The 72,089-nt window shown below is 42.3% G+C and overlaps 1 protein-coding gene across 4 annotated transcripts; it reads left to right on the top strand.

Moving 5' to 3' along the window:
- Positions 1-16,172: 16,172 nt before the first annotated feature.
- Positions 16,173-64,141, top strand: LOC111969178 (AN1-type zinc finger protein 3). 4 transcript variants are annotated; one of them, XM_023995117.3, is made up of 7 exons: positions 16,179-16,608; positions 44,281-44,321; positions 46,467-46,655; positions 51,105-51,173; positions 56,480-56,650; positions 61,531-61,668; positions 63,537-64,141. In XM_023995117.3, the coding sequence occupies exons 1-7, from the start codon at positions 16,547-16,549 to the stop codon at positions 63,911-63,913; spliced, it is 1,047 nt and encodes a 348-aa protein (XP_023850885.1). In that variant the 5' UTR covers positions 16,179-16,546; the 3' UTR covers positions 63,914-64,141. The 4 variants fall into 4 exon arrangements, 3 of the variants coding, with proteins under 3 accessions (XP_023850885.1, XP_023850886.1, XP_023850887.1); XM_023995118.3 differs by lacking the exon at positions 51,105-51,173; XM_023995119.3 differs by having other exon boundaries at positions 16,181-16,608; positions 61,531-63,661.
- The last annotated feature ends 7,948 nt before the right edge of the window (positions 64,142-72,089 follow it).

Here is a 72,089-nt window from a genome sequence, read left to right as displayed (position 1 = left end):
TCCCATCCCCTGCTGCAGCATCTGTAGTTAACTCTGTTGGTTCACACCATTAGTTACAGTATGTGTATTGGTGGTATCTTACAAGTGTGTGCTGTAAAGGAGGGAGTACTGAAAATATTTTTTGGGGTATAATTTTTTATTTCACTGACTGTTCTGTTTCAGCTGGTATTTCATGAGACATTGTTATGAATTCAACACAATCTGCAACTACTACAAAACGTTTTAATAAATCACTAAGAAACCCCAAAGTAATTATGCTAGAGTGATTATCAGTTTAAGAACAAAAGATTCACCAATTGACAGTAATACCAGATTAAAGACTATGAAATAACTGTTAACATAGCTAACCATAAATCTACTTGAAATCTGACAATTGTAAGTATAGAGGCTGTTAAATTGTAGTATTATCATGATTCCTTATATTTGCCTTGATATTATTAAAGCAATATTAGCTTAGTGCACATCCCTATACGTTTACCTGAAAAACATGCATTTTGTGGGATATAGTCCTAGTCGGCATGTCCTGTTAAATGTTCATATTTTGAGTACAACCACATCCCGGAATGTCACTATCGTCGCAAAGATGAGACCCAGGCGCAGCGTGAGTTCCACATATTTTTAATAAATCAAAACTCACCAAAACAAAGAACAAACGAAACATGACGCTACTGGTATGCACTCAGGCAACTCAATGTAGACAAGATCCCACAACTGACAATGGGGAAAATGGCTACCTAAATATGATCCCCAATCAGAGACAACGATAAACAGCTGTCTCTGATTGGGAACCATATCAGGCCAACATAAACATACAAAAACCCTAGATGACATACAAAAACCCTAGACAAAAACGAGAGTACCCACCCTAGTCACACCCTGACCTAACCAAAATATATAGAAAAACAGAGATATCTAAGGTCAGGGCGTGACACGGAACCTGATTACTCCTACTACTCCTGGACTAAAAAGCATGCTCAATTGATTATTTTTCTGGGTCTGAGAAACCGGACCAAGGTTATTATATACTGAACAGAAATATAAACACAACATGTAAAGTGTTTCATAAACTGAAATAAAAGATCCCAGAAATGTTCCATATGCACAAAAAGCGTGTTTACATCCCTGTTAATAAGCATTTATTATTTTCCAAGATAATCCATCCACCTGACAGGTGTGGAATATCAATAAGCTGATTAAACAGAATGATCATTACACAGGTGCACCTTGTGCTGGGAATGTAATGTTAATTTCTCTACCATACCAACATTGTTCTAGATAGTTTGGCAGTACGTCCAACCGGCCTCACAACCGCAGACCATTGTATGGCATTGTGTGGGGCCCGAGCAGTTTGCTGATTTCAACATTGTGAACAGAGTGCCCCATGGTGGCGGTGGGGTTATGGTATGGACAGGCATAAGCTACGGACAAGGAACACAAATGCATTTTATTGATGGCAATTTGAATGCACAGAGCTAGCGTGATGAGATCCCGTGGCATTAAATCCGCAGCCATCATCTCATATTTCAGCATGATAATGTACGGCCCCATGTCGCAAGGATCTGTACACAATTCCTGAAAGCTGAACATTTCCCAGTTCTTTCATGGCCTGCATACTCACCAGACATGTCACCCATTGAGCATATGTTTGGGATGCTCTGGATCGACGTGAACGACAGCGATTTCCAGTTCCCGACAATGACCAGCAACTTTGCACAGCCATTGGAGAGGAGTGGGACAACATTCCACAGGCCACAATCAACAGCCTGATCAACTCTATGCAAAGGAGTGTCGCGCTGCATGAGGCAAATGGTGGTCACACCAGATACTGACTGTTATTCTGATCCACGCCTCTACTTTTTTTTTTAAAGGTATCTATGACAAACAGATGCATATCTGTATTCACAGTCGTGATATCCATAGATTAGGGCCTAATGAATTTATTTCAATTGACTGATTTCCTTATATGAACTGTAACTCAGTCAAATCTTTTAAATTGTTGCATGTTGCGTTCATATTTATGTTCAGTATACATACAGTGGGAAGAAAAAGTATGTGAACCCTTTAGAATTACCTGGATTTCTGCATAAATTTGACCTAACATTTGATCTGATCTTCATCTAAGTCACAACAATAGACAATCTCAGTGTGCTTAATTCTTGTCAATATGGGGGGGGGCGCTGTTTTCACTTTGGAAAAAATTCGTGCCCAAATGAAACGGCCCTCTGACTCTTTTCTAGATCATACAATATGCATATTATTTTTACTATTGGATAGAAAACACTCAGAAGTCTCTAAACTGTTTGAATTATGTCTGTGAGTAAAACAGAACTCATTTGCAGCAAACTTCCATGTAGGAAGTGAAACATCTGAAACCGAGGCTCTGTTTCAGGGCCTGCCTATTCAATTGCCTTATATTTATCGATATGCATGCACTTCATACGCCTTCCACTAGATGTCAACAGGCAGTGGAAAGGTGGAGGGGTGTCTAGCTTGATCTGAGGCCGAACAAGAGCTTTTGGAGTGACAGGTCAGGAATTTTCTTTGTCTACCAAGGCGACCGCGAGCTCGACATTGGCTCTGAAAAGCGTTACGTATACACGGCGAATATCTCCGGCTCTGAATTTATTTGATACATGTGATAATAACATCTAAAGTAGTTTTTTCAACAGAGTTTTATCAGTTTATTCAACGTTTATTGGGCTTTTGGAATTTTCCGTTCTTTGCGCCAAGAGTTGATGGCATGTTTCGCGCCACATGGCTAGCCAAGGTTGCTAATTCGACAGAAGAAATGGACATTCTAAAACCAAACAACGATTTATTCTGGACCCAAGGATCCTTGTCAACATTCTGATGGAAGCTCAACAAAAGTAAGAAAACATTTATGATGTTATTTCGTATTTCTGTGTAAAATGTTGAGTCCTATTCTCCGCCGTTTTGGTGAGCGCTGTCTCGCAATAACGCAAGCTGTATGTTATGGTAAAGTAATTTTTTTAAATCTAACACAGCGGTTGCATTAAGAACCAGTGTATCTTTCATTTGCCATACAACAAGTATTTTTATGTAAAGTTTATGATGAGTTCTTTGGTCAGATTAGGTGAGTGTCCAAAATATCTCCGAGATTCTGGTGATCGATGCTACGTATTCACAATGTATAATCAGATTTGTAGCTCTAAATATGCCATTTTCGAACAAAACATAATTGTATTGTATAACGATGTTATAAGACTGTCATCTGATGAATTTGTTCAAGGTTAGTGATTCATTTTATATATTTTGCTGGTTTTTGCGAAAGCTACTTTTGCGGTGATAAATGCGTTTGTGTGTTTGGCTATTGTGGTAAGCATATAATTCATAATTGTGTTTTTCGCTGTAAACACTTAAAAAATCGGAAATATTGGCTGGATTCACAAGATGATGTTTATCTTTCATTTGCTGTACACCATGTATTTTTTCTAAATGTTTTATGATGCGTATTTAGGTATTTCACGTTCTCTGTAATTATTCTGGCTGCTTTGGTGATATTTTTGATGGTAGCTGCAATGTAAAACTATGATTTATACCTCAAATATGCACATTTTCGAACAAAACATACATGTATTGTTATAACATGTATAAGACTGTTCATCCTGATGAAGTTGTTTCTTGGTTAATGACTAATTTTATCTCTATTTTGTCAGTTTTGTGAAAGCTACCTATGCGGTAGAAACATGGTGAAAATATGCGGTTGTGTGTTTGGCTATTGTGGTTAGCTAATATAAATACACATTGTGTTTTCGCTGTAAAACATTTGAAAAATCGGAAATGATGGCTGGATTCACAAGATGTTTATCTTTCATTTGCTGTATTGGACTTGTGATTTCATGAAAATTATATTATATGATATCCCTGTCCCGTTAGGGTAGGCTATGCTAGTCAGCTTTTTTGATGAGGAGGATCCCGGATCCGGGATGGGTATCACTGAAAGTTAAACTAATAACACACAAATGATTGTATTTTTATTGTCTATATTGAATAAACATTCAGTGTAGGTTGGAAAAAGTTTGTGAACCTCTAGACTAATGACTTCTCCAAAAGCTAATTGGAGTCAACTAACCTGGAGTAGAATCAATGAGACGAGATTGGAGATGTTGGTTAGAGCTGTCCTGCCCCATAAAAAACACTCACAAAATTTGAGTTTGCGATTTACAAGAAGCATTGCCTGATGTGAACCATGCCTCGAACAAAAGAGATCTCAGAAGACCTAAGATTAAGAATTGTTGCCTTGCATAAAGYTGGAAAGGGTTACAAAAGTATCCCTAAAAGAAAGCCACGGTAAGAAAAGTTTCAGCACTGTTACTACTCTCCCTAGGAGTGGCCGTCCTGCAAAGATGACTGCAAGAGCACAGCGCAGAATGCTCAATGAGGTTAAGAAGAATCCTAGAGTGTCAGCTAAAGACTTACAGAAATCTCTGGAAGATGCTAACATCTCTGTTGATGAGTCTACAATACGTAAAACACTAAACAAGAATGGTGTTCATGGGAGGACACCATGGAAGAAGCCACTGCTGTCCAACCCAAAAGACAGAAGTAAATCAACAACAGAATGGCTTGAACAGGGATTGAACAGAAGAAAATATGCCTTCTGGAGTGGCCCAGTCAGTCCTGACCTCAACCCAATTGAGATGCTGTGGCACGACCTCGAGAGCGGTTCACACCAGACATACCAAGAATATTGCGGAACTAAAAAAGTTTTTTCTAAAGAAGAATGGTCCAAAATTCCTCCTGACCGTTGTGCAGGTCTGATCCGCAACTACAGAAAACATTTGGTTGAGGTTATTGCTGCCAAAGGAGGGTCAACCTGTTATTAAATCCAAGGGTTCACATACTTTTCCCAACTTGCACTGTACTGTTAATGTTTACACTGTATGAGCAATAAAGACATGAAAAATGTTAATTGTTTGTGTGTTATTAGTTTACGCAGACTGTCTTTGTCTATAGTTGACTTAGATGAAGATCATATCAAATTTTATGACCAATTTATGCAGAAATCCAGGTAAATCTAAAGGGTTCACATACTTTTCCTTCCCACTGTACGTACTGTATGTAATTTAGAGTAGTTTGTTAGAAACAGTTGATGTAAGATAGATGTAGGAACGATAAGACAGCACAGCTTAAGTAGTAGTGCAGATGTGAAACTACCATAGGCTGAGAAATTCTATTTWAAAAAAGCATGTTGCATGGTAACATGTTTTCAATTGCAGATGTAAGATCCTAATGTGAGCCAGTTTGCTATAGCAGGAAAATAACATTAAATATGAATTATTATGTGGATTTTAATTAATGGACATTTGTTTAGGGGTTGATTCATTTTTTCGGTGGGAGAAATCAAGTTTGAAATTTCAAAGTAGAAATGACTAACTTTAGAAGCCTTTTTAAAACTCAAATACACTACAAGTTTGCATTTCCTGCTTTGCAGCAACATTCTCAGCAACAAAAGAGTGATCAAATGAAGATCCTAAATCTATATCCACGCAAGCATGCACAAATATTTGAAGTGAAATGTTGGCCAAGGTAAGTACAATAAACAGAACATAAGTGTGATGTTAACGGCTCTGAGCACAGAGATCCTATTCAATATAGGTTTTCTAACATGTAATTCTATGTCTCTGAGTCGGTCATTGTTATCAAGTGCATCCTCAAGTGGTGGACTGGACCAGTGATGTAGTCAAGTTGCTAAACCTCGAGTCTGAGTCGAGTCCCARGTCCCTTGTGTTTTCGAGTCAAAGTCCAAGTCCTTTATACTCGAGTCATGAGTCGAGTCACGAGTCCCTTGCTCGTACTAAAAGTAGCTGTCCAACCATTTCTTTAAGCTAAATTTCTTAACACTGTTGAACATTTGTAAGGCTAAATAGGTAATACAGCTGTCTAACATTTGCTGTTGTAGCTAGTATGTTGAATTATGCAAAAGAGAAGAGATTTTCTGACCACAAAGTCAAACTGTTCAAGTCTGAGTCACAACTGCGCGAGTCCGAGTCGAGTCACGAGTCATGAAAATCGTGACTTGAGTCCCAGTCAAGTACTAGGCTACAACACTGGTATGGACTCACACAACTTGCATTTTTAACTTGTACAATGTAGCTTATATACCATTTTTTWAATTAAAATGTTTTAATTCAATGTTGTTGGTGTTGTTTTTTTACACCAAATAAAAACATACACATATGAACAACTTATAGATGCACACAAATAACGACTACAAATCCTCTGCCCAGACCCACAGCCTCACACCCCCATCTCTAGTGCCTGCATTATTGTTTGCCACATGACCTGAAACTGCACCATTTTTGTTTCTCTCCATAGCACACCCACTTTCAATATTTAAATCATAAATAATTGGATTGTTCCATTGTGTTAATGATGTGGGATTGATTGATTTCCACGGTTTTTCAAGATGAGTGATGAGAGAATCGTCCAACCCATAGCGTATCTCACTACAAGACATACAAAACCTTGCAGAGAGCATATCCAACTGACAATCTCTTAGAAAAAAAGAAACTATTGAAATAAAGAATTAAACATAACTGATGTTGGCACAAGATGGAGGGAATGTAGTGTATATTCTAAAGTGAGTGTTAGACCTACACACCATTTCTTTCAAATATGTCAGGTCTTTTCTGACTTTGTTGGACAGACAGAGAGAGGATGACAGTGGGGAAAGATAGTTTGTGTCAAAGGGCAGTAGGCCGGATTTAAATCTRTGCTGACACTGTAGACGTGTGTACCGGAGGTTAATGCAATACCACTAGACCAGGCAGGCCACCTACACACCTTTTTTGGTGCACTTTCCAATGGAAGGAGCAGACATGACAGAATGTGCATTGCAGTGGGGCTCCCAAGTGGCACAGCGGTCTAAGGCACTGCATCTCAGTGTTAGAGGCGTTACTACAGACACCCTGGTTTGAATACAGTCTGAATCACAACCGGCTGTGAATGGGAGTCTCAAAGGGCGGTGCACAATTGGCCCAGCGTTGTTCGGGTTTGGCCACTGTAGGCCGTCATTGTAAATTAGAATTTGTTCTAAACTGACTTGCCAAGTGAAATAGGTTAAACATAGGTTAAACACATTAGCATACCCCTTGTGGCATGGGTTCAAACCCTGCCTGCGTTCAGCTTCATATCTGTATTCTTATACCTATCTGTCTCMCCCTCACATTTGTGCCTTTCTATCTCAATAAAGAGAAAATGCCTATTTTGTGTAATCTGTAAGATGTTTATTTTATACTGTTTATTTTATAGGAGGGGTGTGTCACTTCGTGCCAGGCTTTTTTTTCCTATACTCGACTTGAGTGGGTTGAGTCACTGACGTGAGCTTCCTGTCTGGTTTTGCACCCCGTAGGGCTCGTGCGGTGGAGGAGATCTGTAACGCTTGTCGTCTGGAGAAGGAGAGGAGGACCAAGGTGCAGGTAAGTAGCGTGGTATTTTTTAAATAAAATATGAAAACACTTGACAAACAACAAAAACGACAAACGAACAGTCCTGAAAGGTTAAACAAAACACTAAACAGGAAAAACCACCCAGAAAACACAATTGAAAACAGGCTACCTAAATATGGCTCCCAATCAGAGACAACGACTGACACCTGCCTCTGATTGAGAAACATACTAGGCCAAACACATAGAAATATAACAACAGAACAAAACATAGAAAAACAACATAGAATGCCCACCCCAACTCACGCCCTGACCAACTAAAATAAAGGTCAGAACGTGACAGTACCCCCTCAAAGGTGCGGACTCCGGCCGCAAAACCTGAAACTATAGGGGAGGGTCTGGGTCTGGGACCCCACTCCACCATAGTCTTGGCCCACTTATGTGGCGCCTTTGGAGCGGCGACCCTCGCCGCCGACCTCGGACTGGGGACCATTTCAGCGGGCCCCGAATAGACAGGAGACTCCGTCAGCGCCGGAGTGAAGGGCAGCTCTTGACTGACGGGCGGCTCAGGCAGCTCCTGACTGACGGACGGCTCAGGCAGCTCCTGACTGACGGACGGCTCTGGCAGCTCCTGACTGACGGATGGCTCTGGCAGCTCCGGACAGGAGGGAGACTCTGGCTGCTCCGGACAGGAGGGAGACTCTGGCTGCTTCGGACAGGAGGGAGACTCTGGCTGCTTCGGACAGGAGGGAGACTCTGGCTGCTCCGGACAGGAGGGAGACTCTGGCTGCTCAGGACAGACGGGCGGCTCTGGCAGCGCAGGACAGACGGGCGGCTCTGGCAGCTCAGGACAGACGGGYGGCTCTCGCTGCCCCGGACAGGAGGGCGACGCTGGCGGCTCCGGACTAGAGGGCGACGCTGGAGGCTCTGGACTAGAGGGCGTCGCTGGAGGCTCCGGACTAGAGGGCGTCGCTGGAGGCTCCGGACTAGAGGGTGACGCTGGAGGCTCCGGACTAGACTCCTTCGTTGGAGGCCTCGTGCCATAACTCCTCACTGGAGGCTTCGTGCCATGGATTCTCACTGGAGGCTTCGTGCCATGGATCATCACTGGAGGCTTTGTGCCATGTTTCATCACAGGAGGCTTCGTGCCATGGATCATCACTGGAGGCTTCTTGCCATGGATCATCACTGGAGCTTTGTTGCCATGTTTCATCACAGGAGGCTTCGTGCCATGGATCATCACTGGAGGCTTCTTGCCATGGATCATCACTGGAGACTTCGTGCCCTGGATCATCACTGAGGCTTCGTGCCACGGATCATCACTGGAAGCTTCTTGCCATGGATCATCCCTGGAGGCTTCGTGCCATGGATTATCACTGGAGGCTTCTTGCCATGGATTATCACTGGAGGCTTCGTGCCATGGATTATCAATGGAGGCTTCTTGCCATGGATTAATCATGGAGGATTCGTGCATGGAATCTCACTGGAGCTTCTTTGCATGGATCAGCACGGAAGGCTTCGTGCCATGGATTATCACTGGAGGCTTCGTGCCATGGATCATCACTGGAATGGAGAGACACACAGGAGGCCTGGCTCTGGGAGAAGGCACAGGACTCACCAGGCTGGGGAGACATGCAGGAGGCCTTGTCCTTGGCCGAGGCACCGGATGCACTGGACCGTGGAGGCGCACTGGCGGTCTCGAGCGCAGAGCTAGCACCACTCGACCTGGCTGGATCCCCCCTGTAGCCCGGCAACTGCGGGGAGTTGGAACAGGCCGCACTGGGCTGTGCTGGCGAACTGGAGACACCGTGCGTAGGGCTGGTGCAGTATACCCCGGGCCGAGGAGACGCACTGGAGACCAGATGCGCTGAGCCGGCATCATCCCTCCTGGCTCGATGCCCACTCTAGCCCGGCCGATTCGAGGAGCTGCGATGTAGCGCACCGGGCTATGCGTGCGCACCGGGGACACCTTGCGCTTCTCCGCATAACACGGTGCCTGCCCAGTCACTCTCTCGCCACGGTAAGCACAGGGAGTTGGCTCAGGTCTCCTACCTGAGTCCGCCAATCTACCCGTGTGCCACCCCCCCCCCCCAAAGAAATTCTGGGGCTGCCTCTCGTGCCCGTTACCTCGCGCCAATTCCTCGTAGTGGCGCGGGTCCGCTCTAGCTGCCTCCTGCTCCTCTTTCGGACGGCGATACTCCCCCGGCTGTGCCCAGGGTCCTTTGCCGTCCAGTATTTCCTCCTATGTCCAGGAGTCCGTGTTCCCACGCTGCTTGGTCCTTTGTTGGTGGGTATTTTCTGTCTAGTGTCTGTTCACCTTACAGAACTGTTTYGTTTTTCTTATCGTTGTTATTTTGTGTAGTGTTCAGTTTGAAATTAAAATATGACGAACACTTACCACGCTGCATTTTGGTCCTCCTCTCCTTCCACCAACGAAAGCCGTTACAAGATCTTAGTGGGCTATACTCAACCTTGTCTCAGGGTAGTAAGTTGGTGGTCTGTTGATATCCCTCTAGTGGTGTAGGGGCTGTGCTTTGGCAAAGTGGGTGGGGTTATATCCTGCCTGGTTGGCTCTGTCCGGGGGTATCGTCGGACAGGGCCACAGTGTCCCCTGAACCCCCAGTCACAGCCTCCAGTATCTATGCTGCAATAGTCTATGTGTCGGGAGGCTAGGGTCAGTCTGTCCTATCTGGTGTAATTATCCTGTCTTATCTGGTGTCTTGTGTTAACTTAAGTATGCTCCATCTAATTCTCCCATCCCTCTCTCTCTCTTCCCAGAGGACCTGAGCCCTAGGACTATGCCTCAGGACTACCTGGCCTGATAACTCCTGGCTTTCTTCCTATGTTCCTGCCTTTCTAGGGAGTTTTTCCAAATGACCGTGCTTGTACATCTGCATTGCTTGCTGTTTGGGGTTTTAGGCTAGGTTTCCGTATAAGCACTTTGTGACATCTGCTAATGTAAAAAAGGCTTTATAAATATATTTGATTGATTATATTGTATCTTGTTCGATGTGGTTATGTCCAACTGAGTTTCCTTCTATTTTACCCAGTTGTTAGTCACATTATTGTGGCAAGAGAATATTATTTTGTCTTCTTTACCTGAATAGCATTCTAGATGTTTGTAACTCTGCTATGATTTGAGTTTTGACAAATTGCCAATGGATGTGCATATGCAATCAAATAAGCAAGATAATATCAGTGTACTACTTATAAGACCTAAAGAAGATAGTAAAATATTAATAACAAACGGTTAAAATATAGAAGAGATAGGCAATGTTGAATGGCTGACTCCATTTTCATCATCGGAGAAAAACTATTTGACTGAGGTGGTGTCAAGAACGTCAAACAATATAAATTCATATTTAACTTTTTGTTATTAATTGCTGTGAAAAGGCTAATTTAGACGACCAAGGTAAAGTTAGTTTTATATTCACACATTTAGACATTCGCCAAAATCCATGAAAAATTGTAAAAATCAATAACTAATTAATTGATTGTCGAAGAAACATAAAAATATATATGATTTATTCTATAAATGTCTGTCATAGTTTTACAACCTTTGTTTTGATTTAAAAAATCCAGTTTTGATTTGATGGAAAAAAATACAATCTTTAAAAATGCAATTTAAAGCTGTATAAAACAATGACTAATTCACCCTTTGTCACAGAATCATCAAACTAGATATGATTTATTCTATAAATGTCTAGCATACTTTTACAATCTTTGTTTTGAATAAAAAAATCCAGTTTTGATTTAATGGAAATACATCAAATCTATAAGATGCAATTAAAAGCGGTTTAAATCAATAACTAATTCACCGTTTGGCACAGAAACCTCAAACTAGGTATGATTATTCTATAAATGTCTAACATACTTTTAAAATCTTTGTTTTGCGTAGAAATTCCAGTTTTGACTTGATAGAAATACATAACATCTATAAAATGCAATTTGAAGCTACACTACATACAGTTGAAGTCAGAAGTTTACATACACTTAGGTTGGAGTCATTAAAACTCGTTTTTCAACCACTCCACAAATTTCTTGTTAACAAACTATAGTTTTGGCAAGTCGGTTAGGATATCTACTTTGTGCATGACATAAGTACATTTTCCAACAATTATTTATAGACAGATTATTTCACTTATAATTCACTGTATCACAATTCCAGTGAGTCAGAAGTTTACATACACTAAGTTGACTGTGCCTTTAGACAGCTTGGAAAATTACAGAAAATGATGTCATGGCTTTAGAAGCTTCCGATAGGCTATTTGACATTATTTGAGTCAATTGGAGGTGCACCTGTGGATGTGTTTCAAGGCTTACCTTCAAACTCAGTGCCTCTTTGCTTGACATCATGGGAAAATCAAAAGAAATCAGCCAAGACATCAGAAAAAAAATTGTAGACCTCCACAAGTCTGGTTCATCCTTGGGAGCAATTTCCAAACGCCTGAAGGTACCATGTTCATCTATACAAACAATAGTACGCAAGTATAAACGCCATGGGACCAGCCATCATACCGCTCAGGAAGGAGATGCGTTCTGTCTCCTAGAGATGAACGTACTTTGGTGCGAAAAGTGCAAATCAATCCCAGAACAACAGCAAAGGACCTYGTGAAGATGCTGGAGGAAACAGGTACCAAGGTATCTATATCCACAGTAAAACTACTCTTATATCGATATGACCTGAAAGGCCGCTCAGCAAGTAAGCTCCAAAACCGCCATTAAAAAGCCAGACTACGGTTTGCAACTGCACATGGGGACCAAGATCGTACTTTTTGGAGAAATGTCCTCTGGTCTGATGAAACAAAAATGGAACTGTTTGGCCATAATGACCATCGTTATGTTTGGAGCAAAAAGGGGGAGGCTTGCAAGCCGAAGAACACCATCCCAAACGTGAAGCACGGGAGGGGCAGCATCATGTTGTAGGGGTGCTTTGCTGCAGGAGGGACTGGTGCACTTCACAAAATAGATGGCATCACGAGGATGGGAAATTATGTGGATATATTGAAGCAAAATCTCAAGACATCAGTCAGGAAGTTAAAGCTTGGTCGCAAATGGGTCTTCCAAATGGACACTGACCCCAAGCATACTTCCAAAGTTGTGGCAAAATAGCTTAAGGACAACAAAGTCAAAGTATTGGAGTGGCCATCACAAAGCCCTGACCTCAATCCTATCGAAAATTTGTGGCAGAACTGAAAAAGCGTGTGCGAGCAAGGAGGCCTACAAATCCGACTCAGTTGCACCAGCTCTGTCAGGAGGAATGTGCCAAAATTCACCCAACTTTTTGTGGGAAGCTCGTGGAAGGTTGCCCCAAGTTAAACAATTTAAAGGCAATGCTACCAAATACTAATTTAGTGTATGTTAACTTCTGACCCACTGGGAATGTGATGAAATAAATAAAAGCTGAAATAAATCATTCTCTCTGCTATTATTCTGACATTTCACATTCTTAAAATAAAGACCTAAGAGAGGAAATTCTTACTAGGATTACATGTCAGGAATTTTGAAAAACTGAGTTGAAATGTATTTGGCCAAGGTGTATGTAAACTTCCGACTTCAACTGTATTTAAATTAATAACGTTTTCACTGATTATGACAGAATCATCAAACTAGGTATGATTTATTCTGTACATGTCTCTTATACTTTTACAACTTTGTTTTGAGAAAAAAATAGAGTTTTGACTTGATAGAAATACATAAAATCTATCAAATGCCATTTAAAGTGGTATAAATCAATAACTAATTCACCATTTGTCACATAAACATAAAACTAGGTATGATTTATTCTATAAATGTCTAGCATACTTTTACAACCTTTGTTTTGAATAAAAAAATCCAGTTTCGATTTGATGGAAATACATAAAATCTCAAATATTGCATTTAGAGATGAAGAAATCAATAACTAATTCAGTGATTGTCTCAGAAAGAAGTGAAAATATGCAGTTACTTGCAATCACTCTAAAGAAATTTTAATTTCAAGTGCAATTTGTTCTATATGAAGTTAGACAATGTTTACATAAAGTTGTACAATGTTTACAATCTTAAATTGTATGCCAAATCAATGTTTGCATTTTTAGTAAAACAGCTCCACATTTTAAAGTAGTTACAAGGCACAACAGTAATTTATTTATATGTCTCTCTCAGCAAAGAGGCGCCTTCCAATCATTTTCTATTTTGGCTTTGTTGAAATCCTTTGTAATTCCCAGACAAGCTGAATGGTACCATCTCTGGCACACAGAGCATTCGATCTGCAGTATTAAAACATAAAACAGGGTTATAAATTGTGAATTACAGTTCTGGAATAGCCAAATTATGTTATATGCTTTTGCAATTAGGAACATTTTGAAATTAAATTGGATTTTTGTTCAATTGMTAAATTGACTTTAAATGACATGCATTTGACCACAACCCTGACCCTAACTGAGGTGTTAATCATCGTTGAGTATTCAGGCAATAAAAATCATATAGTAATAAAGGCATACATTTGCAAAAAACGTATGCGTTGATAAAAAAGGTATCACACATCAATGTTGTAATATCAAACATTACAATAATGGCAGTCTGAAATCCAAATCAGTTTACTCGTCACTTGTGCCAGATTCAATGTGTGTACCTATTACAGTGAATTGCTGTCATAGTATGTATCTAGTATCTCTCATAGTAGAATAATAAAATAGAGTCATGATAATAGAACATTAGTGCAATAATACAAGTATAACCCCGATAAAAAAGTTTTGCGGCCTCTAGACCAGGGGTGTCAAACATACGGCCCGCGGGCCGGAACCGGCCCCCAAGGAGGTTCGATCAGGCCCGCAGGATAATTTGAAAGTGGAAAAAATGCATAAAAGACATGGAATTAATATTTTTAATTCGCTGCAATTCATGGATTATCCGCTAAGGGGCGCACTCTTTCCATCAGAGTAGAAGACAAGCCGCATCACTGAGACAGACTGAAAACAGCAGACGGTATCAATGCGCCATCTGCTGCTTGTTACGACGTTGTTAATACCTTGGTCTCTACCTCTCCGCTACACCCTCATTAGCCAAAATGTCGTTATCCAAACGGAGAAAAGTAGATAAGGAGTGTAGAATTTTCAAAGAAAAATGGACCACGGTCTATTTATTTAGAGATGCACGGAAAACCTTCGTGCTTGGTGTGTTTGCAACAAGTTTCGGTATTGAAGGAATATAATATTCGACGCCACTACGAGACTCATCACAGCGAAAAATATGACGGCTTGCAAGGACAACTGAGAAGAGATAAGATTAACGATTGCTGGCGGGTCTGAGGAAACAGCAGTCAACTTTCATCCAGAGCCGAGAAGTCAGTGAAGCAGCGGTAAAGCCAGCTACCTAATTGCTAGCGAAATAGCATTAGCATCGATTTGAAGGGCAAATTTGCCTCTGTAGGTCTGGACAGATTTTATCAGTATCTACTACCAGGGTACCCCAAATTACAGCCCTGGCTGCTAAAATTTTGTGCATGTTTGGGACAACCTACCTTTGTGAACAAATTTTCTCAGTGATGAATATCAATAAAACAAAAATGCGTTCAAGGCTCAAAACAAGCACTTAAATGAGATTCTGAAAGTGACAGCTAGTCAGGACATGACACCTGGTGTTGATGCACTTGTACAGGCCAAAAGATGCCAAGTTTCAGGAACAAATACAAGTCCAGACTAGACTAACACCTTTAAATGCTGCCTTAGATACTGTTTGCATTGAAAGAATACAGTCTGTGAAGATGAATCCTTACTGTGGTGATTTAAAAAAATGTGCACTTTAATGTTAGTCAGCAGCTTCAAAACAAAAGTTGTGTGATGGAATTCTACTGTTCATACAACTCCATAAATTTTCAGTATGTATTGTATGTGTATGTATGTTTCATGTATGAAGTTTACAGATTTACAGCAGGCGAACACTTTCTTCATTACACATTTAAAATCACTCTCCTTAGTTTGTAAGGTGTACGCAGGGATTACATTTAGATTTTATATGCGTATGTGTAAGTGGTTTAAAAATTCCTTTCTTTAAAAGTCTCATTTAATCTTAAAGTGCATTACTATATTTTTCAGTACCAATTAAAGTTTTGTGCCTTTGTACAATCAGTGGGATCAGTTGCAATGCATATTTGTGAATGATAAAAGTAAATTGCACATTTGTCTAAGGAAATATGAGGTGTTTCATGAAATGTTTTGTAAAAGGATAGTTCATTAATTTCAATATTTTCCTAATGTTCTTGTGCTTCTTTACACCAAAACAAAGGAAAGACATGATATTTTGGTTATTTATAGCAGAGTATGGTATAATTTTAATGGTCCGGCCCCACTTGACATCTCCCTAGGCGTATGTGGCCCACGATGCGAAATGAGTTTGACACCCCTGCTCTAGACGGACTACATGCCCTCTATCAAATCAAAACTGAAATTTTCCTCAAAACAAAGGTTGTAAAAGTATGCTAGACATTTATAGAATAAATCAGACCTAGTTTGATGTTTCTGTGACAATCACTGAATTAGTTATTGATTTATACCGCTTTAAATGACATTTTATAGATTTTATGTATTTCCATCAAGTCAAAACTGGAATTTCTACTCAAAACAAAGGTTGTAAAAGTATGCTAGACATTTATAGAATACATCATATCTAGTTCGATGATTCTGTGACAAACGGTGAATTAGTTATTGATTTTTACATGTTTAAATGGCTTTTGACGAATGTCTGTTGAATGTCCGAATGTGTGAATATAAAACCAACACTTTACCTCGGTATTTAGACGCGCGTGCATATCACAAAGGTTTCGATATTCACCGGCAATCTTTGCCGCATTGGTTCCGCCTTCACTCCAGCTGATCGGCCTTGATTACCTGGTGTGGTCCGTCGGACTTTCCGCGACCGTTAATTATAAATTATCAATTAAAAACTGTATGGTTGACAGCGGCAGCTAGTTTCAGGAAAGCACTCCATGTTCGTTGACATTTTCATCCGGATATTTTTTATTTTATTTTTTACTGTGGATGTTATTTCTTTAGTTCGTGTCTTGGAATCGCTCTACAGTACCATAACTAGGCCGCAACCCAATCCCCGGTGTCACCTACGTGCATTTAACGTTAACTAGCCATCGACTGGAGACAACCATGGGGGACACAGGCAGTGAACGAAGCAAGCCGCCACCACGCTGTTCGTGTGGATTTTGGGGGTAAGAGTTAACTAGCTAGTTATGAATAATACATATAGCTATGTAGTTAGCTCTAGCTTGGTACAGCTAATGAAATGTACAATAGCCCCCGGTCTTTCATAGCTTGAAGCCTGTCGTGTGTCGCTAGCTAACGTTAGCTAGGTACAGAGGACCAGAAGCAGAATGTGGGGGGTGTTGTTTCAACTAGCTAAAGTTATCAAATTTAGCAGCTAGTTAGATGTTAACTAGTTAGCTGGCTAATTTCATGGAAATTGTCTTTTTTTTTCTCCAATATTGTCTGCCGTACATTAGTAACTACTAACTCCATGTAATGCTATTAAGCTATCTAACCCGACTGGTTAGTTAATGTTAGAATCAGCTTGACAGCTAATGTTAAAGCTAACCGGAGCGATCTAACAAACGTATCAATATCTGCTTTTGGTGCTGCTGCTGTGACGCTGGTTTGACAGCTAAGCCAATGTGTAACTACTTACAAGCCAAATTCAAGCCAAACTATAGCTACTTTTCGAGAGAATGTCAGCGGTATGTTGCAAGCTTGTATAATGTTAAGTTAGCTAGTAGACCTAATTATATATGTATGGGTCATATTTCCCGAGGTCACACCAAATATTCACAATACACCTCGATAGGGGGACTGCTGTATATGCTACCTAGCTAACTGTTAGTGTTCTACTACAGAATTCTCATGAGGGCTATTGTTTTATTAACCTTGAGAGTTCAGTCTTTATCCAAAATGTCGACCAGAGTAGACCTATAGTTAGTATAAGACAATGTTTTTATGAACTCGTATGTATAACTGTTGGTGACCATTGTATCTACCTAATTTTCTAAYGCTTTTGAAACAGAAGCCAAACTGGAAAACCTATGGATGCAACTTCCTCCACACCACTAGAAATCCCTGCATTAACATCTTTTTGTTAGCCTATACATCCTGACAAAATGCACCATATTAATGGCCCGCTAAGGTGCCTGGACCTTGTAGGCTAAACTACAGAGAAAGGACCCATAACTGATCCGAAAGGTTGCCTAATCAGGCATGCTAGAAAATTAAGCATTCAAAACGCCAGGCCTTTGAGCGGTTATTGAAATGACAATGGCTATTCACTGCAGTTTACAGCCTAGGCCTTAGGCTATAGTTTTGTACCCACTTGAAAACAATAAGATTATTCATTACATTGTGCTGTGGCCTAGATAGGATACATGTGTTGTCCCTTAAAAACGGAATCAATAGGGTAGCTTTTCGAGCTTGATCACTGCTAGACACTCTTTCGAGACAGGTATAAGGCCCTCTCCCATCTTCCTTTTGGTAAAAATGACCACACCTCCATTTTGCTTCTCCCTACTACTACCAGACTCGAGGGAAGTTCCGGTGGTCAGTTCTGTACAGCATTGGTCCGACCAATCAGAATCCATGCTCAAAGAATGTTTTGATCACGTGAACTGGAATATGTTCCGGGTAGCCTCTGTGGATAACATCAATGAATACGCCCACTCAGTCACTGGATTCATCAAACAATGCATAGATGTGATTCTGATAGTCTTTCAAAACTTAACTGAGTCAAAAATTAAGGCTTGATGGCATCCTGTAGGGAAACTGAAGGAGAAAGATGCTGCTTATTAACATGCTAAAGTGACTGGGGAAAATGTTATGGTTAAATAGTACAAATGCGACCTATGCAGATCGCTCAAGATGGCGAAATACATATATAGGGAGAAAGTGGATTAGCAATTCTGCAGGTCAGACACAAGGCATATTTGGCTGGGGCTCCTAACGATCACAGATTACAAAAAGAAAGCCAGCCACGTCGCTGACACCAATGCAGCCCTATCGGAGGAGCTGAACACCTTTTCTCACGCTTCAAGCACAATGACGACTTTGAGCGGTCGAGGAGAGACCTTGAGGACAACGAGGGCTATGTGCTTATGGTCTCCACGGAGGACATGTGTAAGTCATTCAAATATGTTAACYCTTTGAAGGCTGCGGCCCAGAAGGCATCCTGCCCTGGGACTGAACTTCTCTCTATGCAACTGGGTCCTGGACTTCCTGACGAGCTGCCCCCAGGTGGTGAATTTAGACATTACCACTGATTCTCAACACAGGGGCACCTCAAGGGTGCATCCTCATTCCTCTCCTGTACTTCCATGACTGTGTTGCCTCACACAGTTCCAAGTTTGCTGATGACACGACTGTAGTAGGCCAGATAACCAACAACGATGAGACGGCCTACAGGGAGGAGGTAGGCACTCTGACGACGTACACATCTCTGAGGAGCTGAAATGGTCAAACCACCATTGTGAAGGCACGACAGCTACTCTTCAACCACAGGATGTGAGGGCCCTCGCAGTGTTCTACAGGAGCACCATCGAGAGCATACTGTCGGCTTACATCACGTCCTGGTACGGCAACTACACCGCCTCTGACCGCAATGCGCTACAGAGGGTGGTGCGCTCAGCCAAACGCACCATTGGGTGCACACTGCCTGCCCCCCAGGACACCTACAACACCAGGTGTTGCAGGAAGGCCAAAAATATTATCAGGGACCCCAGTCACTTGAGCCATGGCCTGTTTTCCCCTTTTCCATCAGCTGGACGCAGGCAGTATAGAAGCATCATGGCAAGTTGTCAGACTGGCCAATAGCTTCTACCCCCAGACCATCAGGCTGCTGAATAGCCACCACTAGTCAGATTAACTGCTCCCCCTATGGACATTGTACATGTGACTATTAAACTTTCATCTCAATTTTTTTTTTGCCTTTCTCTTCCAGCTGTTCTCGTGCGCAATAGGCTATACACAAGCCTCTCGGCAATAGGCCATTCCTCTACTCGTGATATCCCAGGAAAAGCTATAGGCTGCAAAAGCTATAGGACATTTTATAGGCTTAATAGCCTATTAGGCCAAATTAACTGTCGGGAAAGTTGAGTGGTGTTTTGTGAACACTTTTGTCCAGTTATGATAAAATTGTTGCACTGATGCATTGCAAATAGTTGCACAGGACAGTCCGAGTGAGATGAGCATGGTGAAAAAGAAGACCCAAAGGAATTGACAACAATTAGAAAAATGGAAATCACTTGCAAACCACTTGAACAATGAGGCACATGCTGTAACAGATGGGCAGGCTAAATGACATTTTATTGAATTGCTACTTTTTAATGCGATTTACTATGTAATTGTTCATTAGGCCTACATGTACATTGAAGTAGACATTTTTTTGCAGTTTTCACTATGGAAAAACCCTTAAATCACTGAATGTTGTTACGGTCTTATTAATAGACTGTGCAGTAGGTTACTTTGTTACGTTCTAAATGGTCTCTCGCTGGGTGTTGCTGAATATCTTGTTCAGATTTTACATTTTATTTAAACGGGGTCACATTGAGATTCCAATTATTTTACTAGAGCCATGTATACATGACAATAAAAACATAATAAAACATACACGTGTATAAAACAATATAATTCAGCACACAAAAACACATTAAATAAAAGCAATCACATTCAACTACATAGAGGTCCTTAAGCAATAATTTTAACTGCCTGAGTGGCACCAGCACATGTAACTGCAGTGAACTCTGCATATTGTTCCACAAATTGGGGGCAAAAATTCTAAATGCAGATTTTCCCAAATCTGTGGAGACTGAAGGGATCTCTAGTGTGTTTGTGAAAAGGGATTAACATTATGCTAGCCTACTCGTTAGGYTACTGTTTGTAAATGCTCAGGACCGATATTGACATGAGCTTGCCAACCACGAGGCCTTTGTTCAGCTAAATTTAGCCTAGTCTGGAACATCAGTCATTTTTATTGGTGAAGTGGGTTGTACAGGCTAGGCCGACTCCAAAACGTGCTCCGTAAAAAAAAAAAGTATTGATACATTCCTTTCTCTTTTGCTCTGTGTGACAGCTATTGCAGTGTCAGAACAATAATTATTTTATATTTTAAGCAGTTTGACATCTGTTGTGCGGCACAAGGAACAGCTATCATTTTTGCCTTATGAAGGGAAAGAAACCCTTGTATTTTGAGTTGAGAACCTGTGTCAGCAAGGCTTGCAGACTTTGTTTGTCGCGTAGACTGTCATTGATTTCAAAAGCAGATGGCTCAGAATTCYCCAACACAAGCATGTGAAGCGAAGGGATATTGGGTAAATCCATACATGTTTGCACATGGAAAAAGTAGTCAGTGACTTTGCAAACTGTTTATTCTGTTTTACACACAATTCACACACAATTRCCAAAAAGGAAGACAAAGCTATAGAGATCAAGTTAAAGGCACAGTGCAGTTAAACATGTTTTTCCTTTTAATTTTTTTTTTTATGTCCACACGGAGGTCGAAATAACACAAATTGTGAATTTTATAATAATGCCCTTGTGGAAGAGCTGTTTGACGAAACAAACAAACAAAAGAAATGGGAATTTCAGCCCGGCATATCATCACCCAGCCGTCTGATTTGTAATAGTTAATCTTTCATTTGCATATCTCCTCCTGCTGCTGGTCTTGCCCTATCAAACTGGTACTCCTCATATTGACATTCACAGGAGAGGTGTCTAGTTATCCACGGCCAAAAGCAAGAGATTGTGCAGTAGCTGGCTGCAAAGCAGCAATTGTTTCTTTGCACTTTGTGCAAACAATGACTGTTTGTTATGGCATATGCACACTTCAAGGTAGGAAGCTAGCTACACTTACACTAGCCAGTGGATTTGCAGCTTTCTTCCCCCTCCAAGGTTCTGTCCCATACATCTTGCATCCGACAGGTGGCAGCCAGCAGCTACCTTTTCAAGAAGTAAGTCTAAATAGTTATTCTTCTAGCTAGATATAATTTATTAAAAGTTAAGCAGGGCATGACTTAACTTTTTTTTGCCACTTGTCCTTTGGACAAGTAGGGAAATATATATATTTTTTACTTGTCCAAAAGTAAAAAATGGCTTGACACCATTTTTACAGCATTGTGTAACACAAGGAACCATTTTACAAAATAATTTGCATTACTATCTTTTAATGTAGTTAGGCTTGAATATGTAGCCTACATTTTTGTCTGTCTTGAAATAAAGCACTGCCCCTTTAACCTAATGAGTCCCACCATATCAACCGGTGTGTTTTGGACTTCTAAAAGTGTGTTAGAGCTACAGACTCCTGCGTTATACCATTGGATTAGTTTATTTCTTCTGCATCTGTAGATACCAAACATTCATTCGTCAGTGATTAACGGGGGCTGAGGTACAGCGATGTTCGAGACAAGGGGCCTGTTTTTTTCTCCAAAAACGTCTGTAGAGTCAATGATTTGAGCTATAAACCATTAAAAGCCACCTATGAACAGCCACGATTATTATGCACATGTAACTTGTTTTGCTCTGACACTCACAAGCTACACGAGTTGTTAGAAGGTAAGGGGTTCTTCTACATGGAAGATCATTGGAAATCCCAGGACATAGTGTCTACAATACTTTTTCAATTTCACATAGTTGCCGTCAACTCAACACAGCTGTCACTGAATAATTTAATATTAATTTCCTAGTGAGAACCATTTCTGTACTTACAGCAACTCCAAGATGGCGCAGCAGTAAGATGTTTTTGTCCCATGTAAATATTCAGTCTTTTTTTTTTTTTTTGTATACATTTCATTGTTTCTATCTTTTTTTCCATTTTTGAATTAAATATACTCTCCTGCAACCCGCCTCACCCAATGTGGTATGGATCAGCTTTTTTTTGGGGACCTTATAACTGGATCCTACATCAGCAGCTAGCCATCAGTAGCTAGCTAGCCTAATTATCTACTAGCTATTTAGTTATTGTTAGCCACTGCTAGCGGTCTTTACCTTTAGCTCGGACACCAGCCGCTTTAGCCCCAATAGCCCGGATAATACCTGCCAGTCGGCACAGCGTGATATCAGCCCTGATCAAATCGGACTGCTTTTTCAACATCACTTGATTCCTGCCGCAAGCTCTGGACCATTACACCGGATCTTCGCTGCTAGCTGCTACCGAGTGGCTATTGTGGCTAATGCCCTTGTCCAGAAGCATGCACCAGTTAGCCTCGAGCTAGGCCCATCTCCCGGCTAGCAAACGAAGTACACCAACTACAATACCTCTCTTGCCAAATGGCCTGGAACCTTTGTCGACACGGAGCCCCGCTGATCCATCACGACTGGTCTGCTGACGTAATTCGGCCGGTGTGCTCTCAACCGACCTATGCGTCGTGAATGTTGGAAATGATCCATCTGCTTGCCCCGGCCTGCTAGCTTCCTGAACGCCATGTCTCCTGCTCGCCTAGCGTAGTAATCAACTACCGAACGGCTCCCTGTCATCTATTGCTGCTCATTGGACTCTATGATCACTCAGCTACACAGCTGATGTCTGCTGGACTGTATATTAACACGGTACTTCATTATGTTTATCTGTCGGCCCCAGGCTCAACTCAGGCCCTGTGTGTAGCTAACTGACCCCCTCTGCCCATTCATCGCTATTTACCCGTTGTCTTAGCTGTTGTCTTAGCTGTTTACCCGTTGTTTTCTTAGCTCTCCCAATCAACACTAGTGATTGCTTTATCAAATCAAAATCAAATACATTTTATATAGCCCTTCGTACATCAGCTAATATCTCGAAGTGCTGTACAGAAACCCAGCCTAAAACCCCAAACAGCAAGCAATGCCGGTGTAGAAGCACGGTGGCTAGGAAAACTCTCCTAGAAAGGCCAAAACCTAGGAAGAAACATGAGAGGAACCAGGCTATGAGGGGTGGCCAGTCCTCTTCTGGCTGTGCGGGTGGAGATTATAACAGAACATGGCCAAGATGTTCATAAATTACCAGCATGGTCAAATAATAATCAGGAGTAAATGTCAGTTGGCTTTTCATAGCCGATCATTAAGGTATTCTACGCTCCTGCGGTCTCTAGAGAGTTAAACTCTTTATGCCTCATGTCAATATGCTTTGTATACTGTTGTTTAGGGCTCTCTCATTGTTTTATTTTACTGTGGAGCCCCTTGTCCTGCTCACATGCCTCAGATAGCCCCCATGTCCCACCCCCACACATGCGGAGACCGCACCTAGCTTAACTGGCGCCTCCAGAGACGCAACCTCTCTCATAGTCACTCAATGCCTAGGTTTACCCCCACTGTACTCACACCCTACCATACCCTTGTCTGTACAATATGCCCTGAATCTATCCACCACGCCCAGAAATCTGCTCCTTTTTTTCCCTCTGTTCCCAACGCACTAGACGACCAGTTCTTATAGCCTTTAGCCGTACCCTCATTCTACTCCTCCTCTGTTCCTCTGGTGATGTAGAGGTTACCCAGGCCCTGCAGCCACCACATTACTCCCATTCCCAGGCGCTCTCAATTTGTTGACTTCTGCAACCGTAAATGCCTTAGGTTCATGCATGTTAACATCAGAAGCCTCCTCCCTTTGCTTTATTCACTGCTTTAGCACACACCGCAAACCCTGATGTCCTGACCGTGTCTGAATCCTGGTTTAGGAAGCCACCAAAAATTCTAAAATTTCCATCCACATTACAACATTTTCCGTCAAGACAGAACTGCTAAATGGGGGAATTGCAATCTACTGTGGAGAAAGCCTGCAGAGTTCTGTCATACTATCCAGGTCTATGCCCAAACAGTTTGAGCTTCTACTTTTAAAGATCCTTCTCTCCAGAAATAAGTCCCTCACTTGTGCTGCTTGTTATAGACCCCTCAGCTCCCAGCTGTGCCCTGGACACCATTTGTGAATTGATTGTCCCCCCCCCCCCCCCCCATTTATCGTTAGATTTCGTTCTACTAGGTGACCTAAATTGGAATATGCTTAACACCCCGGCCGTCCTACAATCTAAGCTAGATGCCCTCAAACTCACACAAATTATCAAAGAACCTACCAGGTACAACCCCCAAATCTATGAGGGTGTCCATGTTCACGGATATCTTCTTGACCAACTTGTCCTCCAAATACACCTCTGCTGTCTTCAACCAGGAGCTCAGCGATCACTGCCTCATTGCCTTTGTCCGTTATGGGTCCGCGGTCAAACGACCACCCCTCATCACTGTCAAACGCTCCCTAAAACACTTCTGCGAGCAGGCCTTTCTAATTAACCTGGCCCGGGTGTCCTGGAAGGATATTGACCTCATCCCGTCAGTAGAGGATGCCTGGTTGTGCTTTCCTCACATCTTAAATAAGCATGCACCTTTCAAAAAATGTAGAACTAAAAACAGATATAGCCCTTGGTTCACTCAAGACTTGACTACCCTTGACCAGCACAAAAACACCCTGTTGCGTACTGCACTAGCATCGAATAGTCCCCTCGATATGCAATTTTTCAGGGAAGTTAGGAACCAATACACACAGTCAGTTAGGAAAGCAAAGGCTAGCATTTTCAAACAGAAATTTGTGTCCTGCAGCACTAATTTCTAAAAGTTTTGGGACACTAAAGTCCATGGAGAATAAGAGTACATCCTCCCAGCTGCCCACTGCACCGAGACTAGGAAGCACTGTCACCACTGATAAATCCACTATAATCACATTTTAACCTCTGACGAGTCACAAACCCGGATCCGGGATCCCCCCATCAAAAAAGCTGACTAGCATAGCCTAGCCTAAAGCCACAGGGATATCATATAATAAAATGTTCATGAAATCACAAGTCCAAGACACCAAATGAAAGATACACATCTTGTGAATCCAGCCATCATTTCTGATTTTTAAAATGTTTTACAGGGAAGACACAATATGTATTTCTATTAGCTAACCACCATAGCAAAAGACACAACTTTTTTTTCCCACCATTTTTTTCCTGCATAGGTAGCTATCACAAATTCGACAAAATAAAGATATAAATAGTCACTAACCAAGAAACAACTTCATCAGATGACAGTCTGATAACATATTTATTGTATAGCATATGTTTTGTTCGAAAAATTTGCATATTTCAGGTATAAATCATAGTTTTACATTGCAGCCACCATCACAACTCTCACCAAAGCAACTAGAATAACTACAGAGAGCAACGTGAATTACCTAAATACTCATCATAAAACATTTATTAAAAATACACAGCGTACAGCAAATGAAAGACAAAGATCTTGTGAATCCAGCCAATATTTCAGATTCTTTAAGTGTTTTACAGCGAAAACACAATTTAGCATTATATTAGCTTACTACAATAGCCAACCACACAACAGCATTGATTCAAGCCAACAGTAGCGATAACGAATAAACCAGCAAAAGATATTAATTTTTTCACTAACCCTCTCAAACTTCTTCAGATGACAGTCCTATAACATCATATTACACAATACATATATTGTTTGTTCGAAAATGTGCATATTTAGCGGCACAAATCGTGGTTATACAATGAGAATAGTAGCCAAGCTGCCAACATAATGTCGGGAGAAATCTTGGGAGAGGCACCTAATCTAATCAATAACTAATCATAAACTTGACTAAAAAATACAGGTTGGACAGCAAATGAAAGATACATTAGTTCTTAATGCAACCGCTGTGTTAGATTTTTAAAATTAACGTTACTACGACATACAGCGTGCGTTAAAGCGAGACCGCACCGAAATTAATGGCGGAATAGTAGTTTTACATTTTTCAACAGAACAACGAATTAACATCATAAATAGTTCTTACTTTTTGATGAGCTTCCATCAGAATCTTGTGCAAGTGGTCCTTTGTCCAGAATCATCGTTGCTCGGTTGTAGATTGTCTTCAACTTAGGAATTAGCAGGAAACATTAGCTATGTGGCCCAGACGTGCCCAACTCTTCATAACGCAGCACAAAGAAATATCCGAAAATCGCAATATACTGATATAAACTGATATAACTCGGTTTAAAATAACTACATTATGATGTCTTTAACACCTATATCGAAGATATATCCGGCTCTGATTTTATAAGGCCTATAACGAGAGCTTTTCAGAATGCCATCCTGAGGTCCTCCTTTGCGCCATGACGAATGTTGAAAAGAGTGCACCCCCGGTTCCATGAGCCTTTATATGGCCTCAGATCTGCCTAGCAACACCATTCCAATTCTCACTGCTTACTGACATCTAGRGGAAATYGTATGCAGTGCATGTCGACTCATAGATCACATGCAATTTAATAAACTGACCCTAGAACAGAGCATCGATTTCAGATTTCTCAATTCCTGACAGGAAGTTAGCTGCAACTTGAGTTCTGTTTTACTCACAGATATAATTCAAACGGTTTTAGAAACTAGAGTGTTTTCTATCCAATAGTAATAATAATATGCATATTGTACGAGCAAGAATTGAGTACGAGGCAGTTTAATTTGGGAACGAATTTTTACAAAGTGAAAACAGCGCCCCCATATTGACAAGAAGTTAATAAGCATTTCTCTATGGCTGGCCATGCTTTTCACCTAGCTACCCCGGCCAACAGCTCTCTACCCCCCCCCCCCCCCCCCCGAGCAACTTGCCCAAGTCCCCCCCCCCTGCTTCTCCTTCACCCAAATCCAGACATCTGATGTTCTGAAAGAGCTTCAAAATCTGGATCCCTACAAATCAGTTGGGCTAGACAATCTGTACCCTCTTCCTAAAATGATCTGCCGCCATTGTAGCAACCCCTTTTACTAATCTGTTCAAACTCTTTCATATCGTCTGAGATTCCTAAAGATTGGGGGAGACACTCTAGACCCAAACTGTTACAGACCTATATCCATCCTGCCCTGCCTTTCAAAAGTCTTTGAAAGCCAGATGAACAAACAGATCACTGACCATTTTGAATCCCACCGTGCGTTCTCCGCTATGCAATCTGGTTTCCGAGCTGGTCACGGGTGCACCTCAGCCACGCTCAAGGTCCTAAACGATATCATAACCGCCATCGATAAAAGACAGTACTGTGCAGCCGTCTTCATCGACCTGGCCAAGGCTTTCGACTCTGTCAATCACCRTATTGTTATTGGCAGACTTGGCAGTCTCTATGGGGGTGCCACAGGGTTCAATTCTCGGTACGGCTCTTTTCTCTGTATATATCAATGATGTCGCTCTTGCTGCGTGGGATTCTTTGATCCACCTCTACGCAGACGACACCATTCTGTATACATCTGGCCCTTTGGACACTGTGTTAACAAACCTCCAAACAAGCTTCAACGCCATACAACACTCCTTCCGTGGCCTCCAACTGCTCTTAAATGCTAGTGAAAAGAAATGCATGCTCTTGAATCAATTGCTGCCCGCACCCGCCCTCCCGACTAGCATCACTACTCTGGACTGTTCTGACTTAGAATATGTGGACACCTACAAATACCTAGGTGTCTGGCTAGACTGTAAACTCTCCTTCCAGACTCACACTAAGCATCTCCAATCCACAATTAAATCTAGAATTGGCTTCCTATTTCGCAACAAAGCCTCCTTTCCTCGTGCTGCCAAACATACCCTCGTAAAACTGACTATCCTACCGATCCTTGATTTCGGCGATGTCATTTACAATCCCACTGGCTCCAGGTCATCTATATGTCTTCGCTAGGTAAAGCTCCGCCTTATCTCAGCTCACTGGTCAACATAGCAACACCCACCTGTAGCACGCGGCTCAGCAGGTATATTTCACTGGTCATCCCCAAAGCCAACACCACCTTTGGCTGCCTTTCCTTCCTGTTCTCTGCTGCCAATGACTGGAACAAATTGCAAAAATCACTGAAGTTGGAGACTTACATCTCCTTCACTTACTTTAATTGTCAGCTGTCAGAGCAGCTTACTGATCGCTACAGCTGGACATAGCCCATCCAACTACCTACCCCATTCCCATTTATTTATTTTTGCTCTTTTGCACACCAGTATTTCTACTTGCACATCCTCATCTGCACATCTATCACTCCAGTGTAAATTGCTAAATTGTAAGTACTTCGCCACTATTGGTCTATTTATTGCCTTTCCTCCTTACTTCATTTGCACACACTGTATACATATTTTTCTATTGTGTTATTGACTATAGGATTGTTTATTCCATGTGTAACTGTTATTTGTGTCGCACTGCTTTGATTTATCATGGCCAGGTCGCAGTTGTAAATGAGAACCTGTTCTCAACTGGCCTACCTGGTTAAATAAAGGTGAAAAAAATTATATTGAAATATATCAGGATTTTGCTATGGTGGACCTTATTTTGATGTTTTGTGTACTGGTTGTCCTGAAAAGTAAAATACTTTGAGGCTAAATATAAGTTCTGTACATGTAGATCTTTCTGAGATCTCGGTACTGATAGTGTTAAGGCTATTCTGGAGGATGGTTGGCCACCCTTAAAATATTATAATTACAACCAAATACTTCTATATATCTTCGGTTCATAAGAGTCTGGGACGAAAGATCCAACATTCATACAACCACCATTTTGTTTTAAAAAGCTATAAGGCTGATGGAACAGATCAGACCGTTTAGCTTAATGTTGAAGTTTCATATTATAATCTCAAATGTGAAAATGGCTGTAGGCTATTCGAGAATGTCCCAAAATGAATTTAGTGGGAAAACACCATTCTCAAAAGGGAAGGTTTCATGTGACCGAGATAAATGTCCTTTTAGAAGTTAGAAAAATGGGAGATCTAAAGATGCATCAACTAGCATGTGTTACTAATATGACTAGGATTATGCCTTTGGCTGCTGGTCAATAAAAAACATTGATTTGAATACCAGTAAAACATGAGAGAAATTATGGTTTCAATTGTATATTAAGTGTTAATAAAATAATTCCCTTAACATTTCTATGGTTGTATTTTGTCTAGGCTTCTTTTAAACAAGATAAGACATGCATCATAAAATGTCCATGTTTTCAACAATTACTTTTATATTTTCAAAATGCTGAACTCCTCCGCTCAGTTTCAAGGTTGGTGCAGTGCGCAACAGCCACTGACCTTCACTCTATGAATGGTCTTGTTACAATTTGGTCTGAACAAACTGTGCCTCCAGTATGTAGACAGAATCAAGCCTTTAGACGTTAATGTTAATTATCCGTCATTGTACCTGTCAAACATGACTGGCGTTTAGCCTATATTTATGTAAATAAGTCTGTTTGGCTACGTTATCAGGCACCTCCCTCGTGTCATCTTCGGTTTGGACATAAAGCTGTAGCCAATATTCATATCACCTACTTATTTTTTTGTTGATGTATATGGAAAATTATTAMAATTATTCCAATGTTGGCCTCTGATTTTGATCGGAGTAATTGTTTGATTTTGTGTGTTTTTGGACATTTTTTATTTTTTATAATCAGGGAAATGTATCTATATTCTTGTCCGACATTTTATTTATTTATCCAGGAGAAGTGTTATTGTCGAGCCTTGTAAAGGTCATGATGTTTATGTTGTGGTGCTGCTGCTGCTAGCTAACTACAAACCTCGACCGTAACCAGCATAGCTAGCTAGCTACCGTTGGCTACTGAGCTGATTATTATATTTCCATAGCTAGGTACTTGTAGCTAGCTAATGTTACTTCAAAAGTAATGTCAGAATCGTAAAGGGGAAATGCTGGCCTGGGCAGACGTTTCCTCCCACAATGTAAACAATGTTCCCCACATAGCCAGCTACACGTTTTTCCCCCTATGTAGGACGCTAGGTAGCTAGCTAATTTCAACGGCAGTTAGCTAGGATACTAATGTGACATTTAGCTATATTTGCGATTCTCACATTGCTTTATTATGTACCTTAGTACATGTCAAGTCAATATCCTGCGGTCGACGCTAGTTAGCTACCTTGCTAACTGGATCCCCATGGAAAGTGTAGGCTGGAAGGTTTACATTGTGGGAGGCAACCCGACTGCCTCACCGCATTTCCCAAAGTGTTCGCCTGATTTTGAAAAGGGGGTAGCGAGAGGAACCAGTCATAGAACGCTGTCTTTTTTTCTTCTTTCTCTCCTGCAAATGTGGCTCTAACTTTTGAACGGTTAGAACTACAAGCTATTATGACCCCATTCCTGAAAGATTGTCAGGAACACGCGCTGCTCACAAGCTGTGCAGGACTCGTTAGAACAGAGTGGACAGGACCAGGTATAATAGGATTAATCAGACTGGGGGGGGAAAAGGCACCATGTCATTGAAAGCAATGATGTTGTTTTCTACACAGAAGATCATACACAATTATTGCCTGGTGATCTTATCACTTCCCAATACCTTTTATGAATCATTTCACTTCAAACCATACTTCCTTAAGATTGAAATACAAGCTCACCATGACAGTCGTGAAGCGGGCACGACAGAACCTATTCCCCCTCAGACTGAAAAGATTTGGCATGAATCCTCAATAGGTTCTACAGCTGCACCATTGAGAGCATCCTGACTGTTTGCATCACTGCCTGGTATGGTAACTGCTCGGCCTCTGACTGCAAGGCTCTACAGAGGGTAGCGCGAATGGCCCAGTACGTCACTGGGGCCAAGCACGTCACTGGGGCCAAGCTTCCTGTCATCCAGGACCTCTATACCAGGCGGTGTCAGAGAAAGGCTCTAAAAAATTGTCAAAGACCCCAGCCACCCTAGTTAGACTGTTCTCTCTGCTACCGCACGGCAAGTGGTACCAGAGTGCCAAGTCTAGGCCCAAGAGGCTTCTAACCCCTAAGCCATAAGACTCCTGAACATCTAGTCAAATGGCTACCCAGACTATTTTGCATTGTCCCCCCCCTCCACACCACTGCCACTCTCTGTTGTCATCTGTGCACAGTCACTTTAATTAACTCTACCTACATGTACAGACTACCTCAACTAACCGGTGCCTCCACACATTGACTCGGTACCGGCACCCCCCCCCTGTATATATTGTTATTACGTGTTACTTTTATCTCTTATCTGTATTTTTGGAAACTGCACTGTTGGTTAGTAGCTCGTAAGTAAGCATTTCACTGTTGTGTTCGGCGCATGTGACTAATAAAATGTTATTTGACTGATAAGTAATGGACTGTCATAGCCCCGAATAAAGTATACTTTGGCTGTTGATTGTGTTAACACTTAGCAATAACAATTTTTATGTCACCACATAAATCAAAAGGTAAGGTGTGAGAGGGCAGTGAATATTCAGTTTCAATCTAGTAAAGTATGGATATGAAAGTGTTTGAGATGTATTGCAGCTCATGGTTTGTTTCTGTCCATTTTCTTTCTGCAGACCTCCCAAACCCATCCAGTATGGTTCTCTTGGCATCCTGGAACTTCTGGTGGATGCAAAGGACTACGCAGGCTGCAGCACTACTCTGTTCCTATGGCACAGATAGACCTAGCACCAACTAACAAAGCTCATATAGGCCAGAAACCTGTAATTAATACCATGTCTTCTATTTGTCATACAGTCAATCACAGGTAGACCCTGTCCATTGACAATTCCCACTAAGTGTCMAAGGGCATTGTTTAGCCATTACATGTACTGAAAAATAGTAATTTATATATACCCAAGATTGTTCTGCTATAGGGACAAAAAGTGATATTACTTTTTTCAGTGTAGTGGTTGAACCATGCCCTAGAAGTTATTTTAGTAGGAATTGTCAATGGGTTGGTGCGATCTGTGATTTGAATGTATGACTTTGTGTAGGGGCAGTTGTCACCCAACCTTCCTGGAGATATATTCTCCGGTAAATTTTCTTCCCAAACATCACAAGAGATTCTGTCAAGCAAGTTCTTGTTGAGAAGCTACGTGAAATTTTGTGTGCAATACTAACTCCTCCACCTTTCCTGTCATGGGATGAGATTATAGTTGTGTGTAGTGATGTTGGTGTTTTGAGAAAGCAGGTGATGACAATGTAAATAAAAACAACTTTTTGTACTTTAACCAATCGATGACTGTTCTGTTGCTGCTCTACACCTGCTAATTCATTTGTTTAGCTACACCCTCTTTACTTTCACCATGATTTGTTTTCCTCACATGATCCACTTCCAGAGCTTGAGCACATGTGAACTATTAACTTGAAAAGACACTATATATACAAAAGTATATGTGGACACCCCTTCAAATGAGTGAATTTTGGCTATTTCAGCCATACCTGTTGCTGACAGGGTTATCAATTCGAGGTCACAGCCATGCAATCACCATAGAGAAATATTGTCAGTAGAATGGCCTTACTGAAGAACTCGGTGACTTTCAACTTGGCAGTCTTGCTAGAGCTGCCCCAGTCAACTGTAAGTACTGTTATTGTGAAGTTGAAATGTCTAGGAGCAACAATGGCGCAGCAGTGAAGTAGTAGGCTACACAAGCTCACAGAAGGGGACTGCAGAGCGCTGTAGCGTGTAAAAATAGTCTCCTCGGTTGCAACACTCACTACTGAGTTCCTAACTGCCCCTGGAAGCAACGTCAGCACAAGAAATGTTCGTCGGGAGCTTCATGAAATGGGTTTCCGTGGCCGAGCAGCCGCACACAGATCACCATGAGCAATGCCAAGCGTTGGCTGGAGTGGTGTAAAGCTAGCTGCCATTGGACTCTGCAGCGGTGGAAACGCATTCTGCAGTGTCCATGAATTACACTACAGTCAGACGGACAAATCTAGGTTTGGCGGACGCCAGGAGAACACTACTTGCACGAAGTACTTGACTGGCCTGCACAGAGCCCTGACCTCAACTCCATCGAACACATTTTGGATGCCCGACTTCACTAATACTTTTGTGGCTGAATGGAAGCAAGTCCCCGCAGCAATGTTCCAACATCTAGTGTAAGTCGCTCTGGATAAGAGCGTCTGCTAAATGACTTAAATGTAAATGTAGTGGAAAGCCTTCCCAGAAGAGTGTAGGCTGTTGTAGCAGCAAAAGGGGATCAAGTCCTTATTAATGCCCATGATTTTGGAAGGAGATGTTCAACGAGCAGGTGTCCATGTACTTTTGGTCATGTAGTGAACTTGCATGCCATGATTTACACTTTCATTATAACCTATTATTTTTTATTATGTTACCAAAGAAATGTATGAAGAATGACAACCTTTCATTGCAGTCTGGCTTTCTACAACAGAAAACATTTCAATGTGTAATTTAAACAAGTTCTCTCCATTATCACAAAGTCAATTTGGTAAAAAATGATTACCTTTTTTGATACTGAAGATTATACCATATAGTCTGCCCTGTATATAATCATGGCATTCTGTAATGAATAGATGGCAGGCAGGGTATAGGCCAGGATTGTCCACTGTGAAAAAAGGCTTATGTACCTGCATCCTCTGCGTCTTCTGGTGAGCTGCATCTACTGATGACCTTTTGAAAACGCTACACCAATGATATTGCAAATAAAGATTAATTATGTATGCCTTTTTGTTTTGTTGACAAAACAAACTAGCCTACACCTGTGGAAATTCGCTGACTTCAGTGTCCAGCTCAAACTGACAGGTTGTGTACCATGTGCCTTTGTTTTTTAGTGGTAGTGGGCTCTAGACGATTCTGTAAATGTATTCAAATTGTATTTCAGCGGCCCAAGGAGGCTCAGGAAATAAATAGTAAAAAATATATTCGGGTTTTATTTTATATATGAAACAGTGATTTATTAGACAAGTGATAATAAAAAATAAAGACCGCATGGGTCTTTAAATATATCTGCAGTTCAAACGAGAGTAAAACGCTCACCCCGCAAACAGCCAAGGGATGGGGTGGAGCAATGGAACCACTATCACATTCATAGACCAAGTTTAACCTTGTTTTGAGGTCACTTAATATTTGTTTTATACAAGTACACCGTTTAAAAACAATGTGGTCAGAACAGGCATACTGTAAACTTAAACTGTCTCAAATAGCTGCCTGTCCCTTTTYTAATAGCCAGGCAATGGCACACATTTCAGTAGACACCTTTTTTCAAATAAATGCCGGGTCTAAAGGAATTGTTAACGAGTTTGCCATGAATTGTTTACGAGTTGATCTTGTGTCGTACTTTAGAATTGAGAAGGGGGGAGAAACAAATAGGCTACGTCACTGGGCTGGGTGAGTCTATTTGCTGGGATAACAGTTCTCCGCTCGTCACCGTCAAGCGCTCTCCACTCCAGGCATACTAGCTAGGCGTGATGATCAACAGACTCATATCAGACTCTCACCCTAATTATTTTGGGTGCCTCCGTGACCTTGTCCCCGTTTCTAAATGAGGGGGTCCATAACCAACTAAGTGAACCGATATAGGTACTGTTTTGGAAGGGGCGCGCAGCTAACGACAATCACTGAGTTGACGGCAACGTAGTGATTKGGCAATCACGGGTAATCGTCATAATCATAGGCCAATCAGGAAGGACGGATGGTGTGTGTCCGTGCATGCGTGTGTGGAAGGGGGTTAAGGAATAATGCTTATTAAGACATTAGGGAAACAGGAAGCGAGGACACCCTGAGAGTTTTAAGTAGGCAGCGAGGGCTAATGGCAAACCATGGTGAATGAGAGACAGAGCTCTGATTGGGGTAGACTGGCAGGCCGGGGGTGAGACTTGAGTGACATGGGAGAGAGCAAAGGGTGGTGGTGGTGGAGGGATGCAAAATGGAGGAGGATGAGAGGTGGAGAAGTATAAAGAGGACGAAGTGGTGAGTGACGAGGAAGCTTTATTGAGCGATGGTGACAGACTAGGCATTGTTCGCAGGAGGGCTGACCCCATTTAGTTGACTGATTGTTTGGTCGATAGGCTGTTGGTCCAGCAGTGGCAAATGTATAAAGAAAATGTTATGGCACACGAGACACCTGTCTGATTCACACCTGTCTTGAGTGGCCTAATCCATTGCAGAGGCCGCAGGGATGGCACATCAGTATTACATTTACTGTTAAATACCATAATTTCTAATCGACAATGTTTGTTTGTTTACGGTAATTTCTGTAAATGCATTAAATGTATTATTGTTATTATTACAGTTTTGTCATTGTAGGAGTGGACAGGTTGTTTGCAGAGCGCACAACCTAGGCTACACTTGTGAGAAAGTTTGGGTAGATTTAATTCTATTTTCGAGTTGTCAATTTCTGAATTGTCTTTTGTTTGGAGCGCTCCTGTAAATCTTGATTAAGGACACACACCTGATTAGGCCTAGGCTACCTGGCCTGCACGCAAATACAGGCTTATAAATGTGCCCATTTGGGGATCTGATTCTATTTCTGATTGTCTTAACTCACGAGCACTGTGGAGGTTCTCAAAGTGATTTTTTTTTTCTTTGCGTCAAAGAGAAAATAAACTAAGTCTAAGTTTTTGCATCCATTGAAAATGACAGTAGTTCCTCAATGTAGCCTATTTGAAAAAATATTTCTAGCTCTCTCCCTTTTGATAACCACTCAGCATGAAAGGTGGAAAAAAATGCTCTGAACAGGTGTAAGTGTCATAAAGGCCTACCTGATTACTTCTTATCCTTTGCACAAATAGACTACGGCTGTGTCTGTCTGTCTGGAGCTCACTGGCATGGGAAACTGAGGGCCCAGAACATTTTATACAATGTTGCAAGTTTGTTAGCACCGCTTCAGGCAGGACCAAGTTAATCGTTGATACAGTTTCAAGTTTCTTGCAGACAGGCCAGGATAGGTAGGATAACTTGGCATTCCAAATGGAAAAGGTTGCCGATCGGGAACTTCAGGAGCGAAGGCCAGCAGGAGCGGGAAGCAACAGGTTTTTTTCTTCTGGTTAGGCTATATTGATCTTTGGCTTTCTCTTTAGTATTTTGTGTGTCCATTTTTAATCACAGTGCTTAAAGCATTAGACAAGCTCAGTAACCTACGTWTAGTTGATTTTATTCAAACGTCTATATAATATGGAAAAAACACAACTTACATTTTTTTKGGTCAGGGACAGCCCTCGTTCTCAGAGAAATTGACCGTGTTCAAATCTGTGATTCAATGTGGATAAATTGTGACTGACTGATCTACAAATAATATTGTCGTTATTTACGATGCAAGGTGATTCTTAGATCTGTCAGTTGCTGCAATGTCGAACAAGCCCATTGTTTGATAGTGGGGTATTGCTGACCAGGAACTGCTGACACCATTTTTATGTAGTTGGTTCTAGGAAAATAGGAAGGAAATGGCTGTTACCATGTGTTTTTTTTCTTCTTCAGTTATCAGTTGCAGAACCTTAAAAGACATGAGTAGGAGCTATAGGCTTTGCTAGATAGCACCAGCTACACTGGCTAGGTTTCCATCCAGTTTGCAACAGATTTCCATGCCAATATTCAAAAATCTGCATATTTTCACACCAGAGATGTTTCTATCTGACTTTTTGCGGATAAATGGCTGTGCGTGATGACGTAATGCACATAACTTTTTACCGTTAAATTCCCATGTACCGAATTAAAATTATAAGTTAAATGGGTTTCCATCGCATTTTCAACTTTACATATGGTTTTGTCACAAAAACTGTTATATAGCAATTGGTCTTGGCACATGTGCTCTAGCCAACGGCTTGTAGATACAGTGTAGGTAGGCTACCTACATGAGATTATTATGAATTAAAGTGATATTATTTGTTTTTGTCAAACTGCAGCCAAGCATCGATCATCATGTCGCCAGAATAAGACCCTCTGTTTATTGAAAAGTAGCATCAAATCAAATTTTATTTGTCACATACACATGGTTAGCAGATATTAATGCGAGTGCTTCTAGTTCCGACAATGCAGTAATACCCAACGAGTAATCTAACCTAACAATTCCACAACTGCTACCTTATACACACACAAGTGTAAAGGGATAAAGAATATGTACATAAAGATATATGAATGAGTGATGGTACAGAACGGCATAGGCAAGATGCAGTAGATGGTATAGAGTACAGTATATACATATGAGATGAGCAATGTAGGGTATATAAACTTAAAGTGGCTAGTGATACATGTATTACATAAAGATGGCAAGATGCAGTAGATGATATAGAGTACAGTATATACATACACATATGAGATGAGTAATGTAGGGTATGTAAACATTATATTAAGTGGCATTGTTTAAAGTGGCTAGTGATACATTTTTACATACATTTCCATCAATTCCCATTATTAAAGTGGCTCATCACCTTACAAATTCACCACCCTGTGAAGTTCATTATAATTTTTTTCATCTGTCACCTAATAACCTGCATACTTTCCCAAGTCGTAGTGGGTGGACCAAACAACATATCATCGCGTGACTCCAAGTTTACTTCGATATGATGGTTATATCAATATTTGTGGCTTTTCCACCGCATAATCAATTTTACAGACCCAAAAAGATACCACCATGTCGAACAAACAAATTGTCTGTCAGCTTTTTATAACCTGGTCCAACATTTCATGTTTCCATCATCCCGGTCATGTCTTTTTTCCTGCGTCAGGTAATTAATCTGCATGAAATGGTTGGATGGAAACATGGTTACTGAGGAAGCTTAATGACCCACACACACATCAAACATACACATTCTCTCTCTCTCTCACTAATCTAACACACACAAACACATGCACTAATCTAACACAGATAAACAGGTGTACACACTCTCATTAATCTAACACACACACACTCATTTACTAACCTAACACAAACATGGGATGCCAGTGATGCATTCAACCCACACCTGTAGGTCTATGAACATATTATTTGATGAGAACATCATTAGCAAGCCTCTCAAAGGGCTATGGAGTGCACAGACTGAACTCATGTTTTAAATGCCACAACATCAGGTTGAATGTGTGTGATGCCTTTTACAGCCATTGCCAGTTTCTTAGTTAGAGACACTCTCGTATACTTTTTAGTCAGTAGTTCTGAAAGTAACTCTCACAAGCCAAAAGTGGTCCCCTTTTTTTGTGTAAGARGTCATCCAATGTGTAGGCCTACCACGTCATCCATTTTGTGTGATAAATTACACCTTTTGCAGTGTATGATATACACATTTATCATTGTGTGATATATTTTGACATTTCTATGATATTCGAATTTTGAAATGTGCGTAATATGTTAACAATCCAATTTGTGCAATATGTTATGCATTTGTTGTGCTTAAGATCCCGGAGTGAATATTCAACTAAGCATAAAGGCCCTTGCATGGATTCCCTGAAAAGAGTGTTAGGCTCACCCATGGCAAAGGAAGATCCTTAAGCTAGGTTTAAATGGATTTTCAGGGGTCAAATACCCTTAGCCTAGGCTAGTCAACAAATGTTTTGGACCGGAGTTTGAGCATTTGATTGCGCCTGCCTGGAGTGCAGGGTTTGCTTTTTTTTTTAGGACTGAGYTATTGCCTTGACTCTATTGCTAGCTCAATCAAGCACAGCTTAAGTATTTGAACGTATTTGATAGATAGTGCCTATTTTAATCCAGGTATGGTTTGTGGTTAAACACATTTCCTGACCATAGCAACACCTCTGAGCCGGACTTTGAATTTGAGAGAAAAAAAGAGAGAAGAAAAGAAGGCTCTTGCTCCTTTTCCCTGTCTTTCTTGCTTCCACTCTCATTTTAACCCATCACTCAATGCCAATCAAGCCGGCAGCACTCCGGGGGTATAACAAGGCAGGAGACCGGGATTAATTTGACATCTCCCGTTAAATGTCATCTGCAATTAAGGCTTATGAGGGCTGGCATCGGCAAAGAGCGCCAATCAAGATTCCGCCAGCCGGGCGGCCCACGTTAGTTAACCTTCTTCAGGCAAATCAAAGATGGGTGGTGGGAGAATAAAGTGTGTGTGTGTGCATGCCAAAGTAGCCTATTGGTGCAGAGTATGTTCTCCAATGGCAATTCCAACAGGTAGCTTTTCCGCTACTGTTACTCTGTTTCCCCCAGGTGTAAAAACAATGTACTATAGGGAAAACACACAAAATAAACTGAGGTGCTTAACTTCTTATGGCTAGGGGGCAGCATTTTCACGTTTGGATGAAAAGCGTGCCCAGAGTAAACTGCCTGTTACTCAGTCCCAGTTATTAATATATGCATATTATTAGTAGATTTGGATAGAAAACACTGACGTTTCTAAAACTGTTTGAATGATGTCTGTGAGTATAACAGAACTCCATATGGCAGGTGAAAACCTGAGAAAAATCCAACCAGGAAGTGGGAAATCTGAGGTTTGTAGTTTTTCAACTCTTGGCCTATCAAATACACAGTGTCTATGGGGTCATTTTGCACGTTCTAAGGCTTCCACTAGATGTCAACATTCTTTAGAACCTTGTTTGAAGCTTCTACTGTGAAGTGGTTGGCGAATGAGAGGGGATTGCGTAAGGTCTCTCCCAGAAAGCCACGAGCTGACCATGCATGTTCATGTGAGMGTTAGCTTGAGTTCCATTGCATTTCTGAAGACAAAGGAATTCTCCGGTTGGAACATTATTGAAGATTTATGTTAAAAACATCCTAAAGATTGATTCTATGCTTCGTTTGACATGTTTCTACGAACTGTAATATGACTTTTCGTCTGAACTTTTGCCTGGACCTGCCCGCGCGTCGTGAGTTTAGATTGTGTACTGAACGCGCGAACCAAAAGGAGTTATTTGGACATAAATGATGGACTTTATGGAAAAAATCWAACATTTATTATGGAACTGGGATTCCTGGGAGTGCATTCTGATGAAGATCATCAAAGGTAAGTTAATATTTATAATGCTATTTCTGACTTATGTTGACTCCAACATGGCGGATATCTTTTTTGGGTTGTGTTGGTCTCTGAGCGCCGTACTCAGATTATTGCATGGTTTGCTTTTTCTGTGTTGGGATTAACGAGAATTTTATCTTTGAAATGGTGTCTAAGGGCCTCCCGGGTTGTGCAGTGGTCTGCATCGCAATGCTAGCTGTGCCACCTGAGAGACTGGGTTCGAGCCCAGGCTCTGTCGCAGCTGGCTGCGACCGGGAGGTCCATGAGGCGAGCGTCGTCCGGGTTAGAGAGGGTTTGGCCGGTAGGGATATCCTTGTCTCATGGCGAACTAGCAACTCCTGTGGCGGACCGGGCGCAGTGCGCACTGACCAGGTCGCTAGGTGCACGGTGTTTCCTCCGACACATTGGTGCGGCTGGCTTCCGGGTTGGATGCGCGCTGTGTTAAGAAGCAGTGCGGCTTGGTTGTGTTTCGGAGGACGCATGACTCTCGACCTTCGTCTCTCCCGAGCCCGTATGGGAGTTGTAGCGATGAGACAAGATAGTAACTATTAAAAATAATTGGATACTATGAAATTGGGGCAAAAAAAGTGGTCAAATTTATTTAATATAAAAAAGAAAAGGTGTCTAGTACTTGTATTTTTGAGAAATTTGATTTATGAGATTTCTGTTGATTGAATTTGGCGCCCTGCAATTTCATTGGCTGTTGGCGAGGCGGAACCCCAGTCCTAGACAGGTTAAATTGATTTGAGTTGTTTTGGAGCCTGGAGTTGCAGACTACTATGCTGAATCTCAAACTGAACACTTGGCCGATGAGCCCTTTATTGAGTGGCCACTTTCTGATCTGTATTGATTGTGATCACTCGAGTCTGCTACCGTTTCAGGCCAAAAGAGAATTGAGACGATGCGCACTTCCATCCTAACTGCCACTTTGTCAATATTCCAATATTCTAAACCCATTCTCAAGCATAGTCTACCACAACCTATCTTCTAGCATAATTCACTATGAAGATTCATGGGTAGCACTTGCTGCCAAGGGCGGCGAGTTGACACAGGATGCCCACTCGGTAGAGAGGCTGCCTGAAGGGCTCAATGGAGCCCTCTATCACTCGACAATTAGCCTTTGAGATTGACTCGTGAACACGCATATCGCATGATCGAGTGGTCAAAGTGTTCAGTTTAAGATKCAGCCCTAGCATGTTTTATTTAAAGCTTCCAAGGGCTCTGAGGAGCTCATCCTTCCAGAATGAAGAAATGTGAGGGAAGGGAAGGGGCTTAAGATTTAAGAGAATGTCAACACACACACAGTTATATCCCGACACCTGTTTTGTTGAGCATAAGTTGAAACAAATGCACACATACGGTCTGAGGCTGTGCTTATCAGAGTGGTCATGTTATGCCAACCTATTCATCCACAGCTTTTTATAAATGTCTGCGCTTTTTATCTAGCTGGATAGTTTGTGGTAGACTAAGGTACAGTATCAGCCTCTACAACTAGGATACATCAATTCCATAAAACAAAACACACAGCCGCTGTCACACCCTCTCAACAATCCCTACCTTTCTAGCCTAACGGTCAATGTTGATTAGTTTCCCTCCGCGTGGCATCTGGTCCAATGTATAGACCTGCCAGTCAAGCAAGGTCTTCCTCACCGCAGCAGGTTTTTCATGAGCCAACACAGTGCCTTGGGTGCCATGTTSAAGAACCTTACCTAGGTAAGGTGCATTTTACTCCAGGCGCACAGTAAATTGCTCCCCATGGAAGAGAAACATTGAGGCTTGATTGAGCTCAACCGACTACAGGTCAATGGCCAATGTGAGCGGAGAGAAWACTTTTCTCTGCATGTAAAAACAATGGGCTGTTGCAGTTGGACAATAAATGGGCTATGGGACCCGATTCAATGTAGGTTAAACCCAAGCCCCTCTAATAATAAGATCTATATGTGATAAACCCTCAACGTTCCAGAATGGGGTAAAAGTTCCAGCAATATTGGTCAGGAAGTAATCCAAACTATTCTACACTGACCAACAATATAAACACACGATGCAACTACTTTTCAGACAGGCAAACTACTGCTTCTTAACACACTGCTTACTCAACCCGGAAGCCAGCCGCACCAATGTGTCGGAGGAAACACCATTCAGCTGACGACCGAAGTCAATTTGCAGGTGCCCGGCCCGTCACAAAGAGTTGCTAGAGCACGTTGAGACAAACAAAGCCCCCCGATCAAACCCTCCCTTAACCCAGAAGGCGCTGAGCCAATTGTGCACCGCCCTATGGCGCGCCMGGTCACGGCTGGCTGTGACACATCCCGGGATCGAACCCCAGGCTTTAGTGGCACCTCAGCTGCTCCACTCGAGAGGCCCATGAGTAAGACCTTTTAAACAGCTTAACATTCGCAAGACTACAGGGCCAGACCGAATAGCAGGACATATAATCAGCTGGCAAGTGTCTTCAACCTATCCCTGACCCCATCTGTAATACCWACTTGTTTCAAGCAGGCTGCCATAGTCCCTGTGCCCAAGAACGCCAAGGTAACCTGCCTAAATTATTATTGCCTCACATCATGAAATGCTTTTTAAGGCTGGTTATGGCTCACATCAACACCATTATCCTAGAAACCCTAGATCCACTCCAATTCACATACCGCCCCAACAGATCCACAGATGATGCAATCTCTATTGCACTCCACACTGCCATCACCCACCTGGACGAAAGGAATACTTATGTAAGAATTCTGTTCATTGACTACAGCTCACGGGCCACCCCCAGGCGGTGAAGGTAGGCAACAACACATCTGCCATGCTGACCAAAAACACAGGGGCCCCTCGGGTGTGTGTGCTTAGTCCCCTCCTGTACTCCCTGTTCACCCACAACTGTGTGGCATGACTGCATGGCTGACGACACGACGATGGTAAGACTGATCACCAAAGACGATGAGGTAGCTTATAGGGAGGTGGTCAGACCTGGCAATGTGGTGCCAAGATAACAGCCTCTCCCTCAATGCCAGCAAGACAAAGGAGCTGATCATGGACTCCAGGAAACCACATCGATGGGGCTGTAATGGAGCTGATCAAGACCATCAAGTGTCCACATCACTAAGAGTTTAACATGGTTCACACAAACCCAAACAATTGTGAAAAGGGTACGACAGCATGTCTTTCTCCTCAGGAGGCTGAAAAGATGTGGCATGGGCCCTCAGATCTTCAAAGTTCTACAGCTGCACCGTTGAGTATGTTTACATGCACAGTAATAATTTGATTTTAAACTCATTATGGCAGTAGGCAGATTATGCAATAGTGATGTAAACTCCTTACTCTGCTTATCTTAATTGGCGTGAGGTCAAATTCGAAGTAGGCAAATGCTGATTAAAACACCTGGTTTTCTGAGCAACCGTTCAAGTTTAGGATATGTAAACACTTTAATCTGCKTTCCAGCGGTGTATTTGATCTATGCATGTGCTAGCACCAGCCGAGCCAGCCTCCCTCTTTAGCTGGCGAAGTGTCGTAGATTAAAGTTATGAAGTTGGCAGAGGTAAAGGACATACAGGTCCACTGTGAAGGATGATGGATTGGATACAATGAAGGAATTGACTTATTTTATTTAGGCTATTTGTCACATTGTTGTTTTAGGGTGTCCATTTTTATATACTGAATGTGGCACGATTTATTTGGTCTTATCTAGCCATTTTTTTGTTGTTGCATCGGTTAGGTGGTTGTGTTACATGTGGAGAAATAAGTTGCTTCGAACTGAAGACTTTACATTTTTAAACTGCAGACAAAGGAAACCGCACTGCCCAATGTTAAAACTGGCCCACAAGCTGTCGCTCTTGTGGACATTTTCATTGTCGGCAATATTGATGCAAAATTACAGCCAGGTTAACCAGCCTGATCGCTGCGTTCACCATTCTGTTTCACTTGACGTATAAGTCCAATACCGGTCCAATCAGCATCCTCTCAGGTGGGTTTAGGACAAAATCCTATGTGGCTAAACACTGTGCTTTGAATTAGGCCATCCTCTGGTTGGTTAAAGGCCATCCAATCCCAGACAAGTTCGTTTTAAAGAATTCTCTTTGTTACAGACATAGTATCAAACTGTTTCCATAAGGAGGACTGCCAGACTGATGAAGTAAAATAAAATATTGAACGTAGCGATTAGGCTTGCCGAAGTACACCTGTCCTGTGAATAATAATGTGATGGGCTGACCTCCTTTTCTAACCTGTAATTGTCTCTTCTCTTTAGGTTCAGCAAAACCATGAACCTTTGCTCCAAATGTTTTACGGGTAGGTGCGTCCACTCAACTCCCCTCACACACCCTTTCCCCTCGAGTTAAGGGAGTTTAAAGCAGACGGCTTTGAGTCATGCAGCAATACCAAAGATTTGTGTGTGTTGGGGAGAGAGTGTGCGTGCGTGGGAGAGACTGTGTGAATTGCAGTGTGTGTGTTAGCATAGGTAAGTATGCAAATGTGTAGGTTGTGTGTGTGTGTGAGCATGGGCGTCTGAGTGCATGTAAGAGGGTATAGTGCCTGAGTGAGTGTGCGTGTATGCGTGCCTGTACCCCACGTGTGTGTGTGCCAGTGCCATCATGACTGAACGTATATCTGTTTGTTCACGTCCCTGCTGCTGTTTTGTCACAAGCTGGTGTCCTGCTCTGCTGCTGTGGCCTGCATGGAGTGGCTTTAGAGATGCTGTGTAAACGGGGATTGTGTGAAGATGAGGGAGGAGAAACCCTCTCTCCTCCACCATTACGCTCCACGGGCCTACTGCTGGATAGTGGATCCATACTGTCCTGCTGTGTGTGGCTAAGCTTGAACTCTCGACCACTCAAACACATACACAAAAAGCAGACGCACACACACACACATGGGGAGACACAGAGGCATACATTGCATTCGGAAAGTATTCAGACCCCTTGACTTTTTCCTCATTTTGTTACGTTACAGCCTTATACTTAAATGGATAAAATAAAAAATCCTTCTCTACGCACAATACTCCATAATGTCAAAGTGGATACAGGTCTTTAGAAATGTTTGCAAACCTGAAATACCTTATTTACATATGTGTTCAAACACTTTGCTATGAGACTCAAAATTGTGTTCAGGTGGATCCTGTTTCCATTGATCATCCTTGATGTTTCTACAACTTGATTGGAGTCCACCTGTGGTAAATTCAATTGATTGGACATGTTTTGGAAAGGCACGCACCTGTCTATATAAGGTCCCACAGTTGACAGTGCATGTCAGAGCTAAAACCAGGCCATCAGGTCGAAGTAATTGTCCGTGAGTTCTCCGAGACAGGATTGTGTCGAGGCAAATATCTAGGGAATGGTACCAAATAAATTCTGCAGCATTGAAGGTCCCTAAGAACACAGTGGCACCACCATTCCTAAGTGGAAGAAGTTTGGAACCACCAAGACTCTTCCTAGAGCTGGCCGCTCGGCCAAACTGAGCAATCGGGGTAGAAGAGCCTTGGTCAGGCCTTGGTCAAGAAACCCGATGGTCACTCTGACAGAGCTCCAGAGTTCCTCTGTGGAGATGGGAGAACCTTCCAGAAGGACAACCATCTCTCAGACCATGACAAACAAGGTTCTCTGGTCTGACAAAACCAAGATTKAACTCTTTGGCCTGAATGCCAAGTGTTACGTCTAGAGGAAGCATGGTGAAGCATGGTGGTGGCAGCATCATGCAGTGGGGATGTTTTTCAGCGGCAGGGACTGGGAGACTAGTCAGGATCGAGGCAAAGATGAACAGAGCAAAGTACAGAGAGATCCTTGATGAGAACCTGCTCCAGAGCACTCAGGACCTCAGACTGGGGGCGAAGATTCACATTCCAACAGGACAATTAACTAAGCAACAAATGGCTGTGCAGCGACGCTCCCCATCCAACCTGACAGTGCTTGAGAGGATCTGCAGAAAAGAGTGGGAGAAACTCCCCAAATACAAGTGTGCCAAGCTTGTAGCGTCATTCACAAAACGACTCGAGACTGTAATCACTGCCAAAGGTGCTTCAACAAAGTACTGAGTAAAGGGTCTGAATACCTATGTAAATGTGATATAATTTTTTTTCAATTTATTAATTTGCAAACATAAAAAAAGAAATGCTTGCTTTGTCATTATGGGTGTATTGTGTGTAGATTGATGGGGGGAAACAATTTAACTAATTTTAGAATAAGGCTGTAACAATTTTTGGGGGGGTGGAATTAAAGGGGTCTGAATACTTTCCTGAATGCACTGTATGTATATACACACACGCTTAAGTAAGCATACACAGTACGCACACATATACTCTCTCACATACACGCGCACACACACTTCAATCTCCCCCTTCACAATGAAATGTCTAGAGGGAAGGAGTTATTTTGGAATCCAGCATCTCTCTCACACATACAAACACACACCCACGCTAGTCACTCTCTTGTATAACCGCAGACATTGAGAAGAAGCAGCCAGGCGAGGACTGTGCCCCAGAGCCTGCCCTCAGCTCAAGCAACAGCCAGTCAGTCATCTTCTATAGCGAATCAAGCAGCAGCAGTAGCCAATCCCTTTCGTCAGCGCCTGTCAGCTCAGAGGACCCGTTGCCCGGAGACACAGAAGCCACGCCTCTACCTGAACAAGATGGTAAGGACAGGAGCCTATGTCCTGCAGTTTGGAATGTTGATTTTTTTTATACATATGAGATCGACCGCCTCGATTCGGTCTTATGTGAAAATGTTTTTTATTTAGTTTTTACATTGGATAAAAGTAGAGACTCCATGCTAGAAAACGGTATATCATACTCTGCAGTTGAGGAACAATGGGGAAGTAATTCTGATTTGGAAGTTGATTAACTTTTGAGAAAATGACCCTTGAATGTTTTGGTACACCTACTGGAGAGTTCTTTGTATACCCATTCAACATCATTCACACCCTCTTATATGGAACGCCGTTTGGGTCTTTGCGTGTCAAAAAAGATACGCGTTAAATAAGCGTTTAATTTGGCATGTAAAATAACACAGTTTAATTGTAGAATGTTGTGTTGGACCGCAACTTCTGGTATTAGCTAGGTAGCCACTTGTTGTTAGCCTATTGAAATTGAACTTCAGGTCATGAAAAGAAATAGCTAGCCAGCTACTAAACCCTGTTTTCCAAAGCTGACATTATAAGCATACACAATAAGGATTAGGCACAATTTTGGAATTTGGTGTTTGCTTTCAAAATAAAAGTACCTATTTAAAAGTGATACAAAAGGTTACAATTGGTGGAATCATGCCATATTTATTATTTATTTATTTTGACATATTTTGACTATAATGTCAAACAAGGTTGGAATGTGAAGCAATGAAATGGGGTATCAGTCTACTCGGTGACACTCACAGAACACAACTGTGAAGAGTTTACGCAAATATTWGCGTTGTAGCTCTTATCGCGGGACTGACTGAAATTCCCTCCCCAGTCTGCCTATTGTGTGTATTGACATTCATGTTGCGCTGTACAGCTTTACCTAAGGATTGGGGATCAATGAAATGGGGTATCAGTCTACCTAATATATTTTTTCCCAACGTCCTCAGAGTTATCAGACTCCAAAACATCCACAAGGGTTGTTTTTCCTTTGGAATAGTGTTCAATACACATATGTTGACAATAAATGTGGCTCAATTCACAGTTCTTTCAGAGTCCCACAATAAGAGCTACGACGCTAATGTTCTCTGGGTGTCACTGAGTAGACTGATACCCCATGTCATTGATCCACAATCCATAGGTAAGGCTGTACAGTGAAATAAGTATGCCCCCAATGCAATTCTAAAGTATAATACATCCAGTGTGTTTTCAGCACTTTTGTCAAATTTAACAAATGCTTGTCTGGGTAGCTTCACATAGATGGGTCTGACCACCATTGATCAAATAAGAACTGTCTTATAAATTAGGGTTATTTTAGATGACACCTAGCTAGATAGTTAGCTAGCTAACTATAGGTACTGAAACAGATTGTCGTTTTGCTATGTTTTTGGGGAAGAACATCGTTTGCATTCATGAGCTAGCTAGCTTTTCTTTTAATGACCAGCACTGTAGGTGTGCGAGACAACTTTACCAGCATCATAGCATACATATCGATGAATCGTTGTGACATATGAAATACGAGTGAAAGTGTAATCAATGTGTAATAACTACGTAGAAAATGTATCAACGCGTAAAATTATTATGTGACGTGCAGTCATATTCAGGTCCTGATTGGTCAACAAGCTTATTTGACACGTCAAATAGTGTTATTTCACACTGATCTTTTTTTACATGCAAAGACCCAAATGGCGCTCCGTACTCTTAAGCCCATGTGAATCCTTAAAGATATGGATGGGGCTATGTGGCAAACACACCCTATATCAAATAAAATTGAAGTTTATTTGTCAGATGCACAACATGTAAATGGTACAGTGAAATGGTTACTTGCATATTAGCAATATCTAAAACAGAGTGTCCCGATAAACATATTTTATCATTATTTGATGACACTTGACACACTTGTCTAAGTTGATGGGTAATGTGAAGGAAATGCTGTAACCAACCCCCAGCCAAATCTAGATAAGTGGATGGGTCACTATTGTAAAGACGTGTACACATGTTCATGAAATGGCCATGATCATCCAGACACACTTGGCTAATTTGATGGGTCATGTAATAATCCGGCCGAAGTGGAGTCTTGTTTAGACATGAAGCTAGCTAACTAAACAATGAACCGGCATAATCCCAACTCATACTACTACCAATACAAACATTGTCATTGCTGTAGTATGAATCTGCAGGTAGCTAAACCTAACAAACTAGCTTCAATGTTAGCTAGCTAACCTTAGGCTTTAACTAACAATGTAAATTGATTCCTGATTCGTATCATATTACTTCACAGATCATACACTTAACGTTAGCTAGCGAGCCAGCAACCTTTGCTAGTTATCTAACAGTACGCTTTAAATTACAAAATTAGAAACTTATCTGCAAATGTAGCTAGATTCCTACCCGTATACATGGATGAACGCTTTTGTGGCAGATTGGAACCATTTAACTCCATTTTTGTTTGTAGCTGTTTAGCCWGCGTTGTGTCAAGTCACTCTGGTTCACACTGACCGTGGCGCGTGCAGAAATTAGCCCATCACTTTTTCCAACTGATCTGTTGATAGCACCTGCTGAATTAAGGGCATCAATGTGGTTTAGAGAAGTAGCAAAACTTGTGTAGTTCTTGATGGCTAATGTTATATCTTTCAACAATAGTGCGATAGAAAGTACTGTCAAGACGTACTGAACAGCTTACGTTATTGACAAAAGCACGCGACATGGCAGACCAATCCAAACTCATCTCCCGGCATGTCCAGCCCACCCATTATCTCAGCCAATCATGGCTAGTGGGAAGGTTCCTGACTTTTTCTGTGGCTAAACAAACTAGGCTGGTAATTGACCAATTGTATTCATATTTATGGATGGAATACAAGTTTGTTATTAAAGCACATGAAAGTTAATGTTCCAGAAGGCATTTCAGCCCAAAAAACGCATTTTGATCAAAAATAAATGTTTATGTTCAAATGCCGCTCCTGTGAAGTAGTGAAGTGCGACATACACTTAGTTTCCTGAAACGAGTCATATACACAGTACATTTAAAAAACATAACCGGGATTGCACGATAAAGTCAGAGACGTTGTGGTTCCTAGACCACCAGTTAATACAGATTTTGCATGTCTTTTTGTGTGTTTCCATGAGATAGACACGCAGTCTGCGTTCTTTAACAAACACACACACTTACTCCTTTAGTCCAGGAGCCTGCTATTGCCAACGACACATCTGCTATTTTCTGCAACAACGGTGGAGCTGCCCAGACCAGGCTATATCTGTCCTGGCATACATAGGAGAGAGAGGTGGGAGAAAGGAAGGCAGTTGGAGTACTGGGCAGATCTTCCACTATCTGGAAGATCTGCCCAGGTTATGTATACAAAGAGGTGGTTACAGTCCCCTTTTAAGTTAGCGATCTGTCATGACTGGGACCCATTTTAAATTAACAGATTTTTTTTTTCTGTAGCGATTTAGTGTAAGATACTTGACTTGTCAGTCACATATCGACTCTTGGTTTTTCAACCTCAATTCAACCTCTGTAAGACCAAGACATGTCAGATGCAGATTAGATATCATAGGTAGCTAGGGCCTCCCGAGTGGCGCAGTGGTCTAAGGCACTAGAGATCCTGGTTCGAGTCCAGGCTCTGTCGCAGCCGGCCGCGACCGGGAGACCCATGGGGCAGCGCACAATTGGCCCAGCGTCGTCTGGGTTAGGGGAGGGTTTGGCCGGCRGGTATGTCCTTGTCCCATTGCGCTCTAGCGACTCYTGTAGTGGGCCGGGCTGACACGGTTGCCAGGTGTACAGTGTTTCCTCCGTCACATTGGTGTGGCTGGCTTCCGGGTTAAGCGGTCATTGTGTCAAGAAGCAGTGCTGCTTGGTTGGGTCGTGTTTCAAGGACGCGTGGCTCTCGACCTTCGCCTCTCCCGAGTCAATACGGGAGTTGCAGCGATGAGACAAGACTGTAACTATCAATTGGATACCACAMAATTGGGGAGAAAAAAGTGCTTATAAAAGATATCATAGTAAGCCGAATGTAAAGCTAATTTGGATCCCATTCATTGGATCCCATTTATATGTCACGAAAAGGATTAATGCTGCCAAGTTGCTGTTCCAGGAAGTCTAGAAAGGTTTGAGTAAGTCAGAGATTCAGCATTGGCCGCCCTACGACTATATAATTATCTACAATTCTACAAATTGAACTGTAAAACTGCGTTGTTTCACTTCTAAATAGGTGACTCTATCCAAACTTAAAATGTCTAGATGTAAGGATTGCCATTTTAGGGCCACAAAACAACATTACTCTATTAAAAAATAATATATATATATATATATATATATATATATATATACACACACACACACACACATAGTCAGAAAATAACTAGATTGCATCATGCCTTGACCCTCCATGTCTGTCAGTCTGCTCTTTGTAGTTGATGGATTGCACCAACCAAAAGTTTTCTTTTCCTTCTTTTTTTCCCTTTCTCTTCCAGAAGTCTCCAGCACAGACACAGCCCAAGGCATACTAGTATCCACCCCCACAAAACGGCCCTGCAACTCAGGTAGCTACGCCTCGACGGACCTAACACTAGGTTTCCGTGTCATGCGCCGTGTTCCCACTACGGGCCTGTCAACTCCACTTAACGGAGCYGGAATGGAGTGAGACTGGTGTCGGAGGGAATTGGAATCAACCACTGTTAATTGATCCAAAATGGCAGAGTTAATTGATCCGATAGGTAGACTGTAAATTGAAAGCAATAAGGAGTGATATGGGGAAAGTAGACTACCTCACATTTGTTAGGTAGTTTTCATTAAGTATATTCCCCATGCAATGAAACTGCACCTGCAATTCAGTGAGCAAGTAAGTGAAGTGACCATAGTTTAGGCTCTCCAGTGTTATGTAATATGTCTGCAATATTTGGCCTTTCTATCTTATTAAGGTTGACATTAAGGAGTGGACACGCATGCACGCACACACACATTTGTCAGCGAGACTTAAACGACTAAGGGACTCCTCTTCCCCTGCTGGAGATCACATGTTTCTACCCTCCATTGAGGGCCCTCGCCGCTAAAAAGAAGACCCATTAAAAAGACAAAGACAGGAGATATAAAGGGAGGTCTGCATTCCAAATTGCACCCTATTCCTTACATGGTGCACCCAGAGAGATTCCATAGGATAACGGGCGCGGAGGAATCGATCATGAATGCCAAAGATTCGCCGGTCAACTTGGCATAGTTCTCAGAAATGTATCGAGCCAAGATCTTTGTTCCACAGCCGAACCAGGGAGGAAAGAAACGKCTCTGGGATGGAGGAGAAAAATCCTGACCTAAAACTGACTACTGGGCAGATGCTTGACTAATTTCCTCAATGGCAGCCATTTTAACTAAAGTACTGTATATGGGTATCATTGTTGTCTGTTATTTTGTTGTAGAATGTGATGGGGGAAATGCTTTAATTATGCAGCATTTCTCAAACATCTCCTTGGGGACCGTCAGCCGTTCCTTGTATTTGATGTATTACAGAGGTAGCACACCYGATTCAACTTATCATCAAGCCCTTGGCTGCATTTCAAACTCATAAAAGACACACTCGTCCACTTACCCTCGTCTTATGCCCTTGGGGGAATCCCCGTCACCATCTTGGAAGTTGGTCCAAACGATTAGCCAAACAAGGGAAGTTCGCAATGTAAGCACCTCAGCCCTTTTTTTGATMGAGTTTGCAAGTGTACAGTTATGTTCACTTCGAGGCCTGAAATGCTCCATAATTCAATTTGCAATGATTGTACATCCGCTAAGAAAAGTCTGCCGAAGCTTAAAACGTCAATATGGGAAAGTCAACATAAGTAAAAACGAATGTAAAAAGGTTCGAAATTGTGCTACTAATGCACATGACGGCACAAACGCGCCTCAAACCAAATTTTATCTGTCACACGCACCGAATACAACATGAGTAGGTGTTTCACCTTAAAGTGAAATGCTTACTTACAAGCTCTTAACCAACAATGCAGTTTGAAGAAAATCCCTGAAAAAGTAAGAGATAAGAATAACAAATAATTAAAGAGCAGCAGTAAATAACAATAGCAGGTCTATATACAGGGGGTACCGGTACAGAGTCAATGTGCAGGGGGCACYGGTGTCGAGGTAATTATGTACGAGGTTAGAGTTATTAAAGTGGCTATGCATAGGTAACAGAGAGTAGCTGCAGCGTAGGATGKGGCAATGCAAATAGTCTGGGTAGCCATTTGATTAGCTGTTCAGGAGTCTTATGGCTTGAGGGTAGAAGCTGTTTAGAAGCCTCTTGTACCTACACTTAACAGTCCGGTACTGCTTGCCGTGCAGTAGCAGAGAGAACAGTCTATGACTAGGGTGGCTGGAGTCTTTGACAATTTTTAGGGCCTTTCTCTGAYGCCGCCTGGTATAGAGGTCCTGGATGGCAGGAAGCTTGGCCCCGGTGATGTACTGGGCCGTACGTACAACCCTCTGTAGTGCCTTGCGATCGGAGGCCAAGCAGTTGCCATACCAGGCAGTAATGCAACACGTCAGGATGCTCTCGATGGTGCAGCTGTAAAACCTTTTGAGGATCTGAGGATCCATGCCAAATCTTTTCAGTTTCCTGAGGGGGAATAGGTTTTGTCGTGCCCTCTTTACGACTGTCTTGGTGTGCTTGGACCATGTCAGTGTGTTGGTGATGTGGACGCCAAGGAACTTGAACCTCTCAACCTGCTTCACTACAGCACCGTCGATGAGAATGGGGGCGTGGTCGGTCCTCCTCTTCCTGTAGTCCACAATCATCTCCTTTTGTCTTGGTCACATTGAGGGAGATGTCCTTGCACCACACGGTCAGATCTCTGACCTACTCCCTATAGGCTGTCTCATCRTTGTCGGTGATCAGGCCTACCACTGTTGTGTCATCAGCAAACTTAATGATGGTGTTGTAGTCTTGCCTGGCCATGCAGTCATGAGTGAACAGGAAGTACAGGAGGGGACTGAGCACGCACCCCTGAGGGGCCCCCTTGTTGAGGATCAGTGTGGCGGATGTGTTGTTACCTACTCTTACCACCTGTGGGCGGCCCGTCAGGAAGCACAGAATCCAGTTGCAGAGGAAGGTGTTTAGTCCCAGGGTCCTTAGCTTATTGAGGAGCTTTGAGGTCACTGTGGTGTTGAACGCTGAGCTGTATTCAATGAATAGCATTCTCACATAGGTGTTCCTTTTGTCCAGTTGGGAAAGGGCAGTGTGGAGTGCAGTAGAGATTGCATCATCTGTGGATCTGTTGGTACGGTATGCAAATTGAAGTGAGCCTAGGGTAATGGTGTTGATGTGAGCCATGACCAGCCTTTCAAAGTATTTCATGGCTACAAACGTGAGTGCTACGGGTCGGTAGTCATTTAGGCAGGTTATGTTAGTGTTCTTGGGCACAGGGACTATGGTGGTCTGCTTGAAACGTGTTGGCATTACAGACTCAGACAGGGAGAGGTTAAATGTCAGTGAAGACCCTTGCCAGTTGGTCAGCGCATGCTCGGAGAACACGTCCTGGTAATCCGTCTGGCCCAGCAGCCTTGTGAATGTTGACCTGTTTGAAGGTCTTACTCACATCGGCTGCGGAGAGCATGATCACACAGTCGTCYGGAACAGCTGATGCTCTCATGCATGTTTGTGTTACTTGCCTCAATGCGAGCATAGACATTATTTATCTCGTCTGGTAGGCTAGTGCCACTGGGCAGCTCTCGGCTTTGCTTCCCTTTTTTAGTCTGTAATAGTTTACAAGCCCTGCCACATCCGACGAGCGTCGGGCCGGTGTAGTACGTTTCGATCTTAGTCCTGTATTGCCGCTTTGCCTGTTTGATGGTTTGTCGGAGGGCATAGCGGGATTTCTTATAAACTTCCGGGTTAGAGTCCCGCTCCTTGAAAGTGGCAGCTCTACCCTTTAGCTCAGTGCAAATGTTGCCTGTAATCCATGGCTTCTTGTTGGGGTRTGTACAGTTGGAAGTCGGAAGTTTACATACACTTAGGTTGGAGTCATTAAAACTCGTTTTTCAACCACTGCACAAATGTCTTGTTAACAAACTATAGTTTTGGCAAGTCGGTTAGGACATCTACTTTGTGCATGACACAAGTAATTTTTTCAACAATTRTTTACAGACAGATTATTTCAGTAATAATTCACTGTATCACAATTCCAGTGGGTCAGAAGTGTACATACACTAAGTTGACTGTGGCTTTAAACAGCTTGGAAAATTCCAGAAAAATGATTGTCATGGCTTTAGAAGCTTCTGATAGGCTAATTGACATAATTTGGAGTCAATTGGAGTTACCTGTGGATGTATTTAAAGGTCTACCTTCAAGCTCAGTACCGCTTTGCTCATGTGACAATCAAAAGAAAATCAGCCAAGAACCTCAGAAAAATAATTGCTAGACCTCCAAGTCTGGATCATCCTCGGAGCAATTTCCAAACGCCTGAAGGTACCACGTTCATCTGTACAAGCAATAGCACGCAAGTATATAGGCGTTTTTTCTTTGGGGAGCAGCGGCTTCTTCCTTGCTGAGCGGCCTTTCAGGTTATGTCGATATAGGACTCGTTTTACTGTGGATATAGATACTTTTGTGCCTGTTTCTTCCAGCATCTTCACAAGGCCTTTGCTGTTGTTCTGGGATTGATTTGCACTTTTCGCACCAAAGCCAGTTCATCTCTAGGAGACAACGCATCTCCTTCCTTACATTTTACATTTTAGTCATTAGCAGACGCTCTTATCCAGAGCGACTTACAGTAGAAGTGCATACATTTTATTACATTTTACATACTGAGACAAGGATATCCCTACCGGCCAAGACAGACGCTCTTATCCAGAGCGACTTACAGTAGAGTGCACTACATTTTATTACATTTTTTTTTTTTTTTTTTTTTTTACATACTGAGACAAGGATATCCCTACCGGCCAAACCCTCCCTACCGGCCAAACCCTCCCTAACCCGAACGACGCTATGCCAATTGTGCGTCGCCCCACGGATCTCCCGGTTGCGGCCGGCTGCGACAGAGCCTGGGCGCGAACCCAGCCCAGCCTGGGCGCGAACCAGAGACTCTGGTGGTGCAGCTAGCACTGCGATGCAGTGCCCTAGACCACTGCGCCACCCGGGAGAGCGGTATGATGCATGATCATACCTGAGCGGTATGATGGCTGCGTGGTCCCATGGTGTATACTTGCGTACTATTGTTTTGTACAGATGAACGTGGTACCTTCAGGCGTTTGGAAATTGCTCCCAAGGATGAACCAGACTTGTGGAGGTCTACAATTTAGTTTCTGAGGTCTTGGCTGATTTCTTTTGATTTTTCCCATGATGTCAAGCAAAGAGGCACTGAGTTTGAAGGTAGGCCTTGAAATACATCCACAGATAAACCTCCAATTCACTCAAATGATGTCAATTAGCCTATCAGAAGTTTCTAAAGCCATGACATAATTTTTTGTTTTTTCCCAAGCTGTTTAAAGTCAGTTAACTTAGTGTATGTAAACTTCTGACCCACTGGAATTGTGATATACAGTGAGCAATATTTTATTGCTAATAGTCATTCTATTGATCATTTAGCTATCTTTAAAAATGTGTCAGCTTAGAGCCCACCGAAGGCTTAGACTTATAATTATTTTGTAACCTATCTGCAGCAAAACTTTGTTTTGGCCTCAATAAGCAGTAGTAGCAGTATGCAAATAAGCGAGCCAAATGAACATCTCTTTCATCGATGTGATTAGGTTCCTGACGTTCACCATGAAGATTTGTTCAAAAAGAGMTGTTTGTTCGCGAACGGCCCTTCACTAAAACACACTCTTAATGGATCGGTGTGGTCTTTTTGTGTGTTTTGTTTTTGTGTGCGAGCAGCCTCTGAGTCAGAGAGTGACGCATCCCCAGAGAAGAGCGCACGGGTGGGCCCCGGGTCTAAGGAGTCGTCATCTACCCACGGAGTTCCCAAGCAGAAGAGAAGCCGGCGCTGCCACCGATGCCAAACCAAACTGGAGCTGGTACAGCAAGAGCTGGGCTCCTGCCGCTGTGGTCAGTACACACGCAGTCATAAAAACATAAACAGACATAGGCCTACATGTCTCCCGAGTGGCTCAGCGGTCTAAGGCCTCATCTCAGTGATATTTGCACTGAGATGCAGTGCGTCACTACAGTCCGTGGTTCGAATCCAGGCTGTATAACATCCGKCCGTTTTTGGGAGTCCCATACGGCGTTTCACAATTGGCCCAGTGTCGTCCGGGGTAGGCCGTCATTGTAAATAAGAATTTGTTCTTAACTGACTTGCCTAGTTAAATAAAGGTTACACATACACATGGGACACTTATACACATGCAAGCAAATACAGAGGCTCATACATGCTAACACTCACTCGTGCTCATACAAATGCAGGTATGCTAACATTCCTGTGTTGACACACAGTACAGTGCATTCGGAAAGTATTCAGACCCCTTGACTTTTTCCACATTTTGATAGGTTACAGCCTTATTCTAAAATGGATTAAATAAAGCATATTTCTCATCAATCTACACACAATACTCCATAATGACAATGCAAAAACACGTTTTTAGAAATGTTTGCAAATGTATTAAAAAAAAATATATATACCTTATTTACCTAAGTATTCAGAACCTTTGCTATACAACTCAAATTTGAGCTCAGACATTGTTTCCATTGATCATCCTTGAGATGTTTCTACAACTTGATTGGAGTCCACCTGTGGTACATTCAATTGATTGGACATGATTTGGAAAGGCACACCACTATACAGTGGGGCAAAAAAGTATTTAGTCAGCCACCAATTGTGCAAGTTCTCCCACTTAAAAAGATGAGAGAGGCCTGTAATTTTCATCATAGGTACACTTCAACTATGAAAGACAAAATGAGAAAACACAATCCAGAAAATCACATTGTTGGGTTTTTAATGAATTTATTTGCAAATTATGGTGGAAAATAAGTACACTGCTCAAAAAAATAAAGGGAACCAACTAAAATAACACATCCTAGATCTGAATGAATGAAATATTCTTATAAATACTTTTTTCTTTACATAGTTGAATGTGCTGACAACAAAATCACCACAAAAATGATCAATGGAAATCAAATTTATCAACCCATGGAGGTCTGGATTTGGAGTCACACTCAAAAATTAAAGTGGAAAACTACTACAGGCTGATCCAACTTTGATTTAATGTCCTTAAAACAAGTCAAAATTAGGCTCAGTAGTGTGTGTGGCCTCCACGTGCCTGTATGACCTCCCTACAACGCCTGGGCATGCTCCTGATGAGGTGGCGGATGGTCTCCTGAGGGATCTCCTCCCAGACCTGGACTAAAGCATCCGCCAACTCCTGGACAGTCTTGGTGCAAAGTGGCGTTGGTGGATGGAGCGAGACATGATGTCCCAGATGTGCTCAATTGGATTCAGGTCTGGGGAACGGGCGGGCCAGTCCATAGCATCAATGCCTTCCTCTTGCAGGAACTGCTGACACACTCCAGCCACATGAGGTCTAGCATTGTCTTGCATTAGGAGGAACCCAGGGCCAACCGCACCAGCATATGGTCTCACAAGGGGTCTGAGGATCTCATCTCGGTACCTAATGGCAGTCAGCTACCTCTGGCGAGCACATGGAGGGCTGTGCGGCCCCACAAAGAAATGCCACCCCACACCATGACTGACCCACCGCCAAACCGTCATGCTGGAGGATGTTGCAGGCAGCAGAACGTCTCCACGGCGTCTCCAGACTCTGTCACGTCTGTCACATGTGCTCAGTATGAACCTGCTTTCATCTGTGAAGAGCACAGGGCGCCAGTGGCGAATTTGCCAATCTTGGTGTTCTCTGGCAAATGCCAAACGTCCTGCACGGTGTTGGGCTGTAAGCACAACCCCCACCTTGTGGACGTCGGGCCCTCATACCACCCTCATGGAGTCTGTTCTGACCGTTTGAGCAGACACATGCACATTTGTGGCCTGCTGGAGGTCATTTTGCACAAAGGCGGAGGTAGCGGTCCTGCTGCTGGGTTGTTGCCCTCCTACGGCCTCCTCCACGTCTCCTGATGTACTGGCCTGTCTCCTGGTAGCGCCTCCATGCTCTGGACACTACGCTGACAGACACAGCAAACCTTCTTGCCACAGCTCGCATTGATGTGCCATCCTGGATGAGCTGCACTACCTGAGCCACTTGTGTGGGTTGTAGACTCCGTCTCATGCTACCACTAGAGTGAAAGCACCGCCAACATTCAAAAGTGACCAAAACATCAGCCAGGAAGCATTACGGAACTGAGAAGTGGTCTGTGGTCACCACCTGCAGAACCACTCCTTTATTGGGGGTGTCTTGCTAATTGCCTATAATTTCCATCTGTTGTCTATTCCATTTGCACAACAGCATGTGAAATTTATTGTCAATCAGTGTTGCTTCCTAAGTGGACAGTTTGATTTCACAGAAGTGTGATTGACTTGGAGTTACATTGTGTTGTTTAAGTGTTCCCTTTATTTTTTTGAGCAGTGTATATACATATATATACATATATACATATATATCTGATAACAATCATATCATATTAGTAAGCCTATCATTTCAGCCACAAAGCAGTAGTTGTAGGCTACTTAATGTGTCATTACTGAAGCCAACGCATGTGCTCGCGTAGCACTGCTATTTATTATGACAACGAGTCATTCTAATGATGGCTTAATGACACGTCTCGCTGTTGGTGACTGAATGCTTCGCCGCCAAATTGATGGCACCTTCTGTTTAGAGCTAGCAGCATTTTCACAGCAAAATTAACTATCACTCGAGAAAGTGTTTTCCCTGCCATTTGTCATTTAGAAGTACCTCACTTGATGATCCGTTTATCTATTGGCTGTGCTTTGTTTTTGGCTGTGAACATTTTTGTGTACAATAGCAATAGCTTTGTCCCTTTTATCTTATATTAACCATGCTCTATTGCATGTGTCCATATGTACACAACAGTCACACCACTTCAGGGACACACATCAGTTACTTTAGTCACCAAACCTCTTTCTCCTCATACTCCCACCAAGCACCGCTCTTCCCTATCCCACTCGCCTTTTGCGTCCATCAGCCACTCCCACTTCCACCGTTACCTTCGGCTCCATGCTAGCCCAGCTGTAGCACCACCCCACCCCACCCCACACACTACCACATCTTTCTTTATTCATTCCTGTGCATGGCTTAATAATTGCCTCCGCCACTCTTCAATTAAAGGGCGCTTCGGTCGCTGTCGCTCTGAGACTTTAATCAGTGTTCGTCGCTGTCAGGAACATTATGCATATTAACGAATACATTAAGACTCCCAACGTAACTAACGAGTCGCTCTCTCTCTCTGTATTATTGAGACTCCTTTCAGCTACCAGGGCTTTGTGGAGGGCCGACACAATGGAGACTCAGTGGGGAGGATCGCTGGTGGTGGTGTCTTCACTGGCAATGATACTCAGGCAGATTAGCTCCTAAGGGCTGATTTGAGATCAGGGATCTTTGACTGACAATKATACTCAGGCTGGAGTGTAGTGAAGGTGGGTGTTGTACCTCCTAATGACTGACTCGAGGTCAGTCCTAGCTCCTAAGAATTGATTTGTGATTACATGTTGCAGGCGTAGAGTATTAAAGACAGGCATTGTAGCTTCGGTGATTGATGTACTCATTGGTGTTCTCGTGAGCACAGACAGTTCTGTGCTCACGAGAACTCAGTTCTGTACTCACGAGAACAACAATGAGTACATCAAACACCGAATCTCAAATCAGTCCTTAGAAGCTACAACGCCTGTCTTCAATACTCTATGCCTGCAACATGTAATCACAAATCAATTCTTAGGAGCTAGGACTGACCTCGAGTCATTGAGGTTCCCATTGTGTCGGCCCTCCACAAAGCCCTGGTAGCTGCATTAGCTGCAATTGCATTAGCTGGGGTTATAGCTTTACAACGTGGAGATGCATTTGCTTGTCTCYGTTCTATTGAATTGGATCTGGATGTATTGACGTATTACAGAAAATGTTGCCGCTATACTGTAGTAGCTAGCTAACTTGGGATCGTGGTCTGTGCCCAATTTAACTTTTGAAAGAATTTGAAAAAGTACACTCCTGCGCCCCTTCTCCATCTCCTCTCTATCTATTCACATCTTCATTTACTCTTCTTTGTCCCCCTTTCCTGCCCGTCACCGTCAAAATATGGAGCCTAACAACAAGGGTGCTCCCAAACAGGACAAAATGAGGCCTAAAAAAACAGGGGGAGTGCCAGAAAAGTAAGGGAGTTTAACTATTGGTGCAACGACACATCTGTCAACCAATTGAAAAAGGAGAAMAACGTTACTCCTGCCTCATTTTCTCCCCACTCCACCACTCCCCTATGTCGCATTAAGGTTTGGAAATCCCAGCCGGAACAGTTCGGTAGAGTTTGTACATATATTATGATGACGTTTTGTGATGTTTTTGTTACTTTTGTACTTCAGTGAGGGTTTTTTCGCCTGTTCGGGCACACATTTTTTTCTGGAGGCAAGCTGAAGTTTATGCCCCTTCATCGGTGATTGGTCAACAGTATGGATTCTTCAATAAAGTCTTTCAATGAGACGACTCGTTTTCATGCACATGTTTCATTGAGAAATATTTCACCAAACATCTTACTTAGATGTAACATAGATYTATTCGGCAAAACGTCAAAATTAATGACAGATTAATTTGGACTATTTTGAGTATACTGGCTACAGCTTCTCAAAATGGACAAACATTTTTATTGATAATGCTTTTTTCTCGTTTTTCAAGCAAAGGTCTTTTAAGGGAGTATACGATCACACTCGTTCCGTTCGGCAAAGAGCATAGTCAGCACCTCTACAACATTTTTGGGTGTGTGTCAACTCATGCTATATATAAAAAGTACAAAACATCTCACTTTCTCATCAACAGGCTATGTGTCCTGCATGCTCCACCGGCTGCCCGAGCAGCACAACTGCCTCTTCGACCACCTGGGGCGCGGGCGCGAAGAAGCCGTCCTCAAGATGGTCAAGCTGGATCGCAAGGTGGGCCGCTCATGCCAGCGCATCGGTGAGTAGTGCTCCTGAACCCCACCCCCCATCCACAACCCCGATGATGAAAGCAAGGAAGAGGAAAGAGACTGCGTCCTAAATCATTCATCTTTATCCAGAAATGTACAGACCCCGTCATGGATTTCTTAAAAGTATAGGATTGGTGTTAAAGCATTGGCTGCGTTGTTAAATCAATGTGAGAAAGTGTGTAAGTGGAGACTTCGGGGAAAAGGTGGCAAATGGGGACGGAGACAAATGCTCACTTTATACTCACTTTTCTCCCCAGTGCCCCTTTTTGTTGTGACAATGCTCTTACCTCAAATAAGCAGACAAAGCACTTCTAGTTTTCGCGCCCCGACAAGGGACTGCTAAAGTCACCTATCTGTCACTTCCCGGTCTGCCAACCTCATAATAAAGACCAGAGCCCCCTCATTTCATCACTATTATCACAGAGTGGGATGAAGTTAACCCCTAAACACTGATCTAAGGTCATTTTTTAGTTCCAGTCAACCCAGTGATTAAGGGTATGATGCAAGGTTAAGTTGATCTTAGATCTGTACCTAAGGGGGCACCTACCACCCCAAGAAATCTCTTGAATCTCTCTCCCTCCACTGTTTTGTGATTTTTGAGCGTATCACACCCACCACTGCTTCTCAGCCTTAACCCCTCCCATCTCAAATCAAATCAAGTTTATTTTATATAGCCCTTCGTACATCAGCTAATATCTCGAAGTGCTGTACAGAAACCCAGCCTAAAACCCCAAACAGAAAGCAATGCAGGTGTAGAAGCACGGTGGCTAGGAAAAACTCCCTAGAAAGGCCAAAACCTAGGAAGAAACCTAGAGAGGAACCAGGCTATGAGGGGTGGCCAGTCCTCTTCTGGCTGTGCCGGGTGGAGATTATAACAGAACTATGCCAAGATGTTCAAAATRTTCATAAGTGACAAGCATGGTCAAATAATAATCATGAATAATTTTCAGTTGGCTTTTCATAGCCGATCATTAAGAGTTGAAAATAGCAGGTCTGGGACCTGCTATTCGATAGAATAGCGGTTCGATAGAGGCACTCCAGATCAGGGACATTCCTGTTCAGAAAAAACTATAGCCCTCTGCTGCTTATTGCTACTGTCCCTATCATCATCACCACCACCTCAGGTTGTGGGAGAATCCAATGAGAGGGGTTTACAGGGGGGAGAGGCAGGGGGGGTTGGACTATTGCAACTCCCTTCCCTTTACCCCCTCCCTTTCTGACCTGCCTGCTGCTGTTGACACAGCAGCCATTTTCTGTAACTTGGGAGAGAGAACTTTCTTTCTAGACAACAGGCACCGATCGTCCCCTAGTTAGGGGGGGTTGGATTAAAAATGGAACAGTCTGTCTGTCAGCGATTTAATCCATCTCCCCGAGTGAGTTTTAGTCACTATGGAGACGGAAAACACACCCCTTGAGATTTCCTTTGGCCATGATGTTCATGCTACTACGGGTGCTGGCCAAGGATAAACTTCTAAGATGGACACAAAAGCAAAGACCTGTCACAAGACCTCTATATGTGCCTCTATCGAAATCTGGTTCTCCCTGCACACATGCGCACATACATACACAAACACTCTTTTACATACAGTTCAGCCCACGTGCGCAGAGCACAAGGACAGTTAAGCAAAATCAAGTGGTACACATTGGAGTGTGCTGAATTTGTGSAGAACCTTTGACAAAGTTATTCAGTGGGACGCTCATGGTTGTTCAGGTTTCGCTCGATATAACTCATAATATCTTAGCCGTGGACTTCATTTCCCATCAGCCCCCACTGTTTGAAATGTTTTTGCGACGCCTCTGTCTCTCGATGCCATCCCCGACCCCTCAGTGGGATTCTAACGCCCTCTTTCTTTCACAGATTCTCTTCTTCCTGCCCTTGCCCGTTGCACACCACTGTCTTTCTCCCTCGCTCCTTTCACTCTCCACTCCGTTTCCAGACAGCATGTCTTGCTCTCACCCACCTTACTCTCCATTAATCCTTCCCTCTTTCATTCTCATTTCTCCACAGTATTGATTTTCTCACTTGCTCTCTCTCTCTCTCTCTCTCGCACACACACACACACACACACACACACACACACACACACACACACACACACACACACACACACACACACACACACACACACACACACACACACACACACACACACCTCTTTCTTTCTTGCCAAAGAGCGAACACTGAGTGAGAGGTTGGGGCCTGGCCATAGGTGGGGCTGTGGGGCTGCAAGCTGAGCGTGGAGGAAAAATTTAATATAAATTGAATTGTCGTAAAATAATATTGTGTATCTTAAAGAAAAATCCTTATTTAACCCTCTTTGTTTTTTTCAATGTTATTTTACTTACACATTAGCATAGTGCTGCATTTTTTGTTTGACATTGTAAGAAAAAATGGATAAGAGAATTCTGTAGCCTTTTTCTTTTGTTCCCTTTTGTTGCTGAAAAATAAAGTAATAAACTGGATGAGAGGAGGTGTAGTGTGGTCAATGTCTCATGTCTGCTGGAGAGATGGATGAAGGGAGGAGCATGAACAAACACTGGGCCGTGTTCAGCAGGGCACAACTTTTCGGTAGAAATATGCAACTCAGAACAAACATGCCTATGTCGTCAGCACTTGCATGAATGTGCGTACATCCTATTTCAACGGCGAGTGTGTATGGTGTCTGTGTGAAGTCTGCACACATTCACACATTTAACAGGTAGTTTGCTACTTAGTGTTTTACGGTTGCTGGCACTGTGCGTGCTGTTGGCTCTGTGCCATGATAGCTGTAGCAGAGTTTTATGGTGATGTAAATAGCTGTTTATTGGCGACAGTATACCCACTTGCAGCTGCTCTGAATTACTAAAATAATTTGTTAAGTGTGTGTGTGTGCATCTGTCTGTATCCGTTTGTGTGTGTGTGCATTTATGTGAGCTTGCGTGTGTGGTGCCCACATGCTTTTGTGTATGGAGATTTTTACAAACAGGCAAGGTGGGTATTTGATGCCAGCGATGCGTCTATCTTGTGGGCCTCATATCCACTAATTAGTGTTTTCGAAAAAAGAAAAACCTATGTATGATCAAAAGGTGGCTTCAAACGAACGCCAACATTGGCCAGCAGCCAATATCACATGGGCAGAATTTGTAGTACTCCACTATCCCCAATTTGGATAAGAGATGCTTAGCCTACCGTTATGCTCAGTTGTCTGCACACAGCCTAGTTACCTTTCTGCCCTATTCCCTATCTCGTTTTAAGGTTGGTATCCGTTCTATTTTAAATTAAGCGATTCAAGAAATCTAAAAATCCAGATCATTCATTTGATCTTATCCATTATCRTCAGAGCTGATTTTCTGCTCATTCTTACATCTTAGCACTGTTATTACCACTGTGTGTGTGTGTGAGAGAGAGTAGCCTGTGAGTTTGTGTGTTGGTTATTAGGAAATGGGGTCTGTAGCTGCTAGTGGCTCAATAGTGGTAAAGGGGGATTTGAAGATAAAATGCTGTTAAGGGTAAAGACATCCATTTGCAGCACAACAAACAAGGAGTCCTGTCATTTAGCTTGGTCTTGGCCGGCCTTGCAAATGTAATCCATACACACAATTTAACCTCCAATTTTGTTTAATAGAAGGTCTAATAGAAGGTAATTGAACACAAATGTTTTTGGAATGTGCAATTTAAGGCAGTGAATCTACAAAATTGTAGCGTTTGAGCGAGTTTGTGTGTGTGTGTGTGTGTGTATGTACACACAGGCGGCCTTAGCTGTGTTTCATAGGTTTTAAATTAAGCTGGGGCCCACACTGACTGTTTAATGTAAAATGTATGTTAGCCACTGATTCAACAGCTTCATTGAAATTAAACACTGATATGAACAAGGTATTTTTAATTGTCAGATAATAATCATAGCAGTTAATTTACGGGGGATAATTTCGGTTAGGGGGGCCCTTCAATGCATTTTAAAACAAGGCCCCAAATCGCTAGGTATGCACGGACGTGTTCCCTTAAGACTCGAGGTGGACACAGTAGTTGGAGTCTGATTCATTTACTAATGCAACAGAAGGGCTGATATCCGGGCAGCGAGTGAAACCCAAGCATATTAGACTTATATTAGATTCCAGAACAATTATCACAAAAGCATGGGTTCAGTTACATCTTAAACACATTATTACCCACTGAGCACATTTCAGAACTAATGTCTGTGATAAACAGTCAATCAGCAAAGTGTATGATTAGTCAGCTATTGTTATATTAATCCTTTATGGCAATTTCGGGGTGGTTTCCTGAACACAGATTCAACCTAATCCTGGACTAAAAAGCATTTTCAATGGAGATTCTCCATTGAATTGACATTTTCTTCCAGTACTAGGCTTAATCTGTGCCAGGAAACTTCCCCTTTAAGTACAGTGGGTGAATACAGTTTGTCTGATCCCTGCGGGAATTGAAACCACGCTCTCAGGACTATTATTAAAATCCGTGTAAACTATAGCCAACCGGTTTAAGTTTCATTAGATGCTTTTTGCTTAGTTCATTCTGTGAGGATGGCGACGATACTAGACGAGCATTGATATCTGAGACGGCATTAAAAGGCCCCTTAGCAGTGCACTAAGTATTGAAAGTGTGTTTGTGTCCCAAATGGCACCCTATTGCCTACATTTTACACTACTTTTGACCATGATGTAGGGAATAGGGTGCCATTGGGACACAGCCAGCAAGTGTTTCATGGATAGGCCAGTTTTTCCGGACACAGATTTTTAAAAATTAGTTATTGGTCCAGAATTGGTCATATTAATCCAGGAAACTGGTTCTAGTATGGAAGCCCAATATCCCATTTTTGGCACAGTAGCCTATAAACAGACATTTTCAAACCCACATCAACGTCTATACACCAAATTGTCGACCATACAATTTCACCGATAGGAAATATCTGCTATTCCAGTTAAAGCCCAAAAACTCCATAACAAATTTACTTGAACTATTTTCCTCCCACACAGGTTACATAGAAGCCGCTCTCCCACATGTAGACCCGTTGATATTTAGTCACATTTAAGAGAAAATCGATGGCGACGGCCGAAGAATCCCAGTGCACCTATTAATATCAGTTTTTCTTGTGACCTTTCCATGCCGCTGACAGTACAGTTTCTGGACTGCCCTCAATAAACCACTAAAATGAATGAATCTTTAATGAAGCATTAGCGATGAATACGGGATTGGGTTCCTGCAGAGTCTGGGAAACGGGCAGGCATGGGCGACAGAGGTGGTAAGGTTTCAGCCCGTCGTGACTGGAAAGGGTAGGCCTGTCACTGGGCAAAGACGGGTGGAATCTACATTGTTTCCATGTTATTTCAACCAACATTTTCAGTGTGATTGCATTGTTTCAACAAAAGACTAATTAGATTTTCGAAAAATAATTGAAGTTCAAATATTTTGACTTGTTTCAACCCAACTGTTGACCAAATCAAATTTTATTGGGCACATACACATGGTTAGCAGATGTTAATGCGAGTGTAGCGAAATGCTTGTGCTTCTAGTTCCGACAGTGCAGTAATATCTAACAAGTAATCTAACAATTTCACAACAACTACCTAATACACAGAAATGTAAAAGGATGGAATAAGAATATGTACATGTAAAAAATATGGATGAACGATGGCCGAGCGACCATAGGCAAGATGCAATAGATGGTATAAAGTACATAACCCATCTCATATGTACATACTGTAAGATATGTAAACATTATTACGTGACCAGTGATCCATTTATTAAAGTTGCTAATGATTTGAGTCTGTATGTAGGCAGCAGCTTCTCTGTGTTAGTGATGGCTGTTCAACAGTCTTTGAGAAATAAGCTGTTTCTCAGTCTCTTGGTCCCAGCTTTGATGCACATGTACTGACCTCGCCTGCTGGATGGTAGCGGGATGAACAGACAGTGGCTCGGGTGGTTGTTGTTCTTGATCTTTTTGGTCTTCCTGTGACATCAGGTGCTGTAGGTGTCCTGGATGGCAGGTAGTTTGCCCCCGGTGATGTGTTGTGCAGACCGCACTACCCTCTGGAGAGCCTTGCGGTTGAGGCTGGTGCAGTTGCCTTACCAGGCGGTGATGGAGCCCGACAGGATGCTCTCAATTGTGCATCTGTAGAAGTTTGTGAGGGTTTTAGATGACAAGCCAAAGTTCTTCAGCCTCCTGAGGTTCTTTACCATACTGTCTGTGTGGGTGGACCATTTCAGTTTGTCTGTGATGTGTAAGCCGAGGACTTTCCACCTTCTCCACTACTGTCCCGTCAATGTGGACAGGGGGGTGGTCCCTCTGCTGTTTCCTGAAGTCCACGATCCCTGTAGGCTGTCTCGTCATTGTTGGTAATCAAGCCCACTACTGTTATGTCGTCAAACAGATGCCAGAGGGGTATACATTTTTTGGGGATCAATGAGTTGGCTTGAAATGGGCATGGTCCAATTGACTCAAAAACGAAAAACACATACGTTTAGCTTTCTTAATGAACCAGGAAATCAATAGTTAGTTCAGTTTTTTATCAAAGTTTGCTGCCTAACTCATTGATCCTGCTTTTTAGTATACCCCTCAGGATATCGATTAAATCTGACTAGCTTCTACTTGGGCTGTCAACCGTTAAACCTGCGACTGGTGTGTTGTTGATAAGTAGCCACATTTTGTTTATAGCTAGCTAGTTACATGTCATTATTTGATAGGCTATGCCGCTCTGATAACTAGCTAGATGCATAGCCTCTACCTAACGTGTAACGTGAGAGGGAGATTAACATCGCTGTCATTGCAGCTGAAGACATGTTTGATCCTTGCTAGCTAACATAATCAAGCAAACCTGATGACATGTGTGTTGCTTGTTGTAAGCTACTGTAGCTATCAATAAACTTGAACTGGCTAGCTACTGCACTTGTTTATTGTGAATGGCAAAGACACACCCAAGAAACACCCACATCCACCCCACCCCCAAGACAACTCTTGTTGGCCTTCTGTCATGGCTGCTAGCATTTCTAAATGAGCATTGATTAAAAACCAGGCCAAATCAGGAAGTGCAGTTGACCTTTAAAATGGCTGCATTTCCTGGAGCCCGGAAAGGACAGGGACAGAACTGCTGCTGTCTCAAAGTCCCTGCATCAACCATAGTCTAAGAATTTCCAGTTTGCATTTGACAATCCTATTTCAGTCTGTGCATTTGAAAGGGTTCATTGTGAGTATTCTGAGTACAACTTGTCTTGTGGTTGTGTGGGGGACTTGGAGACAGTCAGAAAAAGTATTTATTGTGTTTTACTGTATATATGTTTAAAGTAGGGTCGGGATGATACCAGAATTGCAATACAGGAAACAAAACACACAGAGGAAGGAACTTCATCAGGAAAACAGCAGTAATGTTAGAAACAAACAATATTATGTTGTCATCCAGAGTCACATTTATTTATTTTCCAAGCTATAGCACACTCTTTTACATACAGCAGGTTTTTAAAGGACCAAGGAGTTTGGTCTGCTTTGTGTTTCATTTTTGCCATGCGATACTAGTAGTCCTGGACCTAGTACAAAGGCCTTATTTATTGCATGAGCACTTTAGTCTTTGAGACTTGATATTCATCCCTACATGTAGAATTGTGTGTGAAGTTTTCTGTGCCTACTTTTAAGATTTACTGTGCCTTTTGTGATACATTGATTATTTGAGAACTGAAAATTGCATGAGAACTGAGAACTAAAAACCCACACAGACAGTGTGGCACCTCTAACCCCACGAGGCTGAAAAAATGTAGCTTGTCACCTAAAACCCTCACATACTTTTACAAATGAACAATTGAGAGCATCCTGTCGGGCTGCATCATCACTTTTAAATGTTTTTATTATTACCTTTATTTAACTAGGCAAGTCTTAAGAACAAATTCTTATTTTCAATGACGGCCTAGGAACAGTGGGTTAACTGCCTTGTTCAGGGGCAGAACAACAAATTTTTACCTTGTCAGCTCGGGGATTCGATCTTGCAACCTTTCGGTTACTAGTCCAACACTCTAACCACTAGGCTACCTGCCGCACCTGGTACGGCAACTGCACTAATAATGTTTACATATCTTACATACTCATCTCATATGTTGAAGTCAGAAGTTTACATAMACTTAGGTTGGAGTCATTAAAACTCGTTTTTCAAACACTACACACATTTCTTGTTAACATAGTTTTGGCATGTCGGTTAGGACATCTACTTTGTGCATGACACAAGTCATTTTTCCAACAATTGTTTACAGACAGATTGTTTCACTTATAATTCACCGTATCACAATTCCAGTGGGTCAGAAGTTTACATACACTAAGTTGACTGTGCCTATAAACAGCTTGGAAAATTCCAGAAAATGATGTCATGGCTATAGAAGTTTCTGATAGGATAATTGACATAATTTGAGTCAATTGGAGGTATACCTGTGGATGTATTTCAAGGCCTACCTTCAAACTCAGTGCATCTTTGCTTGACATCATGGGAAAATCAAAAGAAATCAGCCAAGACCTCAGAAAAAAAATTATAGACCTCCACAACTCTGGTTCATCCTGGGGAGCAATTTCCAAACGCCTGAAGGTACCACGTTCATCTGTACAAACAATAGTACGCAAGTATAAACAYCATGGGACCACGCAGCCGTCATACCGCTCAGGAAGGAGATGCGTTCAGTCTCCTAGAGATGAACGTACTTTGGTGCGAAAAGTGCAAATCAATCCCGGAACAACAGCAAMGTAGCTTGTAAAGATAATGGAGGAAAAGGGTAGAAAAGCATCTATATCCACAGTAAAACAAGTCCTACATCGACATAACCTGAAAGGCCCCTCAGCAAGGAAGAAGCCACTGCTCCAAAATTGCCATAAAAATAGCCAGACTACAGTTTGCAACTGCACATGGGGACAAATATTGTACTTTTTGGAGAAATGTCCTCTGCTCTGATGAAACAATAATAGAACTGTTTGGCCATAATAACCATCATTATGTTTGGAGGACAAAGGGGAGGCTTGCAAGCCGAAGATCACCATCCCAACTGTGAAGCACGGGGGTGGCAGCATCATGTTGTGGGGGTGCTTTGCTGCAGGAAGGACTGGTGCACTTCACAAAATAGATGGCATCATGAGGTAGGAAAATTACGTGGATATATTGAAGCAACATCTCAAGACATCAGTCTTAAAGCTTGGTCGCAAATGGGTCTTCCAAATGAACAATGACCCCAAGCATACTTCCAAAGTTGTGGCAAAATGGCTTCAGGACAACAAAGTTAAGGTATTGGAGTGGCTATCACAAAGCCCTGACCTCAATCCTATAGAAAATTTGTGGGCAGAACTAAAAAAGCATGTGCGAGCAAGGAGGCCTACAAACCTGACTCGGTTACACCAGATCTGTCAGGAGGAATGGGCCATAATTCACCCAACTTATTGTGGGAAGCTTGTGGAAGGCTACCCGAAACATTTGACCCAAGTTAAGCAATTTAAAGGCAATGCTACCAAATACTAATTGAGTGTCACGTCCTGACCACAGAGAGACCTTATTTTCTATGGTAGAGTAGGTGAGGGCGTGACTGGGGGTTAGTCTAATTTATTATTTCTATGTGGGGTTCTAGTTTTGTTTTTCTATGTTGGTGATTTTGTATGATTCCCAAATAGAGGCAGCTTGTAATTGTTGTCTCTAATTGGGGATCATATTTAAGTAGCATTTTTTCCACCTGTGTTTTATGGGATATTGTTTTGAGATAGTGTATGTTACACCTCTTAGTTACGGTTCGCTGTTTGTTTCGTTCTTTCTTAGTTTTTTTGTGCGTTTCTAATAAATAATATGTGGAAACCATATCGCGCTGCAGCTTGGTTCGATATTTATTCCAGCGAACGTGACATTGAGTGTATGTAAACTTCTGATCCACTGGGAATGTGATGAAAGAAATAAAAGCTGAAATAAATCATTCTCTCTACTATTATTCTGACATTTCACATTCTTAAAATAAAGTGGTGATCCAACCTGACCTAAAAAGGGAATTTTTACTAGGATTAAATGTCAGGAATTGTGAAAAACTGAGATTAAATGTACTTGGCTAAGGTGTATGTAAACTTCTGACTTCAACTGTATATACTGTATTTTATACCATCTATTGCATCTTGCCTATGCCGCTCGGTCATCGTTCATCCATATATTCTTATTCTTAATCCCTTTCTCCCGATTCGTGTGTATAAGGTAGTTGTTGTGGAATTGTTACATCACTTGTTAGATAATACTGCACTGTCGGAACTAGAGCACAAGCATTTCGCTATACTAGCCTTAAATTCTGTTAACCATGTGTATTTGACTAATAAAATTTGATTTGATTTGACCCAACACCTCCAGGCTGTGTAAGGGCTATTTGGCCAAGAAGGAGAGTGATGGAGTGCTGCATCAGATGACCTGGCCTCAACAATTACCTGAC

Source organism: Salvelinus sp. IW2-2015, linkage group LG10 (assembly GCF_002910315.2).
Source record: "Salvelinus sp. IW2-2015 linkage group LG10, ASM291031v2, whole genome shotgun sequence".
Taxonomy (NCBI): domain Eukaryota; kingdom Metazoa; phylum Chordata; class Actinopteri; order Salmoniformes; family Salmonidae; genus Salvelinus; species Salvelinus sp. IW2-2015.
The sequence above is the reverse complement of the archived record's forward strand: the minus strand, read 5'-3'. Positions and strand labels throughout refer to the sequence as shown.

Coding starts and splice junctions, on each gene's coding strand:
- LOC111969178 (XM_023995117.3), top strand. CDS start 16,547: ATGGGGGACACAGGCAGTGAACGAAGCAAGCCGCCACCACGCTGTTCG. Junction 46,656..51,104: donor GCCTCTACCTGAACAAGATG/GTAAGGACAGGA, acceptor TTTCTCTTCCAG/AAGTCTCCAGCACAGACACA. Junction 51,174..56,479: donor AAAACGGCCCTGCAACTCAG/GTAGCTACGCCT, acceptor GTGTGCGAGCAG/CCTCTGAGTCAGAGAGTGAC.